General features: G+C 47.4%; 1 long non-coding RNA gene, 17 other non-coding genes and 1 pseudogene across 19 annotated transcripts; all 19 read right to left on the reverse strand.

Annotated features, from left to right (window-relative positions):
- Positions 1-29,713: 29,713 nt before the first annotated feature.
- LOC123119155 (uncharacterized) lies at positions 29,714-35,334 on the reverse strand. 2 transcript variants are annotated; one of them, XR_006458471.1, is made up of 2 exons: positions 35,231-35,334; positions 29,714-30,386 (listed from the first exon to the last, which is right to left on the reverse strand). It is a non-coding gene; the product is annotated as an uncharacterized lncRNA (long non-coding RNA). The 2 variants fall into 2 exon arrangements; XR_006458470.1 differs by having other exon boundaries at positions 35,235-35,317.
- On the reverse strand, positions 30,229-30,349 carry LOC123126804 (small nucleolar RNA SNORD14). The gene has a single exon (XR_006462020.1). It is a non-coding gene; the product is annotated as a small nucleolar RNA SNORD14 (small nucleolar RNA).
- On the reverse strand, positions 30,640-30,720 carry LOC123126441 (small nucleolar RNA snoR77Y). Its single transcript, XR_006461689.1, has one exon. It is a non-coding gene; the product is annotated as a small nucleolar RNA snoR77Y (small nucleolar RNA).
- LOC123126906 (small nucleolar RNA R30/Z108) lies at positions 30,900-30,995 on the reverse strand. The gene has a single exon (XR_006462112.1). It is a non-coding gene; the product is annotated as a small nucleolar RNA R30/Z108 (small nucleolar RNA).
- On the reverse strand, positions 31,131-31,234 carry LOC123126433 (small nucleolar RNA Z107/R87). Its single transcript, XR_006461681.1, has one exon. It is a non-coding gene; the product is annotated as a small nucleolar RNA Z107/R87 (small nucleolar RNA).
- Positions 31,298-31,381, reverse strand: LOC123126458 (small nucleolar RNA U31b). Its single transcript, XR_006461705.1, has one exon. It is a non-coding gene; the product is annotated as a small nucleolar RNA U31b (small nucleolar RNA).
- On the reverse strand, positions 31,464-31,550 carry LOC123126457 (small nucleolar RNA U31b). Its single transcript, XR_006461704.1, has one exon. It is a non-coding gene; the product is annotated as a small nucleolar RNA U31b (small nucleolar RNA).
- LOC123126406 (small nucleolar RNA Z43) lies at positions 31,849-31,944 on the reverse strand. The gene has a single exon (XR_006461659.1). It is a non-coding gene; the product is annotated as a small nucleolar RNA Z43 (small nucleolar RNA).
- Positions 32,038-32,131, reverse strand: LOC123126371 (small nucleolar RNA snR60/Z15/Z230/Z193/J17). Its single transcript, XR_006461652.1, has one exon. It is a non-coding gene; the product is annotated as a small nucleolar RNA snR60/Z15/Z230/Z193/J17 (small nucleolar RNA).
- Positions 32,202-32,279, reverse strand: LOC123126442 (small nucleolar RNA U83). The gene has a single exon (XR_006461690.1). It is a non-coding gene; the product is annotated as a small nucleolar RNA U83 (small nucleolar RNA).
- Positions 32,574-32,658, reverse strand: LOC123126455 (small nucleolar RNA snoR8a). The gene has a single exon (XR_006461702.1). It is a non-coding gene; the product is annotated as a small nucleolar RNA snoR8a (small nucleolar RNA).
- Positions 32,887-32,972, reverse strand: LOC123126454 (small nucleolar RNA snoR8a). Its single transcript, XR_006461701.1, has one exon. It is a non-coding gene; the product is annotated as a small nucleolar RNA snoR8a (small nucleolar RNA).
- On the reverse strand, positions 33,134-33,230 carry LOC123126417 (small nucleolar RNA Z101). The gene has a single exon (XR_006461668.1). It is a non-coding gene; the product is annotated as a small nucleolar RNA Z101 (small nucleolar RNA).
- Positions 33,355-33,438, reverse strand: LOC123126428 (small nucleolar RNA Z102/R77). Its single transcript, XR_006461679.1, has one exon. It is a non-coding gene; the product is annotated as a small nucleolar RNA Z102/R77 (small nucleolar RNA).
- LOC123126422 (small nucleolar RNA Z102/R77) lies at positions 33,552-33,637 on the reverse strand. Its single transcript, XR_006461673.1, has one exon. It is a non-coding gene; the product is annotated as a small nucleolar RNA Z102/R77 (small nucleolar RNA).
- On the reverse strand, positions 33,710-33,807 carry LOC123126415 (small nucleolar RNA Z101). Its single transcript, XR_006461666.1, has one exon. It is a non-coding gene; the product is annotated as a small nucleolar RNA Z101 (small nucleolar RNA).
- LOC123126421 (small nucleolar RNA Z102/R77) lies at positions 33,978-34,062 on the reverse strand. Its single transcript, XR_006461672.1, has one exon. It is a non-coding gene; the product is annotated as a small nucleolar RNA Z102/R77 (small nucleolar RNA).
- LOC123126431 (uncharacterized) lies at positions 34,292-34,372 on the reverse strand (annotated as a pseudogene).
- Positions 34,420-34,517, reverse strand: LOC123126420 (small nucleolar RNA Z101). Its single transcript, XR_006461671.1, has one exon. It is a non-coding gene; the product is annotated as a small nucleolar RNA Z101 (small nucleolar RNA).
- Positions 35,335-71,518: the final 36,184 nt, after the last annotated feature.

Here is a 71,518-nt window from a genome sequence, read left to right on the forward strand (position 1 = left end):
ACGCAAGCGGGGCGCGCGGAAGAGGCGCAACTATGGGAGCCGGCCGCCGCCGGTGTTCGAACGCCGGGAGCTTGACGAGTACGAGCACGAGCTCGCGGTCCGCCAACGCGCCTTCTCCGGCTCCTCTGCCGCGGGGAGCTCGTCCGCGAGTGCATCGAGCTCATGGCTCACTCCGGTCAAGATAGAGCCAGAGGAGCTCGGGCCGCTCATCATCAAGCTCGAGGCCGACGCGGACCCGCCGCATCGAGGCATCATTGGCCCAGAAGACTACCTCCCCCCATGGCAGGAGGACCAGCTCGAGCGCGCCATCATCGAGCGCTCGGCGAGGGAGGATGAGGAGGCCGACGCGCGCCGCCGCCGCGAGGTCGAGATCGAGGAGATCTTCCTCGAGCAGGACGCCGCGGTGTCGCAGACGCACACGTCCAAGGAGGCGTACCTGCGCGTCATGAAGGCCAAGCAGGCCAAGGTCTAGATCGACCTCGACTCCGCCGAGGACTGAGCTCCTCCGCCGCGTCGTCGCTGCCACACCCATCGATTTTGGTAGCCTCGGCTTGGGTATGCTGCACGGCCCGCAGACCCCCCCCCCCCCATGTAGTACTATGATGTAGTATGATGAACAACTATCTATGCTGTAGTATGATGATCAACTATGTATGATGAATGTCGTTGCAAGTTTCTCCCAGGAATGTTTTTTCTTCAAATTTAAAGTTTCATATACTGGGTCTGATATGCAGCGCACAAATTTGCCCCACAAATCTGATCGGCGGCGAACTATAAACGTGTTTTCCCGGTTCGACTTTTACGGGGTCTGCTAGAGATGCTCTTACATCGCTAGCTACTCAAGTCAGCTGCTCGGGTCGTCATTTTTAATATAATAAACTTCAAGAAATAGATAACACTGTTTACGAATTCAAAAAAAGTTCACAATTTCAAATATTTGTGAATTAAAAAATGTTTATGTATCAAAAAATGTTCGTGGATTCAACAATTGTTCATGAATTTTAAAAACAATCATGGTTTCAATAAATATTAGCAAATTTTTGAAAAAGTTCGTTCATTTGAAAAAATAGTTCTTGTCTATTATTTTGGTATTTTTTAAAATGGTGAAAGGATCGAGATGGACCTAAAGGGGGGTGAATAGGTACAATTACAAATTTTAATTATTACTTAGCAATTTTAGGCAATAATGCGGAATATGAGGGTGAGCCTAACAATTGCAAGTGTAGTACTAAGTGCTAAGCAAGATAAGAAAGTAACACAAGTATGTAAGTAAGAAAGCACAATATGATATAAGTAAGTGCTAAGAGACAAGTAACCACAAGTAGAGAGTTAGGGTTAGGAATAACCGCAACTCCGGGAGACGAGGATGTATGCCGATGTTCACTTCCTTGGAGGGAAGCTACGTTACCGTTAGAGAGGTGGATGTTACCACGAAGGCACACCAACGCCACGAAGGCTCACCCTATTCTCCCTTCGAGACAACACCACGGAGGCGTTTCTCAACCACTAGTGGTAGACCTTGGGGTGGTCTCCAAACCCTCACAAACTTTTCCGGGGGTAATCACAATGGTCGATTCCTCTCCGAAAGACTCCTACCGCCTAGGAGTCTCCAACCTCCAAGAGTAACAAGAACGATGGGGAAAAGCTCAAGACTTGCTCAAATCACGAATTCCTTTGGTGCAAAGAAGGGGAAGGAGTGGATCTATCACTTGATCGGACAACTTCTCTCAAATGCTCTCAAATCCCTTGGGGATCTAAGATTTGGTGTGGAGGAGTGAGAGGGAGTGAAATATGTTCTAGGGTTTTGATACGTCTCCGTCGTATATACTTTTCCAAACACTTTTGCCCTTGTTTTGGACTCTAACTTGCATGATTTGAATGGAACTAACCCGGACTGACGCTGTTTTCAGCAGAATTGTCATGGTGTTATTTATGTGCAGAAACAAAAGTTCTCGGAATGACCTGAAACTCCACGGAGATTATTTTTGGAAATAATAAAAAATACTGGCGAAAGAATCAAGGCCAGGGGGGCCCACACCCTTTCCACGAGGGAGGGGGGCGCGCCCCCTGCCTCGTGGGCCCCCTGAAGCTCCACCGACCTCAACTCCAACTCTATATATTCGTGTTCGGGGAGAGAAAAATCAGAGAGAAAGATTCATCGCGTTTTACGATACGCAGCCGCCACCAAGCCCTAATCTCTCTCGGGAGGGCTGATCTGGATTCCGTTCGGGGCTCCAGAGAGGGGAATCCATCGCCATCGTCATCATCAACCATCCTCCATCACCAATTTCATGATGCTCACCGCCGTGCGTGAGTATTTCCATCGTAGGCTTGCTGGACGGTGATGGGTTGGATGAGATTTATCATGTAATCGAGTTAGTTTCGTTAGGGTTTGATCCCTAGTATCCACTATGTTCTGAGATTGATGTTGCTATGACTTTGCTATGCTTAATGCTTGTCACTAGGGCCCGAGTGCCATGATTTCAGATCTGAACCTATTATGTTTTCATGAATATATGTGAGTTCTTGATCCTATCTTGCAAGTCTATAGTCACCTACTATGTGTTATGATCCGGCAACCCCGAAGTGACAATAATCGGGACCACTCCCGGTGATGACCATAGTTTGAGGAGTTCATGTATTCACTATGTGTTAATGCTTTGGTCCGGTACTCTATTAAAAGGAGGCCTTAATATCCCTTAGTTTCCATTAGGACCCCGCTGCCACGGGAGGGTAGGACAAAAGATGTCATGCAAGTTCTTTTCCATAAGCACGTATGACTATATTCGGAATACATGCCTACATTACATTGATGAATTGGAGCTAGTCTGTGTCACCCTATGTTATGACTGTTACATGATGAACCACATCCGGCATAACTCTCCATCACCGATCCAATGCCTACGAGTTTTTCACATATTGTTCTCCACTTATTTATTTTTTCGTTGCTACTGTTACAATCACTACAAAACCCAAAAATATTACTTTTGCTACCGTTACCGTTACTTCCATATTACTTTGCTACTAAACACTTTGCTGCAGATACTAAGTTATCCAGGTGTGGTTGAATTGACAACTCAACTGCTAATACTTGAGAATATTCTTTGGCTCCCCTTGTGTTGAATCAATAAATTTGGGTTGAATACTCTACCCTCGAAAACTGTTGCGATCCCCTATACTTGTGGGTTATCAAGAATATTTTCTGGCGCCGTTGCCAGGGAGCATAGCTCTATTCTTTGAGTCACTTGGGATTTATATCTGCTGGTCACTATGAAGAACTTGAAAGACACAAAAACAAAAATTAATCCCTCAACTACGAGGGGAGGTAAGGAACTGCCATCTAGCTCTGCACTTGATTCACCTTCTGTTTTGAGTAAGCTTGCGACACCTAAACCTGCTTCTGCTATTAATTCTGATATGTCGCATGTTATTGATGATGCCACATCTACTATGCATGATGCTTATGATGAAACTACTTCTATGCTTGATAGTACTGTGCCACTTGGTGAATTTCTTGATGAACAACTTGCTAGGGCTAGAGAGAATGAAATTATTGAAACTGATAATATTGATGAAAGTGATGATGAAGACTCTCCCCTAAGTATGAATTGCATGTAGTGCCTGAGGGCTATGTTATGGATGAAGAAACTGCTAGAGACTTTCTTGCTTGCAATGATAGAAGTGATCTTAAGAAATTATTAGCTAAGCTTAAACAAAAAACTCTGAATGCTAGAATGAAATATGATCCTGCTTATGCTACTTCACCTATCTTTGTTACTGATAAGGATTATGAATTCTCCATTGATCCTGATATAATTACTTTGGTTGAATCTGATCCTTTCTATGGCTATGAATCTGAAACTGTTGTGGCACATCTTACTAAATTAAATGATATAGCCACCCTGTTCACTAATGATGAGAAAACTCGCTACTATTATATCCTTAAAATATTTCCGTTCTCATTAAAGGGTGATGCTAAGATATGGTTTAATTCCCTTGATCCTGGTTGTGTGCATAGTCCCCAAGATATGATTTATTACTTCTCTGCTAAATATTTCCCTGCTCATAAGAACCAAGCTGCTTTAAGGGAAATATATAATTTTGTGCAAATTGAAGAAGAGAGTCTCCCACAAGCTTGGGGGAGGCTTCTCCAATTACTTAATGCTTTGCCTGATCATCCTCTTAAGAAAAATGAAATACTTGATATCTTTTATAATGGACTAACCGATGCTTCCAGAGACCACCTGGACAGTTGTGCTGGTTGTGTTTTCAGGGAAAGAACACCATATGAAGCTGAAATTCTATTGAATACTATGTTGACAAATGAAAATAATTGGACACTTCCTGAACCAACTCCTAATCCAACTCTGAAGAAGAGGGGTGTTCTATTTCTCAGTCCTGAGGATATGCAAGAGGCAAAGAAATCTATGAAAGAAAAGGGTATTAAAGCTGAAGATGTTAAGAATTTACCTCCTATTGAAGAAATACATGGTCTTGCTTTACCGCCTGTTGAAGAAATATATGATCTTAATTCATCACCTATGGAAGAAACACATGGTCTTGATAACCCGACACAGGTAGTGAAGGTAAATTCTCTCTATAGATATGATAAAGCTGAAATCCCTCCTACTAAGTTTGCTAGCCAATGTTTGGATGAGTTTGATAACTTTATGGTTAAACAAGAAAATTTTAATGCTTATTTTGGTAGACAATTAAAACAAAATGCTTATATGATTGAACACTTGGGTGATTATATGTCTAGAGTTAAAGGTGAACTTAAACTCATTAGTAAACATGCTTCTATGGTCACCACTCAAGTAGAACAAGTACTTAAAGCTCAGAATGATTTGCTCAATGAATTAAATAGTAAGAATAATGACTTTGCTGTTAGAGTTGCAACTAGAGGGGGTAAAGTGACTCAGGAACCTTTGTATCCTGAGGGCCACCCTAAGAGAATTGAGCAAGATTCTCAGAGAAATAATACATATGCACCTAGTCCCTCTAAAAAGAAGAAAAAGAAAAATGATAGGACTTTGCATGCTTCTAGTGAACCTGTTGTTGACACACCTGAGAATCCCAATGATATTTCTATTTCTGATGCTGAAACACAATCTGGTAATGAACATGAACCTAGTGATAATGTTAATGATGATGTTCATGTTGATGCTCAACCTAGCAATGACAATGATGTAGAGATTGAACCTGTTGTTGATCTTGATAACCCACAATCAAAGAATCAACGTTATGATAAGAGAGATTTTGTTGCTAGGAAACACGGTAAAGAAAGAGAACCATGGGTTCAGAAACCCATGCCTTTTCCTCCCAAACCATCCAAGAAAAAGGATGACGAGGATTTTGAGCGCTTTGCTGAAATGATTAGACCTATCTTTTTGCGTATGCGTTTAACTGATGTGCTCAAAATGAATCCTTATGCTAAGTATATGAAAGAGATTGTTACAAATAAAATAAAGATACCGGAAGCTGAAATTTCCACCATGCTTGCTAATTACACTTTCAAGGGTGGAATACCTAAGAAACTAGGAGATCCAGGAGTACCAACTATACCATGCTCCATTAAAAGAAACTATGTTAAAACTGCTTTATGTGATCTTGGAGCCGGTGTTAGTGTTATGCCTCTCTCTTTATATCGTAGACTTGATTTGAATAAGTTGACACCTACTGAAATATCCTTGCAAATGGCTGATAAATCAACTGCCATGCCTGTCGGTATTTGTGAGGATGTGCCTGTTGTGGTTGCAAACGTTACTATTTTAACGGACTTTGTTATTCTTGATATTCCCGAGGATGATAGTATGTCTATTATTCTTGGAAGACCCTTTTTGAATACTGCAGGGGCTGTTATTGATTGCAACAAAGGCAATGTCACTTTTCATGTTAATGGTAATGAGCATACGGTACACTTTCCGAGGAAACAACCTCAAGTCCACAGTATCAATTCTGTTGGAAAAATTCCATCGATTATTTTTGGAGATTTTGAATTTCCTCTTCCTACTGCCAAGAAGAAATATGATATTCTTATTATTGGGGACGTGCATATCCCCGTTGAGGTAACATAGTGTTATTCAAAATTTCTCCGGTTCCATGTTATTCGGAATGAGTTTGTTAACAAGACTTGATCAACCTTGTTAGTGGATTCCTTTTGATGAGCATGAGATGGATGAAGCTAGAAGGCACAACCTTCTGTACCCTCCTTTTACTTTCTGTTATTTAGTTGAAATAAAGCAAACATAGTATTTTCTGTTAGTTTTCTGAATTATCCGTGCAATATAAAAATACCCCAAAAATAAAAGTTCTCCAAATGCCCTGCCAATTTAATATGATTTTTCTGGAATATTTGAGAATATTTGGCACTGAGAACACAGCAAGGGGAGCAAGCACCTGGGCACGAGGGTCCAGGGTGCACCCACCCCCCCTGGGCGCGCCCCCCTGCCTCGTGGGCCCACGGTGGCTCCCCTCCACTTATTCCTGCACCCACACACTTCTTCTTCCTCCCAAAAAAAATCACCATCCAGCTCAAGCACGAGTTCTAGCTCATTTTGTTGCGATTTTCGATCTCCTTGCGCAAAGCACCTCTCACAAAACTGCTTTGGGGGATTGTTCCTTGGTATGTGACTCCTCCATTGGTCCAATTAGTTTTTGTTCTAGTGCTTTATTTATTGCAAATTTGTGCTGCCTAGGTGACCCTGTTCTTGAGCTTGCATGTCAAATTTATATGGTTCCAAGTAGTTCTAATGCATAATATAGACTCTAGGCACTTGTAGGAGTAGTTGCTATCAATTTTGTTGAGCTTGGTTCACTTTTATTTGAAGTTACTAAAAATTTCAGAAATTTTTCAGAGGAAGAAATATGTTTAGGAAAATGTACCAAGGTGGTCCTTCCAGGAAGCAAGGACCCAGGCTTGCAATGCGCGATGCTGATGATGAACCACCAAGGGACGCTCCAGTGCGGGCTTGTGAATGGACTTCAGAGGACTTCATGGATCAAGCAGGAATCAAGGAAGAATTTAACGCATATGTGCGTAACACTGATCTTGTGAGCTTCGAGGCAGATAAGTACCGTCAGTACCACTATCTCACTAGTTCCTTTGTGAGGAGGTTTGAATTTTCATCTTCACGCAATTCTCAAACTGTCCTGTTTGATCTTTATGAAAATTCTTATACTATGGACTTAGAGGATTTTACCACTGCTTGCAAACTTCCACAATGGGGTAGTACTAGTGAACCTCGCAAATCTGAATTTAGAGATTTTCTTGCTAGTATAACTATGGGGGAATCTAGAGACATAGCATAAGCTACCATAGGGAGCATTCATTTTCCTGCTATACATTATTTTGCTCTCTTCATAGGTAGGTGCATAAATGGTAAGGATGAAGCATGTCACATGTGTGTTCCTGACCTCAGTGTTCTCAGGAGTGCTGTGTTAGGGGATAAACATTATAATTTGGGAGCCATTGTTGCACGTAGGTTGCATAATAATAGATTTAATGGAGATTTCTTTGGTGGAATTTATGCAACCCGTTTAGCTAAAATTCTTGGTGTGACCATACGTGAGGATGATATTGAGTTGCCTCCTACTTACTTAGATTATGAGGCTATGGTTCGTCATCGTTTTGTTGAGAGGAACGATTAGTTCCTCCATTACCAACTAATCTTTGACAAACGACGCACCTATCACGTCGCTCTCCCTGCTGCTACCTTCTTTGACTTTCAGGCAAAGGGGAGATATTTCATAACCAGGGAGGAGGCGGCCGAGTATAAGAGGAGGGCTGAGATAGCTCGCCTCCAAGCTGCAGCCCACGATGCAATGACTGTTGCATCACAGTACGGCCCCAACTATAAATTTGGATATCCGCCAGGCCAGCCGTGGCAATAGACCAACTTAGGCCAAAAGCCTAAGCTTGGGGGAGTACGTATCTCTCACCGACGTTATATTCATGTTACACACTCATTGCTAGATGTTGGTGCTCATACTTTTTCACTGTAATATCCATGCTAGTTTATTTTCTTTTTCTTGCTTTCTTCTTGTGTGTTTGAAAAACTTTAAGAAAAAAATTAGTTGTAGCGTTTAGCTAGTTTACCTTTCATGTTGTAGTAGTAATAATTAAAAGAAAACCCAAAAATATTTCATGTTCTTCTTTTGCTTGTTGGGAGCTTTCCCGTGTAAATAGTTTTATTTCTTTTCTTTTCTTTGGGGGTCGATAGGAGAAGAGCATGATTAAATTGTTGAAGTGGCTCTTATATGCATTATTGTTGATTTAACCAAGAGCCCGTATTGCCTTGTCTTCTCCTGTTTATTGAATGCTTGCAGATTCCATCTTAGTCCAATGCACGTGCACTATTATTATTATTCACATCGTTCGGTCGTGCAAGTGAAGGGCAATAATGACGATATATGATTGACTGATTGAGACGAGAGAAGCTGGTATGAACTCGACCTCTCTTCCTTTTGTAAATATGATTAGTTCATCATTCCTGATTCAGTCTATTATGAATAAACATGTTTGCAATGATAATTAGAGATTATAGATACTTATGCCATGCTTAATTAGCTAGGAGCTTATAATGGTTTACCTTGCGTGCCAACATGCTATTAAAATGGTTGTGATGTGGTATGATAGGGTGGTATCCTCCTTTGAATGATTCGAGTGACTTGACTTGGCACATGTTCACGCATGTAGTTGAAACAAAATCAACATAGCCTTCATGATATTTATGTTCATGGTGGATTATATCCTACTCATGCTTGCACTCAATGTTTATTAATTTTAATGCATGTTCATGACTGTTGTCGATCTCTAGTTGGTCGCTTCCCAGTCTTTTGCTAGCCTTCACTTGTACTAAGCGGGAATACTGCTTGTGCATCCAATCCCTTAAACCCCAAAGTTATTCCATATGAGTCCACTATACCTTCCTATATGCGGTATCTACCTGCCGTTCCAAGTAAATTTGTATGTGCCAGACTCTAAACCTTCAAATGAAATTCTGTTTTGTATGCTCGAATAGCTCATGTATCAACTAGGGTTGTCTGTATCTTCCATGCTAGGTGGGTTATTCTCAAGAGGAGTGGACTCCGCTCCTCACTCACGAGAAAATGGCTGGTCACCGGGATGCCCAGTCCCATGCTTTAAGCAAATCAAATCAAAATAATTGCAAACAAAACTCCCCCGGGACTGTTGTTAGTTGGAGGCACTCGTTGTTTCGAGCAAGCCATGGATTGATGCTTGTTGGTGGAGGGGGAGTATAAACTTTACCATTCTGTTTGGGAACCGCCTATAATGTGTGTAGCATGGAAGATATCGCCATCTCTTGGTTGTTATGTTGACAATGAAAGTATGCCGCTCAAAATATTATTTATCTCTATTTCAAAATCGAGCTCTGGCACCTCTACAAATCCCTGCTTCCCTCTGCGAAGGGCCTATCTATTTACTTTTATGTTGAGTCATCACCCTCTTATTAAAAAGCACCAGCTGGAGAGCACCGCTGTCATTTGCATCCATTACTATTAATTTATATTGGGTATGACTATGACTGGATCTCTTTTACCATGAATTACAATGTTTAGTCAGTCCTTGATCTTTAAAGGTGCTCTGCATTTATGTTTTGCGGTCTCAGAAAGGGCTAGCGAGATACCATCTTATTATATCATATCATGATTGTTTTGAGAAAGTGTTGTCATCCGAGATTTATTATTATTGCTCGCTAGTTGATTATGCCATTGATATGAGTAAACATGAGACCTAAGTGTTATTGTGAATATGGTTAGTTCATAATATTTGCTGAAAACTTGAATGTTGGCTTTACATATTTACAACAAGAAGAGCAAACAGAGTTTGTAAAAGCTTTCTTTATCACTTTCAGTTTATCAACTGAATTGCTTGAGGACAAGCAAAGGTTTAAGCTTGGGGGAGTTGATACGTCTCCGTCGTATCTACTTTTCCAAACACTTTTGCCCTTGTTTTGGACTCTAACTTGCATGATTTGAATGGAACTAACCCGGACTGACGTTGTTTTCAGCAGAATTGCCATGGTGTTATTTATGTGCAGAAACAAAAGTTCTCGCAATGACCTGAAACTCCACGGAGATTATTTATGGAAATAATAAAAAATACTGGCGAAAGAATCAAGGCCAGGGGGCCCACACCCTTGCCACGAGGGTGGGGGCGCGCCCCCTGCCTCGTGGCCCCCCTGAAGCTCCACCGACCTCAACTCCAACTCTATATATTCGTGTTCGGGGAGAAAAAATCAGAGAAAAAGATTCATCGCGTTTTACGATACGGAACCGCCGCCAAGCCCTAATCTCTCTCGGGAGGGCTGATCTGGAGTCCGTTCGGGGCTCCGGAGAGGGGAATCCGTCGCCATTGTCATCATCAACCATCCTCCATCACCAATTTCATGATGCTCACCGTCGTGCGTGAGTAATTCCATCGTAGGCTTGCTGGACCGTGATGGGTTGGATGAGATTTATCATGTAATCGAGTTAGTTTTGTTAGGGTTTGATCCCTAGTATCCACTATGTTCTGAGATTGATGTTGCTATGACTTTGCTATGCTTAATGCTTGTCACTAGGGCCCGAGTGCCATGATTTCAGATCTGAACCTATTATGTTTTCATGAATATATGTGAGTTCTTGATCCTATCTTGCAAGTCTATAGTCACTTACTATGTGCTATGATCCGGCAACCCCGAAGTGACAATAATCGGGACCACTCCCGGTGATGACCATAGTTTGAGGAGTTCATGTATTCACTATGTGTTAATGCTTTGGTCCGGTACTCTATTAAAAGGAGGCCTTAATATCCCTTCGTTTCCATTAGGACCCCGCTGCCACGGGAGGGTAGGACAAAAGATGTCATGCAAGTTCTTTTCCATAAGCACGTATAACTATATTCGGAATACATGCCTACATTACATTAATGAATTGGAGCTAGTCCTGTGTCACCCTATGTTGTGACTGTTACATGATGAACCACATCCGGCATAATTCTCCATCATCGATCCAATGCCTACGAGCTTTTCACATATTGTTCTCCGCTTATTTATTTTTCCGTTGCTACTGTTACAATCACTACAAAACCCAAAAATATTACTTTTGCTACCGTTACTTCCATATTACTTTGCTACTAAACACTTTGCTGCAGATACTAAGTTAGCCAGGTGTGGTTGAATTGACAACTCAACTGCTAATACTTGAGAATATTCTTTGGCTCCCCTTGTGTCGAATCAATAAATTTGGGTTGAATACTCTACCCTCGAAAACTGTTGCGATCCCCAAAACTTGTGGGTTATCAGGTTTGTTCAAAGTGAATGGTCAACCCTCTCCCGTGGGGAAGAGGGGCTATATATAGTGTGAGCACAAATATGGTCGTTGTAGTGTAAGTGAATGGGCAGGCCGGACATCTGGGCTAGGGGCCGAACATCTGGCCTGGCAAGGTACGAGGAACAAAGCAGAAGCAGAATAGAAAACAGAGGGGCCGGACATCCGAGGGCCAAGCCCGGACATCCGGCGTATCAGGAAGGCCCGGACATCTGGCAGATGGCCGGACATCCGGCGCGATCACTAAAAGGTAACAGAACTTCAGCTGTTCCACGGGTAGTAGAGGCCGGACATCCGGGATAGGGCCTGGACATCCGGCGTATCAGGAAGGCCCGGACATCCGGGGAAAACCCGGACATCCGACGTGGAACCAGAAACCTTCTGGACATGAAGAGGGCTAAGGCCGGACATCCGGGGCACGAGCCGGATATCCGGGGAGCAGCCCGGACATCCGGCACTCCCGGGGGCAGAATAAGCCAGAGAGTAGTGATAGATCAAATGAGTTATGGAAAGGAGATATTTTGGCAAGAGCAAGTCTTTTACTAACCCTATCAATCCCCTCTTAATAGTGTGGAATCCTATACTCAAGGAAACAAAATATGAAATCATTTTAATACTTCATCCTTGAGTGAAACCACTTCGTATGCTCTTGATCCACACACTTTGATGAACCGGGGACCAACACCTGAGATTTACTTGACAGCTATTGTTAGTCCCCTACATGTATATTGTCATCAACAACAAAGATGTAAAGGCATGATTGCACTTTCAATCTCTCCCTTTTTGTTTGTTGATGACAATCATACATGTAGTATCATAGATGCAATAAACAATTTTAGCATTGACAATCATGAGAGCAAAAGTACAAAATATGTTTATGTTTCTATTTACTTTTAGCTCCCCCTCATTATGTGCATGAGATGAATATGTTAGGATGTACAACAAGAGATATAAATGTGAGAGACATGCACACATGAAACTACCATAACGCATAGACTACAAACATTTCATAGCCACAAGATAATAACATAAGTACCATAAATACCATAGGTAGCAACATAATATCATAGTCTCACAATAACAAGTTTGAATATAGCTAACACATCATAGCATGACCATACTAAGATACTACTTCTCCCCCTTTGACAGTAACAAGTAAAAAGGGGCGAAGAACTAAACGGACTCTGTCACTCCTGGCGGATGTCATCAGCATCATCAAAGAACTCGGGGTACTCGACACGAGAAGGGAATCCGAAAGTGGAAGAGGACGGAGCTGCGGGAATCGGATCGTCATCACTCACAGGACTCCCACGATCATGAAGGCGTTGCTTGAGCTGATTCTTGGAGATGATGAGGCGCTTCTGAACATCATGATTCTGATGACAGCTGAAAGTAATTGCCTTCATGATAGCAGACTGAGCCTTGCCCAAGAACGAGGCAAAACGGCCACGAGGAGCGGTCGAGGAAGATGGAGCAGAGGAACCAGTGGGCTGAGTCCCACTAGCAGACCTCCTAGGCTGAGTAGGAGCAGCAGGCTGAGCATTATCCAGCACGCGCATATGAGGAGGAGGCGTCCAAATGGAGTGCATAGCAGTCTTAACCACCTCAAAGGGAGCAGTGTGATCAATCAAAGCCTGAATAAATGGAGCATGAGGGAACTGGCGCGACTGAATGGAGCTGCAAAGACGGATCTCATGCCAAATGAAATGGGTTGTGTCCAGAGGCAGAGTGGATTCGTCATGCATACGAACCATCAAGTCAATACAGTAGTTGCGAGCCCTTGAGCGATCTCCCTTCTTAGGATAGAGGGTGCGAAGCACACACTGATAGAGGATGTAGTAAGGAGCACGGAAGATGGATACCTCATTGAGTGGATATCCACGTTCCTCTTCAGTGAGCTGAGAGGTAGGCTTCACAAGAGGCAAGCAAGCATCAATCCCTTTGGGCTTATACTCTGGATCCATACTGTGAATGCAATGTCCAACTCGAGAGAGGCCCAAAATCTAAACAAACCGATCATAAGTGATACTCAGTGTAGTGTCATCGGTCATCCATGCGAGAGTGTTGTCCGGACCAAAGAAACAGGTGGCATAGAACTGAAGAATGGCAGCTTCATTCCAATCACACGTGAAGGTCATTGCAGGACCTAGAGTCATATCATCAATGATCTTGACCGGGTTGTTAGGGAACATGGCAGGATGATCACGTAGGAAGTTGAGATCCAAGTATTTGTGAGGAGCAAGTCCTCGCCCATGGACGAAAATGGAATAGAGATCCTGCTGCATACGAGTCCGGAACCGAGGATCCTCGGCATCAGCCACCATCTCATATTGATTGACATCCCGACAGAACACAAGATATTGACCCGCCCCCACAGTTGTGAAGTTGTGAGTGGGGCAATCCCCGCTGTCAGGAAGCTCCATGGAGATGCGACGACCATGGACAAAGGGCATTGCAGAACCACGGACTTGAGGCACCGGTGCCCTCCTAGTGCCAGGCTTGGACTGGCCAACAGAGTGTCTTGGAGCAAAGTCATCCTCTTCCTCCCCAACATAGTCCTCATCATCCGGATCTGAGGCCGAGGGACTTGTGGATGGTGCCCGCTTCTTCTTCTTGGTGGTGGTCTTCTTATTCTTAGGCCGAGTATGTTCATCGGAGTCGGTTGAGCCTTGCCGGCGAGCGACCCGAGAAGAAGGCTCAGGGCGCTCGGGGCCGCAGTTCTTGGTATGAGCCATCAAGAACTCCGGCGGTGAATCCCACAATACACCAGTCCCTCCCAAGAGATTCACACCACGACCCAAGAAATGGATTGGATAGAACCGTAGATCGGGAGGAGGAGAATCCGTGGGCAGGAGATCGGGGCCGGAGGTCGGAGGAGAGGGCCGGGGCAGCGCCGGAGCACGGCCTAGCGGCAGCGGCTGTGTGGCGAGATGGGGATAGGAACGGGAGTGAGTGAGGAACTGCCCCCAAATCCCAAGCCCCTCCCCTGTTATATGTGGCAGCAGGCGACGGGCCAGACATCCTGTTGGGAATCGTAGCATAATTTTTAAAATTTTCCTACGCTCACCAAGATGCATCTATGGAGTATACTAGCAACGAGGGGAAAGGAGTGCATCTACATACCCTTGTAGATCGCGAGCGGAAGCGTTCCAATGAACATGGATGACGGAGTCGTACTCGCCGTGATCCAAATCACCGATGACCGAGTGCCGAACGGACGGCACCTCCGCGTTCAACACACGTACGGTGCAGCGATGTCTCCTCCTTCTTGATCCAGCAAGGGGAAAGGAGAGGTTGATGGAGATCCAGCAGCACGACGGCGTGGTGGTGGATGTAGCGGGTCTCGGCAGGGCTTCGCCGAGCTTCTGCGAGAGGGAGAGGTGTTGCAGGGGAGGAGGGAGGCGCCCAAGGCTGTAATCTTGCTGCCCTCCCACCCCACCCCCTTTATATAGGCCCCCTGGGAGGGGGGGCGCCGGCCAAGTCCCATCTAGGGTGGGGGCGGCGGCCAAGGGGCTGCCTTGCCCCCCAAGGCAAGTGGGAAGCCCCCCACCCTTGGGTTTGCAACCCTAGGCGCATGGGGGGAGGCCCATGGGGGGGCGCCCAGCCCACTAGGGGCTGGTTCCCTTCCCACTTCAGCCCACGGGGCCCTCCGGGATAGGTGGCCCCACCCGGTGGACCCCCGGGACCCTTCCGGTGGTCCCGGTACAATACCGGTAACCCCCGAAACTTTCCCGGTGGCCGAAACTTGACTTCCTATATATAATTCTTAACCTCCGGACCATTCCGGAACTCCTCGTGACGTCCGGGATCTCATCCGGGACTCCGAACAACTTTCGGGTTTCCGCATACACATATCTCTACAACCCTAGCGTCACCGAACCTTAAGTGTGTAGACCCTACGGGTTCGGGAGACATGCAGACATGACCGAGACGCCTCTCCGGTCAATAACCAACAGCGGGATCTGGATACCCATGTTGGCTCCCACATGTTCCACGATGATCTCATCGGATGAACCACGATGTCGAGGATTCAATCAATCCCGTATACAATTCCCTTTGTTAATCGGTATGTTACTTGCCCGAGATTCGATCGTCGGTATCCCAATACCTTGTTCAATCTCGTTACCGGCAAGTCTCTTTACTCGTACCGCAATGCATGATCCCGTGACTAACGCCTTAGTCACATTGAGCTCATTATGATGATGCATTACCGAGTGGGCCCAGAGATACCTCTCCGTCACACGGAGTGACAAATCCCAGTCTCGATCCGTGCCAACCCAACAGACACTTTCGGAGATACCCGTAGTGCACCTTTATAGTCACCCAGTTACGTTGTGACGTTTGGCACACCCAAAGCACTCCTACGGTATCCGGGAGTTGCACGATCTCATGGTCTAAGGAAAAGATACTTGACATTGGAAAAGCTCTAGCAAACGAAACTACACGATCTTTTATGCTATGCTTAGGATTGGGTCTTGTCCATCACATCATTCTCCTAATGATGTGATCCCGTTATCAATGACATCCAATGTCCATAGTCAGGAAACCATGACTATCTGTTGATCAACGAGCTAGTCAACTAGAGGCTTACTAGGGACACGTTGTGGTCTATGTATTCACACATGTATTACGATTTCCGGACAATACAATTATAGCATGAACAATAGACGATTATCATGAACAAAGAAATATAATAATAACCATTTATTATTGCCTCTAGGGCATATTTCCAACAGTCTCCCACTTGCACTAGAGTCAATAATCTAGTTACATTGTGATGAATCGAACACCCATTGCGTCCTGGTGTTGATCATGTTTTGCCCTAGGGAGAGGTTTAGTCAACGGATCTGCTACATTCAGGTCCGTATGTACTTTACAAATATCTATGTCTCCATTTTGAACACTTTCACGAATGGAGTTGAAGCGACGCTTGATATGCCTGGTCTTCCTGTGAAACCTGGGCTCCTTCGCAAGGGCAATAGCTCCAGTGTTGTCACAGAAGAGAGTCATCGGGCCCGACGCATTGGGAATCACCCCTAGGTCGGTAATGAACTCCTTCATCCAGACTGCTTCCTGTGCTGCCTCCGAGGCTGCCATGTACTCCGCTTCACATGTAGATCCCGCCACGACGCTTTGCTTGCAACTGCACCAGCTTACTGCTCCTCCATTCAAAATATACACGTATCCGGTTTGTGACTTCGAGTCATCCAGATCTGTGTCGAAGCTAGCGTCGACGTAACCCTTTACGACGAGCTCTTCGTCACCTCCATAAACGAGAAACATATCCTTAGTCCTTTTCAGGTACTTTAGGATATTCTTGACCGCTGTCCAGTGTTCCATGCCGGGATTACTTTGGTACCTTCCTACCAAACTTACGGCAAGGTTTACATCAGGTCTGGTACACAGCATGGCATACATAATAGACCCTATGGCCGAGGCATAGGGGATGACACTCATCTTTTCTATATCTTCTGCCGTGGTCGGGCATTGAGCCGTGCTCAACTTGCACACCTTGCAATACAGGCAAGAACCCCTTCTTGGACTGATCCATATTGAACTTCTTCAATATCTTGTCAAGGTATGTACTCTGTGAAAGACCAATGAGGCGTCTCGATCTATCTCTATAGATCTTGATGCCTAATATATAAGCAGCTTCTCCAAGGTCCTTCATTGAAAAACACTTATTCAAATAGGCCTTTATACTTTCCAAGAATTCTATATCATTTCCCATCAATAATATGTCATCCACATATAATAAGAGAAATGCTACAGAGCTCCCACTCACTTTCTTGTAAACACAGGCTTCTCCATAAGTCTGTGTAAACCCAAACGCTTTGATCATCTCATCAAAGCGAATGTTCCAACTCCGAGATGCTTGCACCAGCCCATAGATTGAGCGCTGGAGCTTGCATACTTTGTTAGCATTCTTAGGATCGACAAAACCTTCCGGCTGCATCATATACAACTCTTCCTTAAGGAATCCGTTAAGGAATGCCGTTTTGACGTCCATCTGCCATATCTCATAATCATAGTATGCGGCAATTGCTAACATGATTCGGACGGACTTCAGCTTCGCTAAGGGTGAGAAAGTCTCATCGTAGTCAACCCCTTGAACTTGTCGATAACCCTTAGCGACAAGTCGAGCGTTATAGATGGTCACATTACCATCCGCGTCTGTCTTCTTCTTAAAGATCCACTTGTTTTCTATGGCTCGCCGATCATCGGGCAAGTCAGTCAAAGTCCATACTTCGTTTTCATACATGGATCCTATCTCGGATTTCATGGCTTCTAGCCATTTGTCGGAATCCGGGCCCGCCATCGCTTCTTCATAGTTCGAAGGTTCACCGTTGTCTAACAACATGATTTCCAGGACAGGGTTGCCGTACCACTCTGGTGCGGAACGTGTCCTTGTGGACCTACGAAGTTCAGTAGTAACTTGATCCGAAGCTTCATGATCATCATCATTAACTTCCTCCCCAGTCGGTGTAGGCACCACAGGAACATCTTCCCGCGCTGCGCTACTTTCCGGTTCGGAAGGGGTGACTATCACCTCATCAAGTTCCACTTTCCTCCCACTCAATTCTTTCGAGAGAAACTCCTTCTCCAGAAAGGACCCGTTCTTGGCAACGAAGATCTTGCCTTCGGATCTGAGGTAGAAGTTATACCCAATAGTTTCCTTAGGGTATCCTATGAAGACGCATTTTTCCGACTTGGGTTCGAGCTTTTCAGGTTGAAGTTTCTTGACATAAGCATCGCATCCCCAAACTTTTAGAAACGACAGCTTAGGTTTCTTCCCAAACCATAATTCATACGGTGTCGTCTCAACGGATTTCGACGGAGCCCTATTTAAAGTGAATGAGGCAGTCTCTAAAGCATAGCCCCAAAATGAGAGCGGTAAATCAGTAAGAGACATCATAGATCGCACCATATCTAATAGAGTGCGATTACGACGTTCGGACACACCGTTTCTCTGAGGTGTTCCAGGCGGCGTGAGTTGTGAAACTATTCCACATTTCCTTAAGTGTGTACCAAATTCGTGACTTAAATATTCTCCACCACGATCTGATCGTAAGAATTTTATTTTTCTGTCACGTTGATTCTCAAATTCACTCTGAAATTCCTTGAACTTTTCAAAGGTTTCAGACTTGTGTTTCATTAGGTAGACATACCCATATCTACTTAAGTCATCAGTGAGAGTGACAACATAACGATATCCTCCGCGAGCCTCAACACTCATTGGACCGCACACATCGGTATGTATGATTTCCAATAAGTTGGTTGCTCGCTCCATTGTTCCGGAGAACGGAGTCTTGGTCATCTTACCCATGAGGCATGGTTCGCACGTGTCAAATGATTCGTAATCAAGAGACTCCAAAAGTCCATCTGTATGGAGCTTCTTCATGCGCTTGACACCAATGTGACCAAGGCGGCAGTGCCACAAGTATGTGGGACTATCGTTATCAACTTTACATCTTTTGGTATTCACACTATGAACATGTGTAACATCACGTTCGAGATTCATCAAAAATAAACCATTGACCAGCGGGGCATGACCATAAAACATATCTCTCAAATAAATAGAACAACCATTATTCTCGGATTTAAATGAGTAGCCATCTCGAATTAAACGAGATCCAGATACAATGTTCATGCTCAAAGCTGGCACTGAATAACAATTATTGAGGTTTAAAACTAATCCCGTGGGTAGATGCAGAGGTAGCGTGCCGACGGCGATCACATCGACCTTGGAACCATTCCCGACGCGCATCGTCACCTCGTCCTTCGCCAGTCTCCGTTTATTCCGTAGTTCCTGTTTTGAGTTACAAATATGAGCAACCGCACCGGTATCAAATACCCAGGAGCTACTACGAGTACTGGTAAGGTACACATCAATTACATGTATATCACATATACCCTTGGTGTTGCCGGCCTTCTTGTCCGCTAAGTATTTGGGGCAGTTCCGCTTCCAGTGACCACTTCCCTTGCAATAAAAGCACTCAGTTTCAGGCTTGGGTCCATTCTTTGACTTCTTCCCAGTAACTGGTTTACCGGGCGTGGCAACTCCCTTGCCGTCCTTCTTGAAGTTCTTCTTACCCTTGCCCTTCTTGAACTTAGTGGTTTTATTCACCATCAACACTTGATGTTCTTTTCTGATTCCACCTCCGCTGATTTCAGCATCGAATATACCTCAGGAATGGTCTTTTCCATCCCCTGCATATTGTAGTTCATCACAAAGCTCTTGAAGTTTGGTGGAAGCGACTGAAGGATTCTGTCAATGACCGCGTCATCCGGGAGATTAACTCCCAGCTGAGTCAAGCGGTTGTGCAACCCAGACATTCTGAGTATGTGCTCACTTACAGAACTATTTTCCTCCATTTTACAGCTGAAGAACTTGTCGAAGACTTCGTATCTCTCGACCCGGGCATGAGCTTGGAAAACCAATTTCAGCTCCTCGAACATCTCATATGCTCCATGTTTCTCAAAACGCTTTTGGAGACCCGGTTCTAGGCTGTAAAGCATGCCGCACTGAACGAGGGAGTAATCATCAGCACACTGCTGCCAAGCGTTCATAACGTCTTGGTTTTCTGGGATTGGTGCTTCACCTAGCGGTGCTTCTAGGACATAATCTTTCTTGGCTACTATGAGGATGATCCTCAGGTTCCGGACCCAGTCCGTATAGTTGCTGCCATAATCTTTCAGCTTGGTTTTCTCTAGGAACGCGTTGAAATTGAGGACAACGTTGGCCATTTGATCTACAAGACATAGTGTAAAGATTTTAGACTAAGTTTATGATAATTAAGTTCATCTAATCAAAATATTTAATGAACTCCCACTCAGATAGACATCCCTCTAGTCATCTAAGTGAAACATGATCCGAGTTAACTAGGCCGTGTCCGATCATCACGTGAGACGGACTAGTCAAGATCGGTGAACATCTCCATGTTGATCGTATCTTCTATACGACTCATGCTCGACCTTTCGGTCCTCCGTGTTCCGAGGCCATGTCTGTACATGCTAGGCTCGTCAATTCAACCTAAGTGTATTGCGTGTGTTCCGAGGCCATGTCTGTACATGCTAGGCTCGTCAACACCCGGTTTATTCGAACGTTAGAATCTATCACACCCGATCATCACGAGGTGCTTCGAAACAACGAACCTTCGCAACGGTGCACAATTAGGGGGAACACTTTTCTTGAAATTATCATAAGGGATCATCTTACTTACTACCGTCGTTCTAAGCAAATAAGATGCAAAAACATGATAAACATCACATGCAATCAAATAGTGACATGATATGGCCAATATCATTATGCTCCTTTGATCTCCATCTTCGGGGCACCATGATCATCTTCGTCACCGGCATGACACCATGATCTCCATCATCATGATCTCCATCATTGTGTCTTCATGAAGTCGTCACGCCAACGATTACTTCTACTTCTATGGCTAACGCGTTTAGCAACAAAGTAAAGTAATTTACATGGCGTTATTCAATGACACGCAGGTCATACAAAATAATAAAGACAACTCCTATGGCTCCTGCCGGTTGTCATACTCATCGACATGCAAGTCGTGATTCCTATTACAAGAATATGATCAATCTCATACATCACATATATCATTCATCACATCTTCTGGCCATATCACATCACATAGCACTGGCTCATGATTGTTGTTGTTGCAAGTTAGACGTCCTCTAATTGTTGTTGCAAGTTTTTACGTGGTTTGTAGGTTTCTAGCAAGAACGTTTTCTTACCTACGTATGACCACAACGTGATTTGCCAATTTCTATTTACCCTTCATAAGGACCCTTTTCATCGAATCCGTTCCGACTAAAGTAGGAGAGACAGACACCCGCTGGCCACCTTATGCAACTAGTGCGTGTCAATCGGTGGAACCTGTCTCACGTAAGCGTACGTGTAAGGTCGGTCCGGGCCGCTTCATCCTACAATGCCGCCAAAACAAGAAAAGACTAGTAGCGGCAAGAAGAATTGGCAAACTCAACGCCCACAACTGCTTTGTGTTCTACTCGTGCATAGTAACTACGCATAGGCCTGGCTCATGATGCCACTGTTGGGAGTCGTAGCATAATTTAAAATTTTCCTACGCTCACCAAGATGCATCTATGGAGTATACTAGCAATGAGGGGAAAGTAGTGCATCTACAAACCCTTGTAGATCGCGAGCGGAAGCGTTCCAATGAACGTGGATGATGGAGTCGTACTCGCTGTGATCCAAATCACCGATGACCGAGTGCCGAACGGACGGCACCTCCGCGTTCAACACACGTACGGTGCAGCGACGTCTCCTCCTTCTTGATCCAGCAAGGGGAAAGGAGAGGTTGATGGAGATCCAGCAGCACGACGGCGTGGTGGTGGATGTAGCGGGTCTCGGCAGGGCTTCGCCGAGCTTCTGCGAGAGGGAGAGGTGTTGCAGGGGAGGAGGGAGGCGCCCAAGGCTGTGATTATTGCTGCCCTCCCTCCCCCCCCCCTCTTTATATAGGCCCCTTGGGAGGGGGGCGCCGGCCAAACCCATCTAGGGTGGGGGGCGGCGGCCAAGGGGGGTGCCTTGCCCCCCAAGGCAAGTGGGAAGCCCCCCCCCCCCCACCCTAGGGTTCCCAACCCTAGGCGCATGGGGGAAGGCCCATGGGGGGCGCCCCAGCCCACTAGGGGCTGGTTACCCTCCCACTTCAGCCCATGGGGCCCTCCGGGATAGATGGCCCCACCCGGTGGACCCCCGGGACCCTTCCGGTGGTCCCGGTACAATACCGGTAACCCCCGAAACTTTCCCGGTGGCCGAAACTTGACTTCCTATATATAATTCTTCACCTCCGGACCATTCCGGAACTCCTCGTGACGTCCGGTATCTCATCCGGGACTCCGAACAACTTTCGGGTTTCCGCATACACATATCTCTACAACCCTAGCGTCACTGAACCTTAAGTGTGTAGACCCTACGGGTTCGGGAGACATGCAGACATGACCGAGACGCCTCTCCGGTCAATAACCAACAGCGGGATCTGGATACCCATGTTGGCTCCCACATGTTCCACGATGATCTCATCGGATGAACCACAGTGTCGAGGATTCAATCAATCCCGTATACAATTCCCTTTGTCAATCGGTATGTTACTTGCCCGAGATTCGATCGTCGGTATCCCAATACCTTGTTCAATCTCGTTACCGGCAAGTCTCTTTACTCGTACCGCAATGCATGATCCTGTGACTAACGCCTTAGTCACATTGAGCTCATTATGATGATGCATTACCGAGTGGGCCCAGAGATACCTCTCCGTCACACGGAGTGACAAATCCCAGTCTCGATCCGTGCCAACCCAACAGACACTTTCGGAGATACCCGTAGTGCACCTTTATAGTCACCCAGTTACGTTGTGACGTTTGGCACACCCAAAGCACTCCTACGGTATCCGGGAGTTGCACGATCTCATGGTCTAAGGAAAAGATACTTGACATTGGAAAAGCTCTAGCAAACGAAACTACACGATCTTTTATGCTATGCTTAGGATTGGGTCTTGTCCATCACATCATTCTCCTAATGATGTGATCCCGTTATCAATGACATCCAATGTCCATAGTCAGGAAACCATGACTATCTGTTGATCAACAAGCTAGTCAACTAGAGGCTTACTAGGGACACATTGTAGTCTATGTATTCACACATGTATTACGATTTCCGGACAATACAATTATAGCATGAACAATAGACAATTACCATGAACAAAGAAATATAATAATAACCATTTATTATTGCCTCTAGGGCATATTTCCAACAGCCATGTCTGTACATGCTAGGCTCGTCAAGTCAACCTAAGTGTATTGCGTGTGTTCCGAGGCCATGTCTGTACATGCTAGGCTCGTCAACACCCGTTGTATTCGAACGTTAGAATCTATCACACCCGATCATCACGTGGTGCTTCGAAACAACGAACCTTCGCAATGGTGCACAGTTAGGGGGAACACTTTTCTTGAAATTATCATAAGGGATCATCTTACTTACTACCGTCGTTCTAAGCAAATAAGATGCAAAAACATGATAAACATCACATGCAATCAAATAGTGACATGATATGGCCAATATCATCATGCTCCTTTGATCTCCATCTTCGGGGCACCATGATCATCTTCGTCACCGGCATGACACCATGATCTCCATCATCGTGTCTTCATGAAGTTGTCACGCCAACGATTACTTCTACTTACATGGCTAACGTGTTTAGCAATAAAGTAAAGTAATTTACATGGCGTTTATTCAATGACACGCAGGTCATACAAAATAATAAAGACAATTCCTATGGCTCCTGCCGGTTGTCATACTCATCGACATGCAAGTCGTGATTCCTATTACAAGAATATGATCAATCTCATACATCACATATATCATTCATCACATCTTCTGGCCATATCACATCACATCACACATGCTGCAAAAACAAGTTAGACGTCCTCTAATTGTTGTTGCAAGTTTTTACGTGGCTCGTAGGTTTCTAGCAAGAACGTTTCTTACCTACGTATGACCACAACGTGATTTGCCAATTTCTATTTACCCTTCATAAGGACCATTTTCATCGAATCCGTTCCGACTAAAGTAGGAGAGACAGACACCCGCTGGCCACCTTATGCAACTAGTGCATGTCAATCGGTGGAACCTGTCTCACGTAAACGTACGTGTAAGGTCGGTCCGGGCCGCTTCATCCTACAATACCGCCGAAACAAGAAAAGACTAGTAGCGGCAAGAAGAATTGGCAACATCAACGCCCACAACTGCTTTGTGTTCTACTCGTGCATAGTAACTACGCATAGGCCTGGCTCATGATGCCACTGTTGGGAATCGTAGCATAATTTTTAAAATTTTCCTACGCTCACCAAGATGCATCTATGGAGTATACTAGCAACGAGGGGAAAGGAGTGCATCTACATACCCTTGTAGATCGCGAGCGGAAGCGTTCCAATGAACGTGGATGACGGAGTCGTACTCGCCGTGATCCAAATCACCGATGACCGAGTGCCGAACGGACGGCACCTCCGCGTTCAACACACGTACGGTGCAGCGACGTCTCCTCCTTCTTGATCCAGCAAGGGGAAAGGAGAGGTTGATGGAGATCCAGCAGCACGACGGCGTGGTGGTGGATGTAGCGGGTCTCGGCAGGGCTTCGCCGAGCTTCTGCGAGAGGGAGAGGTGTTGCAGGGGAGGAGGGAGGCGCCCAAGGCTGTAATCTTGCTGCCCTCCCTCCCCCCCCCCTTTATATAGGCCCCCTGGGAGGGGGGCGCCGGCCAAGTCCCATCTAGGGTGGGGGGCGGCGGCCAAGGGGCTGCCTTGCCCCCCAAGGCAAGTGGGAAGCACCCCACCCTAGGGTTTGCAACCCTAGGCGCATGGGGGGAGGCCCATGGGGGGCGCCCAGCCCACTAGGGGCTGGTTCCCTTCCCACTTCAGCCCACGGGGCCCTCCGGGATAGGTTGCCCCACCCAGTGGACCCCTGGGACCCTTCCGGTGGTCCCGGTACAATACCGGTAACCCCCGAAACTTTCCCGGTGGCCGAAACTTGACTTCCTATATATAATTCTTCACCTCCGGACCATTCCGGAACTCCTCGTGACGTCCGGGATCTCATCCGGGACTCCGAACAACTTTCGGGTTTCCGCATACACATATCTCTACAACCCTAGCGTCACCGAACCTTAAGTGTGTCGACCCTACGGGTTCGGGAGACATGCAGACATGACCGAGACGCCTCTCCGGTCAATAACCAACAGCGGGATCTGGATACCCATGTTGGCTCCCACATGTTCCACGATGATCTCATCGGATGAACCACGATGTCGAGGATTCAATCAATCCCGTATACAATTCCCTTTGTTAATCGGTATGTTACTTGCCCGAGATTCGATCGTCGGTATCCCAATACCTTGTTCAATCTCGTTACCGGCAAGTCTCTTTACTCGTACCGCAATGCATGATCCCGTGACTAACGCCTTAGTCACATTGAGCTCATTATGATGATGCATTACCGAGTGGGCCCAGAGATACCTCTCCGTCACACGGAGTGACAAATCCCAGTCTCGATCCGTGCCAACCCAACAGACACTTTCGGAGATACTCGTAGTGCACCTTTATAGTCACCCAGTTACGTTGTGACGTTTGGCACACCCAAAGCACTCCTACGGTATCCGGGAGTTGCACGATCTCATGGTCTAAGGAAAAGATACTTGACATTGGAAAAGCTCTAGCAAACGAAACTACACGATCTTTTATGCTATGCTTAGGATTGGGTCTTGTCCATCACATCATTCTCCCAATGATGTGATCCCGTTATCAATGACATCCAATGTCCATAGTTAGGAAACCATGACTATCTGTTGATCAACGAGCTAGTCAACTAGAGGCTTACTAGGGACACGTTGTGGTTTATGTATTCACACATGTATTACGATTTCCGGACAATACAATTATAGCATGAACAATAGACGATTATCATGAACAAAGAAATATAATAATAACCATTTATTATTGCCTCTAGGGCATATTTCCAACACATCCGGGGCTTGGCTCGGATATCCGGCGAGCGGAGGTCGGAGAGCAGAAGAATCAGGGCCAACGGGCCGGACATCCAGGGACAAGCCCGGATATCCGGCGTGAGGAGGCCAGGGAGCAAAAGGTTCAGGGCCCGGATGTCCGGTTAGGGCCCGGATGTCCGGCCACTGGAAGTGCTCGATGACAGTTTGAGCAGCAGAAGAATTTTCCCCAAGGCCCGGATGTCCGGCCACTGGACAGAAAAACAGGGCAGGGGAAAGATTTGTAAGGGGCCAACAAATATAATTTGATATAGACTCCGCCAAGGAGTTTTTAGAGATTTATAGGGGTGAAAACCTGAGTAATCTAAGCCATACTAAGATGTACTAATGACCCAACAATATGAAGTAAAGAAAGGTCCATATAAGCAATTCACAAGCGGTGACCAAGGTCACCATGTTTGAGCATAAGGAACATAGTGCCGCAAAGATGTAGACTTTGGGTACATAGTCACGACTCCATCATGTTAAAGCACCATAGTTCGAGAACCATGATAACTTTGAGAGTGTTTGTTCTATTTATGCATTATGTAGGGTGAGAACACTCATGAATTGAATGTCTCCCCCTAAATATATGCCTACATCAAGACACGACATTAAGTTCATGCATGTATGGGTACTATATTTCACATAATATTGTCAAGCTCCAAGATACCAAGTTCATGCCTAAGTTGACAAAACCTTGCTTCATCCAATGGCTTGGTGAAAATATCTGCAAGTTGCATATCTGTGCCAACATGAGCAATGTCAATATCACCCTTCTCTACATGACCTCTCAAGAAGTGATACCTAATATCAATGTGCTTGGTGTGGGTATGATCTTTGGGGTTCTCAGCAATATTGATGGCACTTTCGTTATCACATAGAACATGCACTTGTCTATAGGTGATACCGTAATCCTTCAAAGTTTGTCTCATCCATAGTAATTGAGTTGCACAACTGGCGGTTGCAATGTATTCAGCTTCTACGGTAGAGAGGGCACACAATTTTGTTTCTTCGAGGACCAACTTACCAAGGAGCGTCCAAGAAACTGACATGCGCTGGAGGTGGACTTACGATCCACTTTGTCTCCAGCCCAATCCGCATCGTGTACCCAATGAGATCAAACTTAGCATCCTTGGGGTACCATAGACCCAACTTTGGGGTGTGAACAAGGTATCTAAGAATATGCTTAACCACCTTATGATGACTTTCCCTAGGGGAAGCTTGAAATCTAGCACACATGCATACACTAAACATGATGTCTGGTCTAGATGCACAAAGATAAAGCAATGAACCAATCATAGAGCGGTAAATAGATGGGTCGAAAGGAATACCATTTATGTCTTCAATGAGTACAATTTTGGTTGGCATGGGTGTCTTACATGGACTAGCATCAGACATGCCAAACTTCTTTAGGATATCCTTGAGGTATTTTGCTTGAGACAAGAATATTCCTTCTTGAAATTGTTGAATTTGAAATCCGAGGAAGAGCTTCAAATCCGCATTGAGTGACATTTCAAAATTCTTGGTCATGGAAGCCGCAAACTTCTTGCAAAAATGAATGTTAGGAGAACCAAAAATGATATCATCTACATAGATTTGGCATAAGATAAAATCACCCTTGTCCCTCCTAGTAAAAAGAGTGGGATCGACACCCCTCTCACAAAACCATCATCGAGTAAAAACTTCTTAAGATGATCATACCAAGCACGAGGTGCTTGTTTGAGGCCATACAAAGCCTTATGAAGTTTATACACATAGTCTTTGTGATCGGGATCAACGAGCCCAGGTGGTTGTGATACATATACTTCTTCTTGTAGAGGACCGTTAAGGAAGCACTCTTCACATCCATTTGATGTAATGTAAAACCATTGAAAGCAGCATAAGCAAGTAAGATGCGGATGGATTCAAGACGGGCAATGGGGCAAAGGTCTCACCAAAGTCCAAACCTTCAACTTGTGAGTACCCTTGTGCCACTAACCTTGCCTTGTTACGGATGACTACACCATTCTCATCTTGCTTGTTCTTGAAAATCCATTTTGTTCGTTGGCCTCTTGACTAATGACCACACTTGGTTGCGTTCAAAACTGTTCAACTCTTCTTGCATAGCAATGAGCCAATCGTTCTCCATCAATGCATCTTGTACCTTGAGAGGCTCAACACTAGACACAAACGAGAAGTGAGCACAAAAGTTTGTCAAATATTTACGAGTGACTCTACCTTCCAATATGCCAGTGAGAATTTTGTCAACATCAACACGACCGGCCACACGAGGCATGATGGAGGTAAGAGTTTCACGAGGTTCAACTTCATGTCCATCATCCATGTCCTCGACATATGGATTAGTAATGTGTGGTGGAAGATCTTCTTCTTCATCTTGCATTTGTTGAGGTTCATCGTCAATGATTGCACTTTCTTGTTCTTGCCCTTGAGGATGATCTTGAATTCCAAAAATGTTCACGTATTCCCGAACAAATTTTGAAAACAGTTTTTTTTTTGAATTTGCGAACAAATTTTAAAAACTGTAACAATTTAAAGTTCCATTACAAAAAGTGCTCGTTTCTGAAATCAGTTTTGGGGGCATTCTGAGGAAGGTGAAGGTGGAGTCATGCGCAATCATCATTGATGAAGATCAGAACATTGTGTTTACCCCGAAGGACTTCCGAAAGATTTTTGGAGTGCAGTATGGCAATCGAGAAGTTCAGGGCAGGGATGCTTAGATGAGTTATGTTGAACTTGAGTTCATCAGGTAGAATTGGAATGGATAGCGCCGCACATAGATTGGGCATGCAGTTTTTACATAAACGGCACATTCAGTAACGGTTCGGCAATCTTCATAACGGTAAGTTGGCGACCCACCGCTTCATAGCCGCGCTATACGGGCCCAGCCATGTATGTTAAATATCTACACATTCAAAACTCTCACATATTCCTGTGATCAGTCAATGCACGCTCCACATGCATGTCGTACTATTGGTCCACATAAGCAAGCTCGTCCGCTCTCCAAATATACCGGGGTATTCAACAATCTACCCATCGGTTTCATAGTACTTGTATCAGCAAACCAACAATCATGCCGTATCTATATCTCCATACTTCTCTCGTAACCCACATCATGCCGAATAAGTCACAAACGCAGCAGCGTCACGGCCCTGACAAATACTCACTCCATCCCATAATGCACAATGTTTTTTTACACTCTATCGGTCACACCCCTTTAATCTCATTTATCATATCTCTCTCGCCTCCTAAACCTTAAGTTAAATATATTTTTAAAAGAGAAGTATCAGTAAGGGAAAGAGAAAAGTATACTTTATCATCCCTCAACTCTAAAACCTGACTGAGTGTGAGTGGGACAGTTTAGACCAGTCGCCAACATGGTAAGATGACCCCACAAAACAGGCGGCCCACGCCTTCATACTGTTTCTCTCTCACCGGAGGCTCGCCTGGTATTGGCGATGGTACAATAGTGTTCAATTCCTTTCAACAGCTGCAGTGGCTATTGGAGCGATACTCTTTAGCAGTTGTGAACACAATCGTGCAACCATGGCTGTTATGTCGAGCCATCAGTCCCAAAACCTATTTTTTTAGGACGAGATATGGTAGGTTATATTTACATAAAGCTTCTTTTTGGTCGCTGGAAAAATATTTTTATGTGGGAGGTGCGCATTGAACATCTACCGATTTCACTCCTTTTGACAAGTTACCAGGAAGCCAAAGAAATACACTTCAGTTCGCATTTGCTTCCAAAAACACTGCGTTGACAGTACATTTTCAGGTTCAGAAAATTAGAGCTCCAGAGGCACTATGCTGAGCCAAACAGCACACTTTATTAGAAAGAACTCAAATCCATTACAAATGTTCAACAAAAATACAAAGGGCATCCTCGACCAAACAAGGACCCTGTTAGTCTTCATGCACACACCGAAGTACATACACAAGCATGTTGGGTAACCCAGCACAGAAACCATACAACATGCACACAAACAGGTCTTCTAACACCTAATAACAAAAATATCCATATCCATGCTCAGTCTGCCCTTCTTTCCTTCTCATTCTTTCAGGTGGCAACGGAACACTTGTTCAACATTGTTGATAGGCACTCACGCTTCACCATTGCTTTTCAACAATGGATCCCTAAACAAAATGATGGTTTCAGCCTCAAAAGATTCAAAGGAAGGATGTGGCAGCATTAGCAAAAACACTATGGCAGCAACTCAAAAATGTAAACAAGCCTTCAACTGATCTTCATTTAATGCAAAGAGCCATGCAGTGCAGACAACAGACTAATAAAACTGAAACAAAGACAAAATGGGGATGGTAACAAGGCTCAGACATCCAAGGAAGGAATTAGCAGCATTAGCTCTCAAGCCTGGCTGGGCGAAAGCTCTTAGGCGGCAACTGCGAATGTTTTGAGAAACAAGCCTTAAATTTATCATCACTGCCATACCATTTCCCCGGTTGCATATTGCACAATAACAGATCTGTAAATCAACAAACATGATCTCAGGCACATATATCAACATGTGAAAGCATCTTCGGTCAGTGTTGAAAGAGACGTGGCAACAGGCAAATTTATACATAGAGAATTAGACATTGCAAAAAAAGAACAGAACAAAGCACACAGCTGAATCAGACAAGGTGTAAACAGAGATTCCAGCCAAGGGCCGACACTTCCAACTTCAGTGATTATTAGTGGCTGTTGTATCAACATAAAAAGCAAAAGATTTGAGCAAACTTTAACCTCAGAAAGCCGCACAAATATCGTCATTCTGTATCTGACGGTAATTCCAACATAAAGCTACTCATCATAGGCATCAATTGCATTCTAGGGGTATAAAAAAAGTCAAGGTGCACAAGATGACATCATATGAAGAAAACGCAGTGTTCAATTACACATCAATACCTCATCACAATCCAAACAAATCTAGTAAACTGGAGGTTAAAAGAAGCAAACGATCAATAACAGCAAAGAAATATTATTCCAAGATGCATAGTTGCTCAGTGGTGGCAATATTTAATTGGTTCGATTCTGCCAGCAATGTCGTCAATGCTTTCAGAAGAGGGAGCTTGTTATCCTCATCGCAACTATGTCCACCAAAACAAACAAAAAATTAAACAGAATTATAGATAAAGGAATGATCAATATCCTTAATCAAGAAAAAGAAGCAGAAAAGAGGGAACGGGAGAAAAGAACAATAAACAGCAGATTATAAAATCAGGTATCGGATGGCTCAGTTCAGCGGGATATTCGGCATACAAATTAACTCTTAAGAGAAAACCTGTGATTTGGTCTGTTGAGCTTGAATATTTGCAAATCGTCACTGCCATCACCAAAGGAAAAGAACCAGCAAGTATGTAAAGAAAACAGAACCAATTGGAAGAAATAACTACTGAGTCAGAATCATAAGTATGTCAATCAGCATAGATCCACCAATGTGGACCCTAAGAGTGGAGCGATAAATATGTCATCATCCTCAAAAGGTTTGGAATATCACTGCCAACATCAAGTACATGTTGCACAATAGCAATCAAAGTCAAAAACAATTAGACGAACTACCAAGTCAGATTCATAAGTATGTCAATCAGCATAGATCCAGCAATGTGGACCCTAAGAGTGGAGCGACAAATATGTAATCATCATCCTCAAAAAGGTTTGGAATATCACTCCTAACACCAAGTATATGTTGTACAATAGCAATCAAAGTCTAAAACAATTAGAAGAACTGATGCAAAGATAGGAGCTCAGTAAGAACGTAGCGATTGATAATCACAACAAGATGATCATATTTCTTCAATTGTCTCATCACTGCACAAATCCAAGCAAATAAAAACTTCACTATATTTATAGTCAAATGGAAACTGCTTCTCAAGTATTTTAGTTTAATCATTGGACAAACACCAAAAAAGGATTAGCATGTCAAACCAAGATAGTAAATGTTGTAAGGACTCAGAATATGGGTGGTGATATAGCAGGATGGTCGGCAAGGCAAATAAATACCAGTTACGACGAACGAGACCAAATATCAATCTTCACCGTCCTCTAAGATTGATATTAATGTAGGATTGTCCATGTAAAATGCAATTAAAAAAAGATAAAACTAGGTTTGATTCTCATAAAAAAGGGTGAGCATGACAGGTCGTCAGATAGGAGCGAAAGACTATTTTTGTTCAAGTAATCATGATTTGATCATATGAACTATGCACTTGTAATCATCATTCGACCTAGGCAAACAAGCAATGCAAGAGAAACCAAAAGAAATCATCAGGAAACAGAAGAAGGATTCCAGGAATAATGATGCCTCAGAAGGAAGGCAGTAGGTTATGTAATCATGAGTGATTTCATTGAGAAAGGTTCACACTAATCATCATCAGCATCATTCAACAACAAAATGCATCAAATAGAACTACATATACATAAATGGGCAAGATAATGGCCTCATAGAGAAGATTAGATTGTTCAACATGAAGAAAATTCAGACATATGCTTGTCTATTAACTTAGTTTAATCCTTGGCCAACAAAAATCAAAAACAATCGCAGAAGCAAACCAATCATCAGCTGAAGAATCTCACAACAGAGGAAAGCAGTTTGGAGGTAAAACAGAATGGTCTGCAAGGCAAGAAGCTAACAGCTGCTAGTCAGACTTAGAACAAGATCAAATGGTTAATTTGTGCTCAGATTCTATGGGTGTATTAGGAGTCATTCATCTGGATCTCCCATCAGTACGAGGAATGTTTTATAATCACTGCCCAATTACAACAACCAGCACCAAGAATAACACCTTATCAAATCACACAAGATTTAAAACAATGAATTATGAATAAGTTTGGTGCCATGGAGCAGAAAACACAACTAATGTCACTCAAACATTAGCTCTGAAGGTGACAAATCTGAAAGTCCAAATGCAAAACAAACCTCAGGACAAATAAACTCAAAAAAACAAGATCCATCAGGACAAGATCCAGAAGAAGCATGATTTGTTTGGTGCTCAGATTCTATGGGTGTATTGGAGTCGTTCACATGGATCTCCCATCAGTACGAGGAATGTTGTATAATCATTGCACCACCAAATGTTCAACTCTAAATGAGAAGAGCCACAAGGATTTGATTTACACTTGATAAAAAAGCCAAAAAAACATCAGCAGAGAAAGTTAACTGGAATTTCAGGTTGAGCATAAGCAAAGATCCAACTGACGTTGGAAATAAATGAAACAAAAGGGAAAATATCAAGGATGCATCAGATCTCCAAGGTGAAAAGGGTGTGACATCATAGAAATGCCTCAGACGCAAATTACCCATAAACTCGTGTCTCCTCATCTGCATCAAGCATGCTCAACCAACAACAGAAGCAACTTGAAAAACTCATTTTTGACACCAAGGCAGAGTTACAACAATTCAAAACCAGAAGAAAGCTAAAATAATGCATTCCTTTCTCTTATCAAACCAGGGATGAGGATCAGACTCGGTTCAGTATTGAGGCCATCATATCAGCCAATCAAACCAATAGGGAAATTAATCATTCATCATCTCACCTCCACTGATTAAATTAGAAAATGATCAGATGAAATTACTCTCCATGGAACAAAGCAATGGTAACAATGATAAAGAAAGGCAAGCAATAACATATTTGACTTATTGGAGGCAAGAGGATGATCAGATTCGGTTCAGTATTGAGGCCATCATATCAGCCAATCAAACCAATAGGGAAATTAATCTCATTCATCACATCACCTCTGGCCTACTAAACCCACAATTAAATATTTTAAAAAGGAAAGTACCAGCAAGGAAAAGTACAACAGTGAGGGCAGATGCATCAGATCTCCAAGGTGAAAAAGAGTCTGACATCACAGAAATGCCTCAGATGCAAATTACCCATAAACTCATGTATCCTCATTTGCATCAACTATGCCCATTTCAATTAGAAACAAAGTTTCTATTTGAATTGGTCTAACTTTGTTTGTTTTTAAACTGCACAACATTCAATTTTGGTACCATTCTGCAACAAACACCACCATATCTTAGGAACTAGAAAAAGTTAAAAGAAATCCATTTATGTTGACACAAGAGAAGGCAGGATGATCAGATTCGGTTCAGTATTTAGGCCATCATGTCAGCCAATCAAACCAATAGGGAAATTAATTGATTCATCATCTCATCTTTCGCCAATTAAAACCCAAAACAAAAAGATTTTTGAAATGTAAGTACAAAGAACACAAAAGACATGGGTGAGGGGGTGCATCAGATCTCCAAGGTGAAAAAGAGTGTGACATCACAGAAATGCCTCTGCATGAGATAACTCCTTTAAAAAAGATGCTGAGTAAATAAGAAAAAAAAAGACAAAGCAGCAAAGTTTTCTTTCTTGAAGACACGAAATAAAACCAGTATGGGTATGATCAGATAGAGCTAATACATGATTCATTGGACATCATACCATCCATCAACAATGTAATTATATCCTCATCTCACCCAAACAAACCAAACATAGCAAGAAAAGCAAAGAATGAGGATCTTATCAAGTATGCATCAGATCTCCAAGGTGAAAAGAGCGTGACATCACAGAGACGCCTCAGACGCAAATTACCCATAAAACTCATGTCTCCTCATCTGCATCGACAATGGTCCTCCAAGAAACAGCAGCAGAAACGAGAAAGAAATATGAATTCCAACAACAGAAACTACAGCCAGAAGAAGAAAAGGACCAACATATAAACCTAGCCAACGATACTAGTTCCTTAGGACACCAAATTATCTTAGCAATGACGAAATAGCAAGACCGAACACCTAAGCTGTGTACAAGAATAACCAATGAAAAGATGTCTTTGCAGACAATGATAGTAATCACCTACTGTGATGTTAGATAACAGCACCTAAGTTGTGTAGCACAACAATCAGAACAATGTGCTAACAAGTTACCAGCTTTATCATCAAATAGCCGGTACTATTCAGTGAAATCGCCTACTGTACTTTTAACAAATAAACGCACTGAACCGCAAGGCCACTACGCAATGTACACCACCATCACCTACTAGACCGCAGAAGCGAGACCATACAGAACGGCGACGGCGGGGCGGATTGCTGTGGCATCGTCTCATACACGGCGGCGATGAGATCCGTCGGTAATCAGTTTTTGCGATGCGCGACTAGACGAACTCATCCGGAAGCAACAGCAAATCTACCCTGGCTATCCGACTACCAGTGTATACAGTATCATACAGCTCGCACAACCTACGGCCCTAGAACTAGGCAACGAAGGCAGACGGGCTGCTTCGCTCCGCTTGGAGTTCGAGAGGCAGAAAGGGGGTCAGAGCAGGGAAGGGGGTCGTTACCGACTTTGTTCGTGCAGACCGCCGTGGTTGCTGGGCGTGGCGAGGGTCGGCGGCGGTGGCGCCGCCGAGGAGAGGGGAGATGCCTGCTGCTGGGAGCCAGTGGCGCTAGGGTTTGGGTTATATAGAGTCGGGGAGGCGGTAAGGGTTTCGGCCGGTGTGGGCTTTAGGGAGTCTGGGCATGGGATTGTCCAGTCCAGCGGCCTCTTGGGCCGGATTCATCAATTTTCCTTTTTGGGCGGTGCGTTCTCATTCGTCCATGGCTCCTCCCTTTCGCTCACTTTCTTGGGTTTTTTTTAGGGTACACTTTATTGGTCTTTCATACGAAAATTGCATTGAAAAATATGAACATCGACAATATTAAAGATATACAATATGAAACTAGTTTCATAATACATCTACTGATGTTGATTTAATATTGTGAATGTTGATGTTATTTTCATACGAATTAATTTGGTCAAATTTTACAAAGTTTGACTTGAGAGAAATCTTATATGCAGCGTAAAAAGAAACGGATGGAGTATCTTTCCATCTCATGTATTGTAATATCTCCATTTCTTTCACTTTGACGAAACATGACTGTGCATGTGAGTGCAAAAGTGTTGGGTAACGTAGTAATTTCAAAAAAATTCCTACGCACACGCAAGATCATGGTGATGCATAGCAACGAGAGGGGAGAGTGTGTCTGAGGGAGTCCTGGACTAAGGGGTCCTCAGGCGTCCGGCCTGTTAGCCATGGGCCGAACTGATAGGCTGTGAAGATACGAAGACTGAAGACTGCACATGTGTCCGGATGGGACTCTCCTTGGCGTGGAAGGCAAGCTTGGCGACCGAATATGTGGATTCCTTTCTTTGTAACCGACCTTGTGTAACCCTAGATCCTCCTGTGTCTATATAAACCGGAGGATTTAGTCCGGAAAGGGAGACTCATGACCATAGTCATATAGGCTAGACTTCTAGGGTTAAGCCATTACGATCTCGTGGTAAATCAACTCTTGTAATACTCATATCCATCAAGATCAATCAAGCAGGAAGTAGGGTATTACCTCCATAGAGAGGGCCCGAAACTGGGTAAACATCGTGTCCCCTTTCTCTTGTTACCATCGACCTTAGACGCACAGTTCGGGACCCCCTACCCGAGATCCGCCGGTTTTGACACCGACATTGGTGCTTTCATTGAGAGCTTCACCGTGCCGTCCCCAAAAGGTTCGATGCCCCCTTCAATCGTTAACAATGACGCTGTCCAAGGAGAAACCTTCCTCCCCGGACAGATCTTCGTGTTCGGCGGCTTCGCACTGCGGGCCAACTCGTTTGGCCACCTGGAGCAGATCGATAGCTACGCCCCTGGCCATCAAGTCAGATTTGGGAGCTTGAATTACGTTGCGGACATCCGTGGAGATTTGATCTCCGCCGGATTCGAGACCGCGGCGACCGCTCCTGGTCACCTTGACAGACATGTCCTAAAACTGTCGTCAGACCGCATCCAGGAGATAGCTCTTGTAACCCCTCTGGCTTTAGATCCAGAGCACACTGCGGCATCCAAGGATTGGAGGCTCAACCCCACCACGGAGGCCACAGATTCTCCGGCGTTAGAGCCGCACATGGACTTAACCTCACGCAATACTCGTGTCACCGGAACTCCGGACTCTTCTCCGGGTATAAGTTCTGAACCATGTGAGTCCGCGGATACCGAACTTGACCACTTATCGATCTTCGAGTTCAGTGTTGCAGACATCTTCCAGCACTCGCCCTTGGGCGATGTGCTGAACTTATTAAAGAATTTGTCCTTGGCGGGGGACTCACAGCCGAACTATGTACGGTTCGAACTAGGGGCTGATCATGGGGAATTTTGCTTCCCACCCGCCACCCACGTCATAGCCACTATCGAGGACTTAACCGACATGCTTGACTATGGCTCCGAAGACATCGTCAGTACGGACGATGATGCCGACAAGGAGCAAGGCCAAAACCCTCCATTTAGTGGACGACAGACGGCCACTCCTTCCTACGACGTATACATGGTGGACACGCCTGAAAAAACTAACGACGATGACAAAGAGGATCCAGCTGAGGATAAACCTCCTGAGAAACAGCAAAAACGTCGGCGTCCTCGGCGCCGCTCTAAGTCACGTCGCCCCAAAAACAGCAATACTGGCACCAGAGAAAATAATACTCCGAACGATGTCGAAAACAATGAAGACCCTGCTGAGGTCACATCCGAGCAGGAGGATCAAGAACACGGACAAAATAGCCCTAACAAACAGGCCAGGACCAACGACTCGGAGGACGGTAGTTATCGTCCGCTCTCTGAGGATGAGGAAAGCCTCGGCAACGAAGATTTTATCGTGCCTGAGGAACCCCTCGAGCAGGAGCGCTTTAAGCGCCAGCTAATAGCCACTGCAAGGAGCCTGAAAAAGAAACAGCAGCAGCTTCAAGCTGACCAAGATCTGCTCTTCGACAGATGGACCGATGTCCTGGCAGCCGAAGAATACGGCCTCAGACGCCCAGCCAAGAGTTACCCAAAGCGAAGGTTGCTACCTCAATTCGATGAAGAGGCGTCGGAGCCCATACCTCCCTCGCGTAACGCGGCCGACCGAACACTACGCGGTCAGGACAGTGCGGCGGATCGACCACCTCGTGGTCGGGATAGAGCGGCAATTCAAGCCGAATAGCTCGCCCCGCCGCCATGGAAAAATAGAGACAAAACAGTTCGGGGTCATACATACGACCTCCGGCAAACCCTGGGCAGTAGAGCAGGACATACAAGATCGATCTACGGATCGCGAGGACTTGCCTCGACACGCGACGACGGCTACCTATTCGGACGTGACAAACCTAGTCACGCTCGAGCCGATAACCATAGACGGACTCCACCGGAGCTACGTCGCGACGCGGCCCGATATAGAGGCATCGCACACCCTCTTTGCTTCACTGATGAGGTAATGGACCATGAATTCCCCGAAGGGTTCAAACTCGTCAATATTGAATCATACGATGGAACAACCGATCCCGCGGTATGGATCGAGGATTTTATTCTCCACATTCACATGGCCCGCGGAGATGACCTCCATGCTATCAAGTACCTCCCACTGAAGCTCAAAGGGCCAGCTCGGCACTGGTTAAACAGCCTGCCTGAAAATTCCATCGGCAGCTGGGAGGACTTGGAAGAAGCCTTTCTTGACAACTTCCAAGGTACATACGTCCGGCCGCCAGACGCCGATGACTTAAGTCACATAGTTCAACAGCCCGGGGAGTCAGCCAGGAAATTAGGTTCCTAACCAAAAAGAACCAGATCGTCGACTGTCCGGATGCCGAAGCCCTAGCGGCCTTTAAACACAGCATCCGCGACGAATGGCTCGCCCGCCACCTAGGCCAAGAAAAGCCAAAATCTATGGCAGCCCTCACGGCACTCATGACCGCTTTTGCGCGGGTGAGGATAGTTGGTTGGATCACAGCAAAAACACAGCCAGCGAGGCAGGCCCCTCCGAGGTTAAGAACAACAACGGCAAGCTCCAACGTAACAGACACAAACGCCGAAGCAATGGTGATAATACCGACGACACTACAGTCAACGCCGGATTCAGTGGCTCCAAGTCCAACCAGCAGAAGAAACCCTACAAGAGAAACAATCAGGGACCATCCAGTCTGGACCGCATACTCGATCGCCCGTGCTAGATACATGGCACCCCAGAAAAACCAGCCAATCATACCAACAGAGACTGTTGGGTTTTTAAACAGGCCGACAAATTAAACGCCGAGAACAGGGAAAAGGGATCACAAAGCAAGGACGACGACGAGGAGCCCCGGCAACCGAACACAGGGGGACAAAAGAAGTTTCCCCCTCAAGTCAAAATGGTGAACATGATATATGCTACACACATCCCCAAAAGGGAGCGCAAGCACGCACTAAGGGACGTTTATGCGATAGAGCCAGTTGCCCCAAAATTCAACCCATGGTCATCATGCCCAATCACCTTTGATCGCCGGGGTCATCCAACCAGTATCCGGCATGGCGGATCAGCCGCACTAGTCCTGGACCCAATCATTGATGGATTCCACCTAACGCGAGTCCTCATGGATGGTGGTAGCAGCCTCAATCTGCTCTATCAAGACACGGTGCGCAAAATGGGCATTAATCCATCAAGGATCAAGCCAACGAAGACTACCTTCAAAGGAGTCATACCAGGTGTAGAGGCCCGTTGTACGGGCTCAATCACACTAGAGGTTGTCTTTGGATCCCTCGACAACTTCCGAAGCGAGGAGTTAATCTTCGACATCGTCCCATTCCGCAGTGGTTATCACGCACTGCTCGGACGGACGTCATTTGCTCGGTTCAATGCGGTTCCGCACTATGCTTATCTTAAGCTTAAAATGCCCAGTCCATGTGGCATCATAACGGCCAACGGAAACACAGAACGCTCCCTCCGTACAGAGGAGCACACCGCCGCCCTAGCAGCAGAAGCACAGAGCGGCCTTCTCAAGCAGAACCGTAATCCGGCTGTTGAGCCACTGGACATCGTAAAGAGGGTCCGGACTACGCTGCACCAGGCCAGCGCGGCTCATCAAGAGCTCGACTAGCAATTTGGCCTCCGTCCCAGCCCGATCAGGTAGTGGCATTCGTACCACGCGTACATAATTACGCACCAGAAATCCCATGGGCATCGACGGAGGCACAGCTAGCTTGTGGTCCACAGTTCGGCTCGACCGATCCCAGACACACATATACTGTCAAATTTTTCCTTTTTCCTTTTCCAGGTTTATTTAGGCCTTCTTCGACGGCCCGACCATCGATCCTGTCAAAGGATAAAAACACCAGGATGGCAAGGAGCTTTGGCGTACAAGGGAATCCCCAGGTGGTCTCTGCTAACGATTGCTATACCTGTTTTACATACGCGCACGCATGTCGCTCTCAGTCATGGCATGTTAAATAGCCTTACTTGCTTATCGCATTTCTTGTACAAGTACGCCTCGACGTATTAATCACATTACAATGGTAAATAAATGGTAGCATCAGCTTATTACTTGATTTTCTCCTTGCCTTTGTATTCATTACTCATCGAACCCGTACACTCTGGTACGTATCACTTCGCCAGGGGCTTCATCACGCCCCGCAGTACGGCAATAAAGTCCAAACACTTTTTATAGTACGGTTCGGCACCCCGAACTTATAGCATTATATGCATCGGCTCTGAATCATGTCTTTGGTCAATAGTTGGGTTGCCCGGCTCCTGTGCTTACTACCTTACGTTCCGCTATATCGGCTAGGGTAGTAAAGGGAGAATTACTGCGATTGTGTCCCAGTTCTTCCAGATGAGCACCTCAGTAGAGAAAGCCGAAAACTGACTGTCATGATGTAGCGAGAGCTGGTCAGCTGTTCGAGAGGTTTCAAATCCTTAGAGATTTTTTTCACTTTATGCGAGGAATCGGTTTTTATCCGATCAGGCGTGTATAGCGCCCCTAGCTCAGTCTTCCGAATACTAGGGGCTTCGCCAAGATTCTTATTGTCAAACCCCTATGGCTACGTGAGGGCGATAAAAGCCGTATAGTCCGATTGCCTTGTTCGTTGCGCTGAACACCTCCTTTAAGGACCAGAATGTGGAGTAAAGAGTGTTTAGATTTACCCCGAACACGCCCGTAGTATCTATGTGGGGGCAGAAGCCGACGACTGGTTAACCCTCAGATTACATAAACGGCCGCACAAGAGGAAAAATTTTAAGAGCCACAAGCATTATATTACATAACGACCTTGTTTCATGTTACAAGACAGGCACTACAAAAAAAAGACACATCCGTGACATTTTGCGCCGAACGAAAATCTTTTCTGTCATACTTATGACACTTCTATGACGATAATTGTGACAAAACCTGGTATCATCATAGATGTGGTGGGGTCCTACTTCTATGACAAAAAATCATGACAGAAAATGGGCTTTTCGTCCTGGGCGGGCCGGAGACGCAGCTGCATGACATTCTTTGGGCCGTCCATGACGGAAAAAACCGTGGTAGAAGCGAGGGCGCGGAAAATATCGGGGAGTCCCCGGTTACGGTGGGTGGTTGGGGGCTGAGCGATGCGCGTTTCTCTGGTACGTACGCGCGTGTGCGCGAGGCGTTGGGCTCTAACTGAACCCGAGCGAGGCATTGGGCTCTAACTGAACCCCGAGCGATTGCACTGCAGGCTACGCGTTACTGAACCCGAGCGATCGATCGATGGCTGTTAACTAAACCCGATCGAGCGATTCCTTCGCTAGTGCTGCTAACTGAAGCCGATCGATGTTGCCTCTGATGAACAGTGAGCGTTGCTGGGGGGTTTGGATGAACAGTTCCCGATGGGGGTGGATGAACAGGACCCCGTGGCGTTGCCTCTGGATGAACAGTGAGCGCTGCTGGGGGGTTTGGATGAACAATTCCCAGTGGGGGTGGATGAACAGGACCCCGATCATTCGAGCCGGTTGGGGCTGGATGAACAGGACCCCGTGGAGGGCAGGATGAACAGGACCACCCCGTGGAGGGCAGGATGAACAGTAGCCCGTGGAGGGGTGGTTGAACAGGAGCCGTGGAGAGGGCTGGTTGAACAGTAGCCGGTGGAGTAGCGCACGGTGGAGGCTGGATGAACAGGAGCCCATGGATGAACAGTCGCAGGTGGAGGCTGGAGGAGGTCGACGGTGGATGAACAGTAGCCCGTGGAGGCTGGAGGGGGTCGACGGTGGAGATGAACAGTATCCCGTGGAGTCCTGTTTTGCGGTACGCCACACCCCTCCCGATGAACAGGACCCCCGTTTCGACCGTAGCGCTCCAACACAAGTCCGTTTCCTCCGTTTTGTGGTACGCCACACCCCTCCCGATCAACAGGACCCTCGTTTCGACCGTAGGAGGTCCGTTTCCTCCGTTTTGCGGTATGCCAGACCCCTCCCGATGAACAGGATCCCGTTTCGAACGTGGCCGGTCGAACACAAGGCCGTTTCCTCCATTCTGCGGTACGCCAGGCCTCGTTTCCATCGGCTGTTCCGTCCAAGCCCTCCCGATGAACACGACGACACATTCCGTTCTGACCCAGCCGGTTGGCTCCCCATGAACACGACGACGACGCAGTTTCTCCGTTCTGACCCAGCCATGTACACGAGCCCTGGCCGTACGTATGCGCGAGTAGGCATTCGAGACCCTGCCCGTATGTACGTACGTGGTCGTATTTTCTTTCTTGCACCCTGGCCGCTGTACATACGTGTACATGCTACGTGCGCGCCTCTACTACGACACGTGCGCGCCTCTACGACGACCAGTATGTACGTACATGTTCGCGACCAGAATGACAATGCTACGTACGCTTCGATCAGGTGGGTCCCGACTGTCAGACACTTCCTTGCCTGCGAAGATGTAGCTGGTGGGTCCCAGCAGTCAGGGGGGCGAATCGTTTTTTTGCACGGACGCACTTCCTTGCGTGCGAAGATGTAGCTGATGGGTCCCAGCAGTCAGGGGGAAATGTTTTTTTCATGAAATACGGTGGCCCGTCCGGTGGGTCCCCGCTGTCAGGTGGAGGAATAATTATTTTGCGCGTAATAAGGAGGCACTTCCTTGCTGCGGCCGTGGACCTAGCTGTCAGCCTCTCCACGTACAGTCCACGTCCGATGGAAGTCGTTCCTTGACCACGTTGACCACGCCGTGCCGAGAGCACCAGGGTGGTGGACGATGGCGAGGCCTAGGAAGGGGACGACGCGGAGCCGGGGAAGACGCGACAGTGGATGCCCACGCGTAGAGGCGTATGAGGGTTCACTGGTTCGCTGCGGTGTGAGGCTGCCATCGCCGCAGAATAACAGGGGTTGTGGGTGAGTAGAGGGATGGCCTGGCTAGCGGTGGGAGTAGTAGGGGGCGGTGAGGCCTCCACCGCATCGCAGTCGGCCACGGGAGGCAGGAGCACGAGGCATGACCGGCGCTGGTTTGGGCGGCTGGAGCAAGAAGACCAGAGGTTGAAGAAGCACTACGGCCGTTGGATGGACATCGTACGGTCACTGGAGCTAGAATCGTGCATATTGACTAAGTTGACAAAGCCCTCCGTCCCCGTCAACTTAGTAGGCCCACAAGTCAGCCTGCCACTATACTGGGTCCCAGCTAGCAGGGGGAGTATTCATTTTTTTGTGCGTAATAAGGAGGCACTTCCTTGCTGCGAAGATATAGCTGGTGGGTCCAAGCTGTCAGCGGCGGTAACATTTTTTTTGTGAAATACAGAGGCCCTTTCGGTGGGTCCCAGATGTCAGGTGGAGGAATCATTATTTTGCATGTAATAAGGAGGCATTTCCTTGCGTGCGGCCGTGGACCCAGCTACCAGCCTCTCCACGTACAGTCCACTTCAGATGTATGTCGGTCGTTGACCACGTTGACCAGGCCGCGGCGAGAGCAACAGGGCGGTGGACGAAGGCGAGGCCTAGGAAGGGAACGACACGGAGCCAGGGAAGACTCGGCAGTTGTTTCCCACGCGGAGGGGGGTACGACTGTACGAGGGTTTACTGGTTCGCCTGCCATCGTAGGAGAATAACAGCAGGTGTGGGTGAGTAGAGGGATGGCTAGGCCAGCGATGGGAGTACGGTGGGGCGGTGAGGCCTGCGCGGCAGCACAGCTGGCCGCGGGGAGGAGGGAACAGGCAGTCCCGCCGACGCTTGTTTGAGCGGCTGGAGCAGGAAGAGCAGAGATTGAAGAAGCACGACGGCCGTTGGATGGAAATCCAACAGTCACTGCTTGTGCGTCAACCTTTTTTTTAGAAAAGCCTCAAATCTATGGAAAACAGCATACAACCCATCTGCCATTATTTCTAATAATTTACAGCCCATTTGCTAATTCTTAAGGTTTTTTGGAGCCCATATTCTTTTTGTTAGCATTACAGCCCATATTGTGGCCACGGTTAAAAAATTGTACGAAATTTTGCATATTTCGGTGCGGTCCGAACTGTTTTTAATACCGAAATTCGAGTCACATTCAAACTGATTTTAAAAATAAATGTATATCAATATAAAATCCAACAAATTGTCCACGCATAAAAATCAATGCAATTTAAAATCTCGAAATGAAAAAAAGAAATTTGAAACTAATTGCCGGTTTGATGTGTTTTAAAAATGTACAACCCATTTCTCATTACTGATAGGCCATTTTTCGGCCAGTCGAATGAAGCTCTCCTCGTCTTGAAAGATTTGCAGCCCAACATGCCTGACAAAGCGACTTACTTGGCAAATCACAAAAAACCTAGGCTGTGGCCGTGGACCCAGCTGCGGCCATGGACCCAGCTGTCAGCCTCTCCACGTACAGTACTCTTCCGATGGAAGTCGGTCGTTGACCACATTGACCACGCCGCGCCGAGAGCACCAAGGCGGTGGACGACGGCGAGGCCCAGGAAGGGGACGACACGGAGCCGGGGAAGACGCGGCAGTGGATGCCCGCGTGGAGAGGAGTACGAGGGTTCACTGGTTCGGCTGCAGCGTGAGGCTGCCGTCGCCGCAGAATAACAGGGGGTGTGGGTGAGTAGAGGGATGCCCTGGCCAGCGGTGGGAGTAGTAGGGGGCGGTGAGGCCTCCGCGGCATCATAGCCGACCACGGGTGACAGGATCACACGGCACGACCAGCGCTGCTTTGGGCGGCTGGAGCAAGAAGACCAGAGGTTGAAGAAGCACTATGGCCGTTGGATGGACATCGTACGGTCACTGGAGCTAGAATCGTTCATATTGACTAAGTTGACAAAGCCCTTCGTCCCCGTCAACTTAGTAGGCCCACAAGTCAGCCACCCACTATGGTGGGTCCCAGCTAGCAGGGGGTATTCATTTTTGTGTGCGTAATAAGGAGGCACTTCCTTGCGTGCGAAGATATAGCTGGTGGGTCCGACCTGTCAGCGGGGGGAACATTTTTTTCACGAAATACAGAAGCCCTTCCCACGTACAGTCCACGCACAGTGCGTAATAAGGAGGAACTTTCCTTGCGTGCGACCATGGACCTCGTGGGTCCCAACCGTCAGGCTCTCCACGTACAGTCCTCTTCCGATGACTCTCGTATGTTTACCACGACGCGCCGAGCACACCGAGGCGGTGGACGACGGCGAGGCCCCAGACTGGAATGACCCGGAGATGGGGAAGACGCGACAGTGGAGTCGCAGACGGAGAGGAGTGGGAAACTTGACTGGTTCGGGTGTGGGGTGGGCCTACACTCGGCAGAGAATAACAGGAGGTGCGGAGTGGAGGGATGGCCTGGCCGTCGGCGGGGTAGCGTTTCGCTGAGGAGCGCAAAACAACGCCGCTGGACGCTGGAGGCTGCATCAGACGGTCCCGGCAGCGCTGGGGGAAGAAGACGAGAGATTGAAGAAGAATGCCGGTCGTTGGATGTAAATCCAACGCCTTCTTAGGCTTCGACCTACTGGCTTCTTAGGCTTCGACCTACTAGCCCACATGTCAGTCAGTCCATTTGTTTTTTAGTCCATTTGGTGGGCTGGGTGAAACAATGATGTAGCATCTATGCAGCCCGTTTATATGTATGGTAGAATTTAAAGCCCATTTGCATTTTTCTCGAAATCCGCGGACTTGCTGGGCTGGGTGAAAATATCATGTTGGGCTAGACGGAGAAATGCTATAAAAACATAAACACATGATTGCACGTCTATTACTGCATTGGTCAGTAAAATCTTTGCAAGCTTATGTACGCAATCACTAGGAGTTAACTTGCCAAGTTATATATAAACAATTATTATTATTATTTTGTAAGAACTTTCAACTTATGAAATAAAATATCATTTAAATTTGATGAGTTAATAGTACGTGGGGTATTATTATTTTTTAGGCTAGACGTGGGACAGTTGAGTTGGTTCTAGGGAAAAGTACTGGGAGAAAACTCAGTTTACATCAAAAACAAAATTAAAGTGGGAGAAAATTCAGATATAGGATTAATGAAAGCGAAAAATAGAACTGAGCTGTATAGGAAGAGGACGAAAGATTGAACAAAATAAAGAAATACAAATGGATAGGTGGTTGGTCCCATATGTCTGTGTACGAGACCTGCTGGGTGCACCTCAGAAGGGGAATATGTTGGGAGGAAGGAGATTCAAAGCACGGCAGCCGGGTGAACTAGTTTTTTTTAACGGACAAGTGAACTAGTTACATGCATAAGCAAATAGCCACTAAAAAAAGCAAACAGGTTAATGAGTTCTTAAAAGAAAAATTTCGGACAAAACAGATAATTACGACACTTAGGCTAATGCATGAAACACTCAGATGATAAAGGTGCTTATAAACAGATAAAGTACAACATCTAGACCTTACTGGCACACTTGATCATGACGCTGCGGCTGTCCGTGTACTCGTCGGTTACGGGAAGCAGACACGCCCTCATGTCCAAGATCTGCCTGTACATGGCGTAGCATGCGTATGCGTCCTTGGCCGCGTAGGTTATGTAGGCTAGATTCAGAGGTACCTCCCACGTGTCCAGGTCCTTGGTATCGTTGTCTTCTTTCATGTTGGCGTATCAGGGGTCGATGATGGTCTCGGCGAGGTCAACCACGGAGTCCTTCTCCTGCCCGTTGCTGACGATCTTGTATTGCTTCTGGATGTCGACAAGCTTGTTGCACCAGATGGCCGAATCGTCGCCTTCTTCCTTCTCTCCACCGTAGCGAAGGTGCAGTCGGTGCTGCCGATAAAACGGGCGAATGCTCCAGAACCTCTGATGGCCCTACAGAAGTGGTAGATGAGAACCTCGTCCCGCACACATACCTGGGCGACGGCGATCCGCTGGTCCTTGTCAGGAGACGAATGGATGGGCACAAGGTCTAGTCCTGAAACCTTGTGCTTTCTTGTCCTGTAGGTACTGCTTGAACTCGGCGAGGCAGAGCTTCACCGAGTCCGGATCGTTGGTGTACATCACATTCAACTTGGTGCAGCCATAGGACTGAACGGTGAACTCAAAGGGGAACTCCTTGCTGAAGTCCATATCCAGCAGGCTCACCCCTTGGATCGCCATTGGAGTCTCTTCAAGTGAACGAGTGTGTAGGCGGCGGCAGCAGTTCGTTTTTTAGCTCTTGGGGAACTGGATTCAACAGTAAACTGAGTGTGTACATGCGACAACAGTTACTACCCCTCCCTCGTCCGCTGCACGCCGGCAGAAGATGCACCCTCGGCGCATTCAAACGCCTCCATTAAGAAACCTACTCCGGCCACACGTCGGTTCACGAGCGGGTCTGTATTGGTCCTGTAATAACAGGAGTTAGTGGTCACTTTACTTAAATTTAATTAGCTTTAATAGAAATTTATACTTAAAACAAGCAATGCATTGGCTCGTTCTATCAGTGCCACAGGATCAACATGCACAACAATTAGAATTATTATTCTCAGGACGCACACGATCAACACATTTGTCGCACTTTCACAAAGATAATACTACCAAGTTTGAACTGTTTGTTATGGTTGTTGTCCTCTGCATCATCATGTCGTGTTTCCCAGCTTGCAAGATTCAGAACCAACAAATAAGATCCAAATAATAAGTACAACAAAGATGCCTACACATCTCATTGATTCCCAGCTTGCAAGATTCAGAACCAACAAATAAGATCCAAATAATAAGTACAACAAAGATGCCTACACATCTCATTGGTTCCCAGCTTGCAAGATTCAGAACCAACAAATAAGATTCAAATAATAAGTACAACAAAGATGCCTACACATCTCATTGATTCCCAGCTTGCAAGATTCAGAACCAACCCATTAGAGCCTTTTGATAAAGTGAATATCGGGATTAAATCCATCTTGGCTAGCCATGTCATACAATCGAAGAACTTGGTGAATGCTCTTGACCGTCACAACATCTGTAGTTGAGTATTCCTGTTTGCACACCACAAACCAGGAGAGCATGATTTCACTTTAATAGTGGCCTCCTTTACTCAAACTGCAGCTCCACTAGGATGAGGCATGCCTGGACTTCCATGATTCAATTCATGCGCCTTTTTCTGCAGTTCACCTGAAATGAAGCAAATATTGCATCATTCAGCTAGCAAGAAGTACTTGCTCTCATGAGCTGGCAGGTTCTTCTTTAGTAGTTGCACTAAAATTGAGGAACATTAAGGTTGGCTGTCCGGCTCATGTAAGGTGCAACTATAATTTTCTTATCTTTTTGTGCAGTTCCACTAAAATAAAGTGCCATTGTGGTGACAGTGATGGCTCATCTTGCAAAGGCTAATAAAATGTTGCACGAGATTACCAGCAGAACTTGACGGAGATTTTGGAAGCTCCAATCACCATTTTGTGCAGTTCCACCAAAATTGAGAGATGTTGCCCACGTGACATTTTAGTTGAACTGCACAAGACACTCATTCAAAAAAAAGTGTTTTGTGCAGTTCACCAAAAGGTCACAATAGCAACAAGGTGAAATGGATATCCCTATCTGCAGCAATTCTAATCCTGGAGACCTTTTAATATGTGAGGGCAACAAATCTAATCCTGAACATACTCTGTTGACTTGTCCACCAGCCGCCACTTTCTATCCTTTTTTCAACCAATAATAGATCTGTTCCTTATCTAGTTTGTACTACGTTTTCCCATTATTTCCCTTTTCAACCAAGAGACCGGTTGGGTATCCGGTCTCTACTACTTTCACCATATTAATTCCTCTTTGAATCAAGTCCTAGATTAATGCTACAACTTTCCCCCCTTTCTTCGTTGTTTGAACAAAGCCCTAGATTCGAATGCATGAAGTAGCTTTACCTCTAATAATACTAAAAATTTAGGTGGCTTTGGAAGAGCTGATGGGAGTAGAAAAAGATGCACATGCAGACATGTGGGGAGCTGGGGTAGTAGAGCAAGGCCGCTTTCGAAGAACTTATACCTAAGGGTCGTCGGGATGTCGGCGGCGGCAGGTCGGATCTGCGGACAATACGACAGGGAGGAAGAAGGGTCGGAGGACCTCCCGAGCCGGCGCTGTGTCAGAGAGAATGGCACGGGAAGAGGATCGGGCCCGTCCGGCAGCTGTGGGGTTCCTCCCTCGCCGGCGATGACCGCGTGAACGATGCACCTCGTCCTCTACACACACCAGCCGAAGGGATCCGGCCGGATCTGTGACCAGCGGTGAGCAGAGAGAAAATGTCGCTACCGATGTCTTGTTTATATCTGGAGAGGATGAGAGAATGAAGAGAGCAACCCTAGTAAAGAAAGCGCTCAGGCCCCTGCGTACATATATAGTGGAGTGATTATCTTTTTCTCTCCACAACAAGCGTTTCAATTTGTGTACGTGGCATTAAAGAAAAGAAACTCTCTATTTAAGGTGACTACCTGTACGACTCCTACTTACTACTACTAGTAGTAGTATTGTTCACTTGTGCTCCCCGGCCCTCCATTCATTGAACAACCCCATGGGTGAATAAACATACAGTACTAGTATTTATATAGAACGAACAAGCTCGAACTATTTTCGCGTAGTTAAAAGTTGAGGGCGGGGCTTTTCCCGGGCAGTACGCGCGGCAGTTTTCGCGTAGGCGGTTTGACACAGAGGCGAGGAGGGTGAGGGAGTAGCGGATTCAACTTACTTACTGCTGGAAAGGTCAGGCTGTGCGATTTGAACTCAACTAACCCAAAAATATCCAAACAGGAGGGTTAGTTTGAACTCAACTAACCCAAAAATATCCAAACAGGAGGGTTAGTTTGGGTTACTGTTTGGATTCACGTGTTAGAGTTAGTTTGGGTTAGTTTGAACTCAACTAACCCAAAAAAATCTAACCCACCCAAGAGGTGCTTATTTGGGTTAGTTCTTCTCGGGACACTAAAAAACACATTTTTCTCTCGCTCTCCCTGCAGCAGATCCCTCCCCACTTCCTCGAAGCTTCTCATCCTGTCCCTCCCTCCCTCCCTCTCGCACCGCCCATGAAGGCACCTCGCCGTATCCGCGCTCCATCTAACCCTGTCATCCAAACACCTCTTTCACTAGAGTTACTTCAGGGTTAGTTCAGGATTAGAATCTAACTCTAACCTTTAACTGAGTTAGAGTATCCAAATAGGGCCATTGAGAGAGACGAGGAGGGAGAAGCGATACGGGCTGCTGGATTACTAGCGATAGGTGTCGCACTGAAGCCAAGAAATATGGTGATAGCGTGGGTTAGCCATGTACTAGTATGATGTAACTACACTGGGCTGCCGTGTTTCGTACTCTTCCAGTCCACTGTGGAGATGTTTGGTTGATTTTATATCGCTGAATAATATAAAATATTATGAGTGCAGACGCTCCACCCCGAGGTTCCTTGCTCCTTCTCGGTCGTCGGGAATCTATGTTCTTCCACTCTATTTTTTTACATGAGCTTTGTTCATCCTTTTGCCAACACGCGACACATCTAGCATCAAGGTGCACGTGTCATGCAAGGATCGTTCCATCTATCTGAAGAACACGTGGGACTGGAACTACGAGACGGACATGTACCCAGGACTGGACGTGCGAACCTATGTAACGTAGCGCAGTAAGTGAAGTAGAAAGGCACAAATAGTATGAACGTGCGTGGCATATAGGCATTTGTCTCTTACTACCACTAAATGTTGTACGTGCAATGCCCGGTGATGTTATGGAGTACGTGACTAAGTACTCTACTACTACTATATTAATTGGAGGCACATATTAGGTTTTATATTTGTTTACGTGTATGCCCCGAGACCTTCCAACTAGACGTGTCTTTCTCTCTGTCGGTGTACAAAAGAAGGGGCGCACCTTTGTACCCCTTTACCTGTGCACAGGCAGTCGGAGCCGCGCCCACAGTCACACCAAGCAGAACAGGGGAGGTGAACCAAGGTAAAACCGAAGCCCAAGACAGCCAAAGCAACACCAAGACCAAGGACGCAAAGAAGCAGAGGGGCGGAACAGTTTCCCCCGGCAAGACCCTTGCCGGGGCCGCACGCCCAAAACACCAATAGAGGGAGCCACCCTTGAGCCCACGTCCCCAAACACCATCAACCACGTTGGGCCAGGGCTCGGGAGGCACCTCTGTGGTGGAATGCATATCTTTGTGAAGACAAGGAATATTCAAGATCAGATGAGGATTAGAAGATAGCGATCCTCGGCAAGATCCTTCCCGAGGGGAACCACAAGACCCCCGGCAAGACCCTTTCCGGGGACGACAGCGCGCCACGGCGAGACCCTTGCCGGGCCACCCGGCAAGGCCCTCACCGAGGACGCCAGCGGGGCCACCGTCAGGCCCGCACCAACCAAGTTTCCACCGCCGTTCGCATGCAGCTGCTAACCCAACCAGCTGGGCAGGCACCTGCGTAGTAACATGCAGCTCCCAGGCCAACTCATCAAGCGCCTGCGTGGCGGCATGCAGATCTTCGTGAAGACCCTACCACCGCGCCACCTCAGCTGCCTGCCTGCCTACATGGCGCCGCACGCATCGCTGGCCAAGGCGCATGTCGAAGCGAGGAGGAGCGGCGACGGACGGGACAGGCCTCGCCCCTGTCCCCGATAAAGCTAGGGGACACCTCAGCGGCGCATTAAATGCGACTTGTCCTTTAATACGAGCGATAAGATCATAGCACTGTGCGCCTTTCCACCTTCTGTGTGCCACTGTGGCAGCCCCTTTCGACTATAAAGGAGGCCCATGGCATACTGGAGAAGGATTCGGCTCTTTCAAACCACACGTTCACCACAGCTAGTTCGAGAGCTCAAGAACTCTCTGAAATACACCCACCAAAGCAAGACTAGGGTTTTACGCATCCTCGCGGCCCGAACCTGGGTAAACGATCCTTGTGCTGACTACTGATCCTGCTCTTCTTGCAACCCTGCGCCCCGTCAACCGTAGTAGGGATTCTTGTGATCCCATAGGTGTCGTTCCACACCGACATCTTTGGCGCCCCAGGTAGGGGGCGCAATTGTGAGAATCTGGTCTAGCAGTTAGCCTAGCAGCTCTTCGTCGCCATGGCTCACAAGAAGAAGACGGCCACGGCAATCGGCTCGTTGGGAGCCGAACGGCCCGTGCCGATGCGGACGAGCAGTGGACCGGTCGCGGACAGGACCCGGGCCACGGTCCGCGAGCACCAGCATCGCCCTGGCAGTCAGAGCCTGGCGAGCGGCGTCGTTCGCGCGGCAGACGACCGGCCGCACGTCGCCAGATCCAAAGACGGAGCTGGGCCCCCTGCAGGCGGCGCGGGGCCCTCCAGGGTTGTCGTTGTGCCACCTCCGGGCGGCGCAGCAACCTCCAAGATGCCCACACCGGCGACCACTGCGCGCTCTTCCCATGGTGTGCGCGCCGAGCAGCGTCACCACGCTGGTGACCCTAGGCACCGCCGTGGGAAGAGCCCTGTGCGTCATTCGCGGGATGAAGGGGTTCAGCATGCCCGCCGAAGTGCTGGCGAAAATGGCACGCAGCCGCTGGGTCGTAACGGAGCTCCTTCTAACGCAGTTAGAAGTCGAAGCGCGCTGCGATCCACGCAGCTGTCGCCGCCGTCCATGCCGGCAGAAGCTTTGGCGCGCGCGCAACTGCTCCTCGACTTCCCTCCTACTGCAGAGAAGCTCGACGAGTGGAGGGCCACCATCCGGAGCCTCGTCGCTGTCGCCAACAAAGACGATCCGCGACCGGCGGGGCCCTCGGGTCGGCGCTCCACCGAGCCGCCACGTGCTGGCGCTAGGAGGACCGGGGGAGCTGCGGCCACGGTGCACTTTACTCCTCCTCGCCAGCCCCCGCGGGCGTTGGCCCGTCGTGACGACGCTTGTGATAACATCTCCATAGCGTCGTCCGACCCGCGGACCCTCCGCGACCAGCGCCAAGTTCTTCGAGAACGAGCTCACGAAGATGCTCGGACCACCATCGCGCGCCGGTGCGATACACACCACCAGTCGGACAAGCGGGCGGGACCCGCTATGGACCGCCCAGCACCGGGGGACTCCGGCGGCCTACCTTACGAGGTGGGTTGCCCGGCCTTTACCCATGAGCTGCGGCAGTTCCAGTGGCCGTCCCACCGCACGTTCAAGCCTGACGTCAGCGAGAAGTCGCCGAAGTACACTGGCAAGACCCATCCGTCCGAGTTCCTCAGCATCTACACCATCGCGATGCAGGCTGCCGGAGCTCGCGACGACAAGGTGCTTGCCAATTATTTCCCACTGGCACTGAAGCCCAATGTTATGTCTTGGTTGATGCACTTGCCGGCGGATTCCATTTCTTCTTGGTCGGATCTGTGCCATGAGTTTGTTGGCGCCTTCACAGGAGGCCACCAAGCTCATGGCCAGGCCAGTGATCTGCATATCATTCCCCAGAAGGAAGGGGAAACCTTGCGCAAGTACATCCAGAGATTCAGCCGGGTGCAGTACAACATCCCCGACGTTCATCCCGCCGCTGTGATCAGCGCGTTCCATCAGAACGTGCGCAACCGCAAGATGCACGAAGAGCTGGCGATGACCAAGGTTAAGGATGTGCCCGAGCTCTACGTTCTGGCCGATAGATGCGCCCGGGCTGAAGAGGGAAGGAAGTACCCCGGCGAAGATGCCGGTGCGGAAACCGACTCTACCGACGAAGACGTCGCCACCCCGACGAAGAAGGGCCGGCGTCGCAACAGGAAATGCAAGGGCAAGGCCGTACTTGCCGTCGAGGGGTCTGACAACACCGGCGCTGCCAAAAAGGTCAAGGCAGACAGCCCCGGCAAGGAGATAGCCGGGTGCGCCGCTTGCCGGGCCTTAGCAGCTGCCGACAAGCCAGGGGCCTCCGGCAAGCAGTACTGCAAGATCCACTGCACCAAGGGCCATGACCTCCAGAACTGCCGACAAGTCGAGCTGCTTGCTGAAAATCAAAAGGCCGAGTACGAAAGGCGGGACAAGGAGAAAGGCCAGGACGGTGCTGGGGGATCCGGCAAGAAGCATGGTGGCCAAGGAAGCCGCCCCAGCAAGGACAACCAGCAAGAGAGGACTGCCCAGGGCCGTGACAAGAAACAAGAAGACGATGATCACGACGAGGACGACGAGTCCGGTGAGCAAGAGTTCCAGAAGGCTACGGAGGCCATGTGCGTCGATGGTGGTGCCTCGCTGCATACTTCTCGCCACCAGCTCAAGCAGTGGGCGCGAGAGATTACGGCAGCGGAGCCGCCGTTCAACGCTCAGAAGCCGCTAAAGTGGTCCAGCACGCCCCTCATCTTTGACGCCGAGGACCACCCTGACCGCACAACCGCGGTCGGGTGTTTGCCATTGTTGGTCTCACCAACGATACGCAACCTCAAGGTGAACAAGATGTTGGTTGACGGCGGGGCCGGCCTGAACTTGATCTCGCCTGTCGTGATCAAAAGGCTGCAAATTACTGATGGAGACCTCGAGGAAACAGGCACGTTTCATGGGGTCAATCCGGGGAGGAGCCAGCCGAAGGGGAAGGTCACACTGCCCGTGACGTTTGGAGGAGAGTTGAACTACAGGACGGAGAGGATCACCTTTGACGTGGCCGAGATCCCCTTGCCCTACAATGGGATCCTCGGCCGCCCGGCACTAGCCGAGTTCATGGCAGCATCACACTATGCCTACAACATGCTAAAGATGCCCGAGCCGTTGACCATCATCTTCGTCCCCTCCGACAAGAAGGACGCGCTGATCTGCGCCAACCAACTCTACCGGGAAGCAGTTGCAGCAGCTGCCGTCAAGGCACCTGCTCCTGACGCTGAAGGCCCGGAAGGGAAGAGAAAGCCCGACAAGACCTCTCGCACCCACTCCGGGAAGCACGCCTCTTCGGAGTGCTACGCTACCGTCGAGGATGTGCCAGAGAGCTCTACCGGCAAGAGCAAGAAATCCAGAGCCGAGCCACCGCAGACCAAGAAGGTGTCCGCCAGGGAGGATGGCACGGGAGGGGCCTTCACCATAGGCTCCACCCTCGACAGCAAATAGGAAGGCGCGCTCGCCACCTTCCTGCGGGCGAATGTCAACGTGTTTGCGTGGCAAGCATCCGACATCCCCGGTGTTCCCAGGGAGGTGGTTGAGCACCACCTAGCTGTCTGCCCTCATGCGCGGCCCGTCAAGCAGAAGGTTAGAAAGCAGGCTCTGGAGAGGCAGGAGTTCATCACAGAGGAGATTAGGAAGTTGGAAGCGGCAGGTTTGGTGAGAGGAGTGCTCCACCCGACGTGGTTGGCCAATCCGGTAGTGGTGCGCAAGGCGAATGGGAAGTGGAGGCTGTGTATTGATTACACAGATATCAATAAGGCTTGTCCTAAGGACCCCTTCCCGTTGCCGCGCATCGACCAGATTGTTGACTCCACGGTCGGGTGTGATCTGGTATCATTCCTCGACGCCTACTCGGGCTACCACCAAATCTTCATGACAAGAGAGGATGAAGAGAAGACAGCATTCATCACCCCATGTGGTACGTATTGCTTTTTGTGGATGCCTTTCGGGTTGAAGAGTGCCGGCTCGACGTTTGCAAGAGCAGTCCAAATTGGTTTTGAACCCCAGCTCCATAGAAATATGGAAGCATACATGGATGACATAGTGGTCAAGACCAAAGACGGGGCAACTCTTGTGCAAGATCTGGAAGAGACATTTGCCAACCTGCGCAAGATCAACCTCAAGCTGAACCCTGAGAAGTGTGTCTTTGGTGTTCCGTCCGGCGAGCTTCTCGGGTTCTTTGTGTCGCAGCGCGGGATCGAGGCAAACCCAGACAAAATCAAGGCTATTGAGCAGATCGAGGCGCCCAAGCGGATCAAGGATGTGCGTCGGCTCACCGGCTGCGTTGCCGCCATGAGCCGATTCATCTCCAAGTCTGCCGAGTGCGCCCTTCCTTTCTTCAAAATCTTGAAGAAGGCAGGCCCAATGGAGTGGACCCCAGAAGCCGAGGTAGCATTGCAGGATCTAAAGAAATACCTTTCCTCCATGCCAGTACTGGTTGCGCCTAAACCACAAGAGCCGTTGCTGCTGTATCTGGCGGCGACGAATCAAGTGGTCAGCGCCGCACTGGTGGCATAGAGGGAGGTCGACAGGGAGGCAGTGACGGCGGCAGAACCAGCGGATGGCAAACCAAAGATTCCCCCGGCAGGGCCTGGTGCCGGCAAGGCGAGGCCCCCGGCAGAGTCTGATGCCACCAAGGCAGTGCCCGCGCGGTCGAGTGAGGTGGTGCAGAAGAAGAAGATGATGCAGCACCCAGTTTACTTTGTCAGCTCCCTCTTGCAGGGAGCTAGATCGAGGTACTCTGGTGTGCAGAAATTGCTCTTCGGCCTCCTTATGGCCTCGAGGAAGCTGCGTCATTACTTCCAAGCCCACAAGATCACTGTCGTCACCCGCCTCCCGTTGCAACGGATACTGCATAACCCAGATGCAACCGGAAGGATTGTGGAATGGGCATTGGAGTTATCAAGTTTCGGTTTAAAGTTTGAAAGTACCTCGACAATCCAGAGCAGAGTATTGGCGGAGTTCATTGCAGAATGGACCTCAACGCCTGAGGAAGAAATCCAGGAGACCACTCTCCCTGGCAAGGAAGCAGACCGCGACTGGATCATGTACTTTGATGGGGCTTCCTCGCTGCAAGGCGGCGGTGCCGGTGTGCTGCTCGTCGCGCCCACTGGAGAGCACCTCAAGTACATGATCCAGATGCACTTCCCCAGGGAGATGTCCACCAACAACACTGCTGAGTACGAGGGATTGCTCGCCGATCTCAGGATCGCGGCAGACCTCGGGGTTAAGAAGCTCATCGTCAGGGGTGACTCGCAGCTTGTCGTTAGGCAGGTCAACAAGGATTACTAGAGCCCATTGATGGAGGCCTACGTAGATGAGGTGAGGAAGCTGGAGGAATGCTTTGACGGTATCCAAGCGGAGCACGTCCCCCAAATGGAGAATGACATCACCGATTACCTGTCAAAGCGTGCTGCATTCAAGCTACCTGTGGAACCAGGTACCTTTTTGCTCCGGTTAACTCAACCATTCATCGAGCCATCAACGGGGCAGAACAAGCGGAGGAAGTCAGGTCCCGGCAAGTACTTTCCTACCGAGCCCCCTGGGGCTGCCGGCAAGGGTGCTGCCGCGGACACTGGGCCTGCCCAAGAGCAACTGGCTCCGGCAGGGCGTCAAGCCCTGGCCATAGAGACAACCGCTCCCATGGCGGAAGAGATGCCTTTGGTCCTTGCCATCGAGCCCCAGGCTCCGGCATGGGCGCAGCATACCGTCCAATTCCTCCAAACAGGGGAGCTTCCTGAGGAGCAGGAAGAAGTGGAGAAAGTAGCCCGTCGGTCCGCCCTGTACCAGTTCGTCGATGACGTCCTGTATAGGAGAAGGCCGAACGGTGTGAAACTGAAGTGCATCCCCCGGGAGGAAGGACTGGAGCTGTTGGCAGAGATACATGGAGGCATATGTGGCTCCCACATAGGGGCGAGGGCCCTTGCGGGAAAGGCGTTCCGGCAAGGTTTCTTCTGGCCCACCGCCCTCCAGGATGCGACGGCACTAGTAACCAAGTGTGAAGCGTGTCAGTTCCATTCAAAGAAGCTTCATCAACCATCTCAAGCCCTTCAAACAATCCCTCTCTCCTGGCCATTCTCGGTCTGGGGGCTCGATATACTGGGCCCTTTCCCCCGCACTGTCGGGGGCTTTGAGTACTTGTACGCTGCAATCGACAAGTTCACAAAGTGGCCGGAAGTGGAAGCAGTGAGAAAGGTGACTGCTCAATCAGCCGTCAAGTTCTTCAAGGGACTGGTCTGCCATTTTGGTGTGCCAAACAGAGTCATCACCGACAACGGCACGCAGTTCACAAGCCACACCTTCATGCAATACATTCAAGACCTCGGTAGCAAGGTCTGTTTTGCTTCCGTGGCACACCCACGGAGCAACGGCCAAGTGGAGAGGGCAAATGCTGAAGTGTTGCGAGGCCTGAGAACAAAGACCTTTGACAAGCTGCACAAGAATGGAAGGCGCTGGATTGATGAGTTGCTGACGGTTCTTTGGTCGATCAGGACGACGCCAAATTGAGCCACCAACCAGACACCTTTTGCCCTGGTATACGGGGCAGAAGCAGTTCTCCCCACGGAACTCATATACGGGTCACCTCGAGTGCTCGCTTATGATGAGCTTGAGCAAGAGCAGTTGTGCCAAGATGACGCGACGCTCCTTGAGGAAGATTGTCTTCGGGCGGCTGTGAGAGCAGCACGCTACCAGCAAGCCTTGCGCCGCTACCATAGCCGCAAGGTTCATGCCCGAAGCTTTGAGGAAGGCGACCTTGTTCTTCGGCGCGTTCAGTCGGCCAAGAATTCCAACAAGTTGACGCCAAAGTGGGAAGGCCAATATCGGGTAATGCGAGTCACCAGGCCCAACGCAGTCCGCCTGGAGACCGAAGATGCTATCCCAGTGAGCAACTCCTGGAACATCAAGCATCTTCGCAAGTTTTACCCGTAAGGCGCGGCTTGTCGGGCTTCCCGGCAAGCCACCTTTTGTACAAGCTTTGCCGGCAAGGCATGTAACCCTTCGTACAAAGCCAGGCGCAGACCCTGAGCATAAATAAATGAAGCGCTGGCGCCCTAAGTTATAGCATGCATGCTAGGTCGAGTCTCTTCCTTGGTTAGGGTTGATAGTGCTTAGCGGCGACTAAACCCTAGCATAGAGGTCGAGTGCGCGTCTATCTGTTTCTTTTCTGTCCTCCTTTGGTTCGCAGGGCACATGAGCACTTCTGCTGAGCTACTTGGAAGAAAGGAAACGGACCGGCGTCCCGACCCCGGCAAACCAGAGTTGCCGGGGGCTGCAGGCACAAGGATCCAACCGCTGCAAGACAAGGTTGCCGGGGGCTGCAGATCCAGATAAGTCTTTCATCCTCTATCATGCATTTCGGAACGGAACTGGGATATGTGAAACCTCATTTTATTTCTAGGCCACCGTGCTCCCCTTTTCTATACCCAAGGATTATCTCCTGGGCCCGGATTTTGTTGTAGTCGCGGTGGCAAGGAAGTAGAATGAGGAGCCTAAGCCCGCTTCATCCCTGCCTCCGCCAAGGGCGCGAGAATGGTCAAGCGAAGTGGGGGGACGGCAAGGCCTGTTGCCGGGTGAAAACGTTTATCCTAAATTGTAACAAGGATTCGCTCCTTGTCGCGGGGTCTACCCACGAACGAAAAACCCGGCAGACATCCCTTTTTCATTAAAAGCATCCCACATCGGTATAGTCCGTACGGAATGAAAAACATGAGCAAGGGGGATTACAAGCTTTAAATTTAACAAGGCCCGAAGGTTTACAGATTAAAAAAAGAGATAAGATGCCCGTGATCCCTTTCTTGTCCCTCTCCTCAAGAGGCAGGTCAAGGAGGCGAAAGGGCAAAAGGGGCGCCTAGGCGAGCTACGAGCAGCAGAAAGCACCAAGAGAACACCTCGGTGGCCGCCCACGGGTGGGCCGGTGATGACGGTGCCGGGAAAGGAGCTGGAAGACGAGGCAGCAGGACCGGCAATACGCGATGAAGGCATTGGTGCCCGCGTACTCCGAGTTGACGGCCTTGCCACCCGCCCTCTTCCTGTTCCGCAGCCTCCCAACGCCAGCCGCCCAAGGAGACGACCCTGAGAAGTTCAAGGAGCTGGCCCCACCCTCGGCAAAACTCTGCCGGAGGAGCGACCAGGTGCAGATGTTGCTGCTGCCACACCCGCCCAGGCGCGGGGCGTCCGACGCCTAGTCGGACTTGTCCCCGTCATCTGCCCCGCTGTCCTCCTCATCACTTTCGCTCGAGGAAGAGCTTCCATCGTCGGAATCTCCGTCGGAGGAGCTCTCCACACAACACTTCAGGCGAGTCCCGAAGTCTCCGAAGACCATGACGGAGAGCAGGCTGTCCTCCATTAATTTGAAGAAGAGGATGAGCCCCGCCGTCAGGCTGTGGATGTGAGCGAACGTCTTCCATCCACGAAGGAGGTCCATGACCCGAGGAGCCGGGAAGTCGACGTCGACCCGCGTGCCCCCATTCCCACAGCCCCTCATGTGCAATCTGAGGGATTGGGGCGGGTCACGCTCCATCTCCCGAGCAAACGGGGCGGGAAGACGAAGACGGCGACACGGAGGCTGGCGCAGCCTGATGAAGAACTCGCGGGGCTGGTTGATACGTCCATTTTGCATCATGCTTTTATATCGATATTTATTGCATTATGGGCTGTTATTACACATTATGTCACCCTATTCTCTCTTATTTTACAAGGTTTACATAAGGAGGGAGAATGCCGGCAGCTGGAATTCTGGGCTGGAAAAGGAGCAAATATTAGAGAACTATTCTGCACAACTCCAAAAGTCCTGAAACTCCACGAAAGTTATTTTTGGAAATAATAAAAAATATTCAGCGGAAGAAGTACATCAGAGGGGGCCCCACCTGGCCACGAGGGTGGGGGGCGCGCCCCCTGCCTCGTGGGCCCCCTGTTGGCCCTCTAGTGGCCATCTTTTTCTATATGAAGTCTTTCGTCCAAAGAAAAATCATAAGCAAGCTTTCGGGACGAGACTCCGCCGCCACGAGGCGGAACCTTGGCGGAACCAATCTAGGGCTCCGGTAGAGCTGTTCTGCCGGGGACACTTCCCTCCGGGAGGGGGAAATCATCGCCATCGTCATCACCAACGCTCCTCTCATCGGGAGAGGGCAATCTCCATCAACATCTTCACCAGCACCATCTCCTCTCAAAACCCTAGTTCATCTCTTGTATCCAATTCTTGTCTCCAAGTCTAGGATTGGTACCTGTAGGTTGCTAGTAGTGTTGATTACTCCTTGTAGTTGATGCTAGTTGGTTTATTTGGTGGAAGATCATATGTTCAGATCCTTTATCCATATTAATACTCCTCTGATTATGAACATGAATATGCTTTGTGAGTAGTTACGTTTGTTCCTGTGGACATGGGAGAAGTCTTGCTATTAGTAGTCATGTGAATTTGGTATTCGTTCGATATTTTGATGAGATGTATGTTGTGTATCCTCTAGTGGTGTTATGTGAACGTCGACTACATAACACTTCACCATTATTTGGGCCTAGAGGAAGGCATTGGGAAGTAATAAGTAGATGATGGGTTGCTAGAGTGACAGAAGCTTAAACCCTAGTTTATGCGTTGCTTCGTAAGGGGCTGATTTGGATCCATATGTTTCATGCTATGGTTAGGTTTACCTTAATACTTTTTTTGTAGTTGCGGATGCTTGCAATAGAGGTTAATCATAAGTGGGATGTTTGTCCAAGTAAGGGCAGCACCCAAGCACCGGTCCACCCACATATCAAATTATCAAAGTACCGAACGCAAATCATATGAATGCGATGAAAACTAGCTTGACGATAATTCCCATGTGTCCTCGGGAGCGCTTTTCTCTATATAAGAGTTTGTCCAGGCTTGTCCTTTGCTACAAAAAGGATTGGGCCACCTTGCTGCACTTTATTTACTTTTGTTACTTGTTGCTCGTTACCAATTATCCTATCACAAAACTATCTGTTACCTATAATTTCAGTGCTTGCAGAGAATACCTTGCTGAAAACCGCTTATCATTTCCTTCTGCTCCTCGTTGGGTTCGACACTCTTACTTACCGAAAGGACTACGATAGATCCCCTATACTTGTGGGTCATCAAGACTCTTTTCTGGCGCCATTGCCGGGGAGTGAAGCGCCTTTGGTAGGTGGAATTTGGTAAGGAAAAATTTATATAGTGTGCTGAAATTTACTGTCACTTGTTACTATGGAAAGTAATCCTCTGAGGGGCTTGTTCTGGGTATCTTCACCCCGACCAGTAGAGCAAAGAGTTGCTCCTCAACCTACTGAACCTACTGAAAATGAAAATTTCCACTTTGAGATTGCTTCGAGTATGTTAGAAAAACTGCTAGCTAATCCTTTTGCAGGAGATGGAACAAAGCATCATGATGAGCACCTAATATATGTGGATGAAGTTTGTGGATTATTTAAGCTTGCAGGTATACCCGGTGATGTTATTAAGAAGAAGGTCTTCCCTTTATCTTTGAAGGAAGATGCATTAACATGGTATAGGCTATGTGATGATACGGGATCATGGAACTACAAACGATTGAAATTGGAATTTCATCAGAAATTTTATCCTATGCATCTTGTTCATCGTGATCGCAATTATATATATAATTTTTGGCCTCGCGAAGGAGAAATCATAGCTCAAGCTTGGGGGAGACTTAAATCAATGCTATATTCATGCCCCAATCATGAGCTCTCAAGAGAAATGATTATTCAAAAATTTTATGCTCGGCTTTCTGATAACAATCGCACCATGCTCGATACTTCTTGTGCTAGCTCTTTTATGATGAAGACTATTGAATTCAAATGGGATTTATTGGATAGAATTAAATGCAACTCCGAAGATTGGGATCTCGATGAAGGTAAGAAGTCAGGAAGTAGAAAGATTATTGAAAACTCTGAAGAAGCACAGTGCTGCTATTGGATATACTCTTGATGATCTTAAGGGCATTAGTCCCACTCTATGTCAACACAAAATAAATTTGGAGGAAGATGCCAAACCAGTTCGTGATCATCAACGACGGCTGAATCCTAAAATGAAAGAAGTGGTAAGAAAGGAAATACTAAAGCTCCTTGAGGCAGGTATAATCTATCCCGTTGCTGATAGTCAGTGGGTAAGTCCTGTCCATTGTGTCCCTAAGAAGGGAGGTATTACTGTCGTTCCTAATGATAAAGATGAATTGATCCCACAAAGAATTATTACAGGTTATAGGATGGTAATTGATTTCCACAAATTAAATAAGGCTACTAAAAAGGATCATTACCCCTTGCCTTTTATCGATCAAATGCTAGAAAGATTATCCAAACATACACATTTTTACTTTCTAGATGGTTATTCCGGTTTTTCTCAAATACCTGTGTCAGCCAATGATCAATCAAAGACTACTTTTACTTGCCCTTTTGGTTCTTTTGCTTATAGACGTATGCCTTTTGGTTTATATAATGCACCTGCTACCTTTCAAAGATGCATGATGGCTATATTCTCTGACTTTTGTGAAAAGATTTGTGAGGTCTTCATGGACGATTTTTCCGTCTATGGATCCTCTTTTGATGATTGCTTGAGCAACCTTAATCGAGTTTTGCAGAGATGTGAAGAAACTAATCTTGTCTTGAATTGGGAAAAGTGCCACTTTATGGTTAATGAAGGTATTGTCTTGGGGCACAAAGTTTCTGAAAGAGGTATTGAAGTTGATAAAGCCAAGGTTGATGCTATTGAAAAGATGCCATGTCCCAAGGACATCAAAGGTATAAGAAGTTTCCTTGGTCACGCCAGATTTTATAGGAGGTTCATTAAGGACTTCTCAAAAATTTCTCGGCCTCTGACTAATTTATTACAAAAAGATATACCATTTTGTTTTTGATGATGATTGTGTAGAAGCATTTGAATTACTTAAGAAAGCATTGATCTCTGCACCTATTGTTCAGCCACCTGATTGGAATTTATCCTTTGAAATTATGTGTGATGCTAGTGATTATGCTCTAGGTGCTGTTCTAGGGCAAAGAGTTGATAAGAAATTAAATGTTTTTTCAATATGATAGTAAGACTCTAGACAATGCTCAAAGAAATTATGCCACTGCTGAAAAGGAATTCTTAGCAGTCGTATTTGCTTGTGATAAGTTCAGACCTTATATTGTTGATTCTAAAGTAACTATTCACACTGATCATGCTGCTATTAAATATCCTATGGAAAAGAAAGATGCTAAACCTAGACTTATTAGATGGGTTCTCTTGCTACAAGAATTTGATCTGCATATTATTGATAGAAAGGGAGCTGAGAACCCCGTTGCAGACAACTTGTCTAGGTTAGAAAATGTTCTTAATGACCCACTACCTATTGATGATAGTTTTCCTGATGAGCAATTAAATGTCATAGATACTTCTCGTACTGCTCCATGGTATGCTGATTATGCTAATTATATTGTTGCTAAATTTATACCACCTAGTTTCACATATCAACAAAAGAAAAAGGTTTTCTAAGATTTGAGGCATTACTTTTGGGATGACCCACATCTTTATAATGAAGGAGTAGATGGTGTTATTAGACGTTGTGTACCTGAGCATGAACAGGAACAGATCCTACGCAAGTGTCACTCCGAGGCTTATGGAGGACACCACGCTGGAGATAGAACTGCACATAAGGTATTTGCAATCCGGTTTTTATTGGCCTACTCTCTTCAAGGATGCCCGTAAGTTTGTCTTGTCTTGTGATGAATGTCAGAGAATTGGTAATATTAGTAGACGTCAAGAAATGCCTATGAACTATTCACTTGTTGTTGAACCATTTGATGTTTGGGGCTTTGATTATATGGGACCTTTTCCTGCCTCTAATGGTTACACACATATTTTAGTTGCTGTTGATTACGTTACTAAGTGGGTAGAAGCTATTCCAACTAGTAGTGCTGATCATAACACTTCTATTAAGATGCTTAAAGAAGTTATTTTTCCGAGGTTTGGAGTCCCTAGATATTTAATGACTGATGGTGGTTCACATTTTATTCATGGTGCTTTTCGTAAAATGCTTGCTAAGTATGATGTTAATCATAGAATTGCATCTCCTTATCATCCGCAGTCTAGTGGTCAGGTAGAATTGATCAATAGAGAGCTCAAATTAATTTTGCAAAAGACTGTTAATAGATCTAGAAAGAATTGGTCCAAGAAACTTGATGATGCATTATGGGCCTATAGAACTGCATATAAAAATCCTATGGTTATGTCTCCGTATAAAATGGTTTATGGAAAAGCATGTCGCTTACCTCTCGAACTAGAACATAAGGCTTATTGGGCTATTAAAGAGCTCAATTATGATTTCAAACTTGCCGGTGAGAAGAGGTTATTTGACATTAGCTCACTTGATGAATGGAGAACACAAGCCTATGAAAATGCCAAGTTGTTTAAAGAAAAAGTTAAAAGATGGCATGACAAAAGGATACAAAAGCGTGAGTTTAATGTAGGTGATTATGTATTGCTATACAACTCTCGTTTAAGATTTTTTGCAGGAAAACTTCTCTCTAAATGGGAAGGTCCTTACGTTATCGAGGAGGTCTATCGTTCCGGTGCCATAAAAATCAACAACTTCGAAGGCACAAATCCGAAGGTGATGAACCGTCAAAGAATCAAACATTATATCTCAGGTAATCCCATAAATGTTGAAACCAATGTTATTGAAACCGTAACCCTGGAGGAATACATAACGGACACTTTTCGGAACGTTTCAGACTCCGAAAATGAATAGGTATGTAGTACGGTAAGTAAACCGACTCCAAAATAGTTTTTATGGCAATATTTCTTCGTTCTGGAATATTTAGAAAAATAGAAAAATAAGAAGCAGTCCGGGAAGGCCACGAGGCCTCCACGAGGGTGGAGGGCGCGCCCTACCCTACTGGGCGCACCCCCTACCTCGTGGGCACCTCGTGTGCTCTCCGGACTCCGTTTTCTTGCATGATACGTATTTTGGTCGGTAAAAATTCATTATATATTCTCCCGAAGGTTTTGACTCCTCTATCATGCAAATATCCTCTGTTTTTGTTTCGAGTTGTCCTGCTGCAGATTAGAGCAACATGTCGTCCCAGGATTCTGAAGGAGAAAGCTATGTGGCTGATTACCTTACAAATCCCAAGGTCTATGGAGATGTGGAGCATTGTGGTTGGACTATGGAAGAAGAAGAGGACTATGAGCCCAAGAGAAAGGAGGAGACGAGCTCAGATGAAGATGAAGTCCCATTACCTCAACCTGGGGACATGCATGTGGAGTTCAAAAAGTCGAGTCTCCCTGATAGAGCAAAGAAATTTAAGATCGAGTTTATCCCTTTTCGTCTCTTGCAGGAAAAGAAGCAGGAATTATGCAAAAAGATATTAACCCTGGAGCAGGAAATTGATGACTTGAGGGATCAAAATTCTGTCCTCAAGCGCAAATTAAGGAAGAAGACTACGCCATCAACTAAATCATCGCCTTCTTCTTCAACAAAGGAGACATAATCACATGGGTATGGGCACTCCCCTTGGCAACTGCCAAGCTTGGGGGAGGTTCCCCGGTATCGTATCACCATCACACTCCTATCTTTACCGTTTTTCTTAGTTCGATCCTATTAGTAGTATCTTGATCTAGTAGAATAAAGTTTTGGTATGATCTAGTTTTGAGTTTTGCTTTATGATCCCTCTATGTAATCGAGTCTGTGAGCTATATAATAAAGATTAGTGTTGAGTCAAGGGCTTGATTGTTTTGCCATGATCTTGAGTGAATAAAAGAATAAAAAGAAATAAAGAGATCATATTGATCTTATTGAGAGTAATGACTTCACATAGGAAGAGTATGATGATTAAAAATTGTTGAGAGTTGACAAACATAGCTTTGGTCATCGTTGCAATTAATAGGAAGTAATAAAGAAAGAGAGGTTTCACATATAAATATATTATCATGGACATCTTTTATGATTGGGAGCACTCATTAAAATATGACATGCTAAAGAGTTGATGTTGGACAAGGAAGACAACGTAATGGGTTATGTTTTCTTATATCTGAGATAAAGTATATTGTCATGGATCATCCAACATGTTGATCTTGCCTTTCCCCCTCATGCTAGCTAAATTCTTTGCACCAAGTAGAGATACTACTTGTGCTTCTTCCAAAAACCCTTAAACCAGTTTTGCCATGAGAGTCCACCATATCTACCTATGGATTGAGTAAGATCCTTCAAGTAAGTTTTCATCGGTGCAAGCAATAAAAATTGCTCTTTAAATATGTATGATTGATTGGTGTGGAGGAAATAAGCTTTATACGATCTTGTGATGTGGAAGAAATAAAAGCGACAGACTGCATAATAAAGGTTCATATCACAAGGGGCAATATAAAGTGACGTTCTTTCGCATCAAGATTTTGTGCATCCAACCCTGAAAGCGCGTGGCAACCTCTGCTTCCCTCTGCGAAGGGCCTATCTTTTATTATTATCTTCTACCTTATGCAAGAGTCATGGTGATCTTCACCTTTCCTTTTTATATTTTATCCTTTGGCAAGCACAGTGTGTTGGAAAGACCCTGATAGATATATCTAATTGGATGTGAGTTAGCATGAACTATTATTGTTGACATTACCCTTGAGGTAAAAGGTTGGGAGGCGAAACTATAAGTCCCTATCTTTCTCTGTGTCCGACTAAAACTCCGTAACCACAAGTATTGCGTGAGTGTTAGCAATTATGAAAGATTAAATGATAGTTGAGTATGTGGACTTGCTAGAAAGCTCTGACATAGACTCTTTCTGATGTCATGATAAATTGCAATTGCTTCAATGACTGAGATTATAGTTGGTTGGTTCTCAATAAAGTTTCTGATTCATACTTCGCATTGTGAATATATTATTACTTGAGCATAAGAAATCATATGACAATATCCTTTTACGTTGTTGTTATGAGAATAATCGTGATGCCCTCATGTCCGTATTTTATTTTATCGACACCTCTACCTCTAACATGTGGACATATTTATCGTTATCGGCTTTCGCTTGAGGACAAGCGAGGTCTAAGCTTGGGGGAGTTGATACGTCCATTTTGCATCATGCTTTTATATCGATATTTATTGCATTATGGGCTGTTATTACACATTATGTCATCATAAGGAGGGAGAATGCCGGCAGCTGGAATTCAGGGCTGGAAAAGGAGCAAATATTAGAGACCTATTTTGCACAACTCCAAAAGTCCTGAAACTCCACAAAAGTTATTTTTGGAAATAATAGAAAATATTGAGCGGAAGAAGTACGTCAGAGGGGGCCCCACTTAGCCACGAGGGTGGGGGCGGGCCTTACCCCCCTGGGCGCGCTCCCTACCTCGTGGGCCCCCTGTTGGCCCTCTGGTGGCCATCTTCTGCTATATGAAGTCTTTCGTCCGAAGAAAAATCATAAGCAAGCTTTCGGGACGAGACTCCGCCGCCACGAGGCGGAACCTTGGCGGAACCAATCTAGGGCTTCGGCAGAGCTGTTCTGCCGGGGACACTTCCCTTCGGGAGGGGGAAATCATCGCCATCGTCATCACCAACGCTCCTCTCATCAGGAGAGGGAAATCTCCATCAACATCTTCACCAGCACCATCTCCTCTCAAAACCCTAGTTCATCTCTTGTATCCAATTCTTGTCTCCAAGTCTGGGATTGGTACCTGTAGGTTGCTAGTAGTGTTGATTACTCCTTGTAGTTGATGCTAGTTGGTTTATTTGGTGGAAGATCATATGTTCAGATCCTTTATGCATATTAATACTCCTCTAATTATGAACATGAATATGCTTTGTGAGTAGTTACGTTTGTTCCTGAGGACATGGGAGAAGTCTTGCTATTAGTAGTCATGTGAATTTGGTATTCGTTTGATACTTTGATGAGATGTATGTTGTCTATCCCCTAGTGGTGTTATGTGAACGTCGACTTCATAACACTTCACCATTATTTGGGCCTAGAGGAAGGCATTGGGAAGTAATAAGTAGATGATGGGTTGCTAGAGTGACAGAAGCTTAAACCCTAGTTTATGCGTTGCTTCGTAAGGGGCTGATTTGGATCCATATGTTTCATGCTATGGTTAGGTTTACCTTAATACTTTTGTTGTAGTTGCGGATGCTTGCAATAGAGGTTAATCATAAGTGGGATGTTTGTCCAAGTAAGGGCACCCAAGCACCGGTCCACCCACATATCAATTATCAACGTACCGAACGCGAATCATATGAATGTGATGAAAACTAGCTTGACGATAATTCCCATGTGTCCTCGGGAGCGCTTTTCTCTATATAAGAGTTTTTCCAGGCTTGTCCTTTGCTACAAAAAGGATTGGGCCACCTTGCTGCACTTTATTTACTTTTGTTACTTGTTGCTCGTTACCAATTATCCTATCACAAAACTATCTGTTACCTATAATTTCAGTGCTTGCAGAGAATACCTTGCTGAAAACCGCTTATCATTTCCTTCTGCTCCTCGTTGGGTTCGACACTCTTACTTATCGAAAGGACTACGATAGATCCCCTATACTTGTGGGTCATCACTGGTCTCCAAGATGGCCTTCCATCGGGAAGGGCATCATTGGCGGGGGCGAAGCCGGCGCGCCGCCCCGTCCTCCTCTTCCCCGAGCACCACGACTTCTGCCCCGGCCTCGCCCCCTCCCCCTTCCCCTTGCGGCCGGCTCCACCACCGCGGGCTCAGGAGGAGGAGGGACGCGCTGTCGAGCGGCAACCCTCGCCGCCACCGTCGAGGGACCAGGATTCCCTTTCTCCATGGCGAGTAAAAGGAAGACGCAGAAGCCAGAGGAGATAGATGACAAAAGAGTGCGGGATGCCATCCCCCTACCCCCTCCTTATAAAGGGGCGGGGTCGGAACTCGGCCGCCCCGCTCGGCCAATCCAGCCACCAGAGGCGCATGGGATCGGGACCGACCCGCTACCCCAACCAGCAACGGCCCGGTTTCCCGCCTCCACCACTTGCCACCCCAAGCGCATGGAGGACACGTGGCAAACGTGCAGAATCGAGGGGACGGGTGAGGCGACCTCTCCCCACCCCGTGATCATGGGGTGTGGACGCCTTGAAGACCGCGACCCGGCCCTGCGCGGTAAATGAGCCGCGCCTCCACGCCTCCCTCTTTTTATGGGGAAGGCGCGAGCCACCTCTTTACTACGATGTGACGCATGCATGCGGGAACTGCCCCACGCACGCCACCCACGTCACGCGCACCCCTCCACGCCGCGCACGGGTCATGGGAAGCAAAGCGCGCGAAAAGTTTTACCGCGGTAAAAACCGCCCCGCCTGCCCGCGCACTGTTTTGGGCCTGGCCCAACAATGTGTCGTGCTTATGTGTGGCCCAGGCCCGGGGGCTCCTGTCGATGTACAAAAGAAGGGGCGCACCTTTGTACCCCTTTACCTGTGCACGGGCAGTCGGAGCCGCGCCCACGGTCACACCAAGCAGAACAGGGGAGGTGAACCAAGGTAAAACCGAAGCCCAAGATAGCCAGAGCAACGCCAAGACCAAGGACGCAAAGAAGCAGAGGGGCGGAGCAGTTTCCCCCGGCAAGACCCTTGCCGGGGGCGGCCTCAGCGGCCCCGGCAAGACCCTTGCCGGGGCAGCACGCCCAAAACACGAACAGAGCGAGCCACCCTTGAGCCCACGTCCCCAAACACCATCAACCACGTTGGGCCAGGGCTCGGGAGGCACCTCTGTGGTGGCATGCATATCTTTGTGAAGACAAGGAATATTCAAGATCGGATGAGGATTAGAAGACAGCGATCCTCGGCAAGATCCTTGCTGAGGGGAACCACAAGACCCCCCGGCAAGATCCTTGCCGGGGACGACAGCGCGCCACGGCGAGACCCTTGCCGGGACACCCAGCAAGGCCCTCACCGATGACGCCAGCAGGGACACCGTCAGGCCCGCACCAACCAAGTTTCCACCGCCGTTCGCATGCAGCTGCCAACCCAACCAGCTGGGCAGGCACCTGCATAGCAACATGCAGCTCCCAGGCCAACTCATCAAGCGCCTGCATGGCGGCATGCAGATCTTCGTGAAGACCCTACCACCGCGCCACCTCAGCTGCCTACCTGCCTACATGGCGCCGCACGCATCACTGGCCAGGGCGCATGTCGAAGCGAGGAGGAGCGGCGACGGACGGGACGGGCCTCGCCCCCGTGCCCGATAAAGCTAGGGGACACCTCAGCGGCGCATTAAATGCGACTTGTCCTGTAATACGAGCGATAAGCTCATAGCACTGTGCGCCTTTCCACCTCCTGTGTGCCACTGTGGCAGCCCCTTTCGACTATAAAAGGAGGCCCATGGCATACTGGAGAAGGATTCGGCTCTTTCAAACCACACGCTCACCACAGCTAGTTCGAGAGCTCAAGAACTCTCTGAAATACACCCACCAAAGTAGGACTAGGGTTTTACGCATCCTTGCGGCCTGAACCTGGGTAAACGATCCTTGTGCTGACTACTGATCCTGCTCTTCTTGCAACCCTGTGCCCCGGCAACCGTAGTAGGGATTCTTGTGATCCCATAGGTGTCATTCCACACCGACACTCTCCGGGTCGCATTTTGTATCGTTCATACCACTAGTACAGTAGTACTACTATGTGTGGTCTCTGACCCAGAAGTGGAGACGCTCTACCACGTTGTTCATGTCCCACTCCTTTCACTGACGTGTGCGACATCCAGCACGTGCCGTGTGTTTGGCACTCCTTCGTCGTAAGAGTTGAAACGCTAGCATTCATTAGAAAAATAAATAAATATAAATCACTAGTGATACTATACCACGCGGTTTCCTTGCTCCTCGATATCGGAAAGAATACTTCCACTCGCCGACATGTGGGACGTCGACCATCCTGGTCCACTTGCCATGCCCGCAGAACTCCAAGGGAGACTCACCCCGGTCGTCGCGCCGCAGTAATTACT

This window comes from Triticum aestivum, chromosome 5D, assembly GCF_018294505.1.
Source record: "Triticum aestivum cultivar Chinese Spring chromosome 5D, IWGSC CS RefSeq v2.1, whole genome shotgun sequence".
NCBI classification, from domain to species: domain Eukaryota; kingdom Viridiplantae; phylum Streptophyta; class Magnoliopsida; order Poales; family Poaceae; genus Triticum; species Triticum aestivum.